Source organism: Epinephelus lanceolatus, chromosome 8 (genome assembly GCF_041903045.1).
Source record: "Epinephelus lanceolatus isolate andai-2023 chromosome 8, ASM4190304v1, whole genome shotgun sequence".
NCBI classification, from domain to species: domain Eukaryota; kingdom Metazoa; phylum Chordata; class Actinopteri; order Perciformes; family Serranidae; genus Epinephelus; species Epinephelus lanceolatus.
The window spans coordinates 39,452,425-39,524,513 of NC_135741.1; the positions used below are offsets into that span (position 1 = coordinate 39,452,425).

The following is a 72,089-nucleotide window of genomic DNA, read 5'->3' on the forward strand; positions in this document are numbered from 1 at the left end:
TCCTGGCTTAGTAGCTAACTTCCGCTTTAGCACTCTGCTTATTGGAATGGGATGTAACATTACTTGTGCAGCTCTCCTAGACTTTGTAAATGTAATCGGACCAAATGGATCCACTTGTGATGGGGAAAAGAGTCATTTCACTGGGGTTATGATGCTCATAAAAAATGCATCCATTGATTTACAGGCATACCATTCAAAAGGTAAATATGGGAGAGAGTCTTTTGGGGCCCAATGGCATCAAGTGATGGAACCAGAAAATTCCACTGTTTGGTCACTACAAAAATTGCCTTCAAAACCCAGTACACTGTCTAGGGGGCCTGGCTTGGCCTCATGTGAAATTACAGTTTGACCTCTGATCCCTGGCTGTCATCTTTACTCTTTGGTATTGTTCATATGTGTAAGGCCACTTGCATATAATGGGGTAGTTATTCACTCTTGTTTATTGTTATCATTCATTCATTCATTCATTCATCTTCTAACCGCTTCATCCTCTTGAGGGTCGCAGGGGGGCTGGAGCCTATCCCAGCTGACATCGGGTGAGAGGCAGGGTACACCCTGGACAGGTCGCCAGACTATTGCAGGGCTGACACATAGAGACAGACAACCATTCACGCTCACATTCACACCTACGGACAATTTAGAGTTATCAATTAACCTAATCCCCAATCTGCACGTCTTTGGACTGTGGGAGGAAGCCGGAGTGCCCGGAGAGAACCCACGCTGACACGGGGAGAACATGCAAACTCCGCACAGAAGGGCTCCCACACCCGGGATCGAACTGGCAACCCTCTTGCTGTGAGGCGACAGTGCTAACCACCACACCACCGTGCCACCCTATTGTTATCATATTATCACCATTATATTATTACCTTGTGTGAAGCTCCTAGACTGTATATAAATGGACATAGCACTGTGTCACATGACTGGCATGTTTCAGGGTAAGAATGCATTTAAGGTACCGTATAGCTAATTTTTGTCTTAATGTGCATAACTCTTTTAAACCCAGCCCAGAACCCATAACAACAATAGTTGAACAATATTAAAGGTTTAATAAAGATGGTTTTCTCATGATTCACCATGACTGTGTTCTGTGTTTTAACTTGTTAGTGAAAGTACATTTATATCAGGGCAACAATATCAACACATCAAAACACAGAGTAAAACAGAGAGTCCACAGCAGCTGCACTCCTCCATCCTGCAGTATATTCATTCACATGGTCAAAATTAAAGAATTGTGATAAAAAGGCCCAGCTGCAGCAGAGTATTCTTCAACCCTGGATGCTCCATTTAACAGCAGGAATAGGTCCTCCTGAGACTGCAGGGGAGATCAGCAGTGTTTTAGAGACTGCTCTGTGTGCTCTCCCATCAGCGTCCTGTCCTCCTTCAGTGTGGCCTCAGTGATCTCCTGCTTCACCCTCAGCAGCAGCTCTGGGCGCAGCAGCACATCCAGGGCCGTCATGGCCAGAGCCTTGGCAGTCCTCAGGGTGTAGAACTGAGCTTTGTCATCACCTGAAACAGAGTCACAAACACACTGTCAGCTGTACAAACACATATCAGCATTAGTCAACAACAAACTATTGCAAAAGGCAATATGGTGATATTTCAATATCTTTGAGGTCAAATGTCAAGTTGGAGGAATTAACCATTCAAAGTCTAAAGTGTTATGTGTTTGTGAGGCAGGGTAAGTAACATACCAGCAGACTGCTTGTCTATGTAGGTCTGAAGTTACAACATTGTAGGATCCGCAATATCTGCTAACAGCATCCATGCAACACCATAAATTAGGAAAATTAGTTATGATCAAATAACCAATATTCTAGTCTTGGAAATGAGATGGTTGCATTCAGGATCTTTCCATTATATTCAGGGACTGGGCCACCATCAGTGAAGTGGAGGCTATACGCAGGTATACAGGGTATGGCCATCTCATTTTTTGGCCATTTACAGTATAAACACCTACTGTATCAGGCAAAAAGTCATTGGAAAATACAGGAGAGTATACCCACTTTCTCCCTCATAACCTACCCACCTACCAAGTAGTACACCCACCCAGTGGCATAAGGTAGTTATGATGGGCCCCAGTGCACGCAATTATGACAGCCTTAGTGCACACTAGTTACTAGTTCTGAAACACATACAGGGTTTTAGGCATATATACATTTTACCAACAGTGTGTCTTACTGCTGCTTGATGTTATATCTGCTTGCAGATGTGCCCAGCTTGTCTGTCTTGGAGGTTTTGCATCGAAACTAGCTGCTATAAATTGCATCATCTCATTACATGATTAAAAAGAGACCTGATATTGGATAAGATCAACAAACATATTACATTAGTTAAACTATAGTTTTTTATAGTTTATGCTGAATAAGCATATCATTTTGTTATAGACTGATACTATTTTACAAAAACAGAAAACCATGATGGAGATGGGCCTTTTTGAGGGCATATGTAGAAAATCACACCATTTTTGATTTAACGCGAGTTCTTCCTTAAAGACCAGCCCCAGCACTACCGCACTGCCTGCTATCTATATTTACGCCCCTGCACTCACCTCATTATCTACCACTACACCACAGTGGGCCACCATACTAATGCCATATATAACGAAGAATTTACATAAAGCACAACATACCATATCACACTACCAGGCCTCCAGTAAAGAACACTGTGCATGCAGCATACACAACAAACAGAAAGCTGAAACATATTCATACAGGAAATGTGTACTGTAATAACACTTACTCTTGCACAGCCACACAGGGTAGGTACGGGGAATCCTCTTTTGATGGGCGAGCCATAAACACCACATCCAGGCCTTCAAATGCTCCCTCCCTTATCATGTCAATTTTACCTCCACCATCTTCCTCGGCTGGTGTTCCCAGCACCGTCACCTGTGGAGATACTGTGAGTCCAGCAAGAGACGTAGCTGCTGTACAGCAACCTTTTGTAGTACAGAAAGTTCACACCACTGCAGAATGTTCATAATTGCCGGATGTATATCTTGGGCCTGATTTACAACACACCATGTATGTTTTTCAGCAGCCAGCAGTCAATGTGTTGGAATAGTACCACATAACAATAGCATAACTGTCAAAATAAGGTAAACTCTTCACATCAGTGCTCTGACTCAAACAAGTTTCAAGTCACCATTTGTTTTTTATACTGTATAACAATGTATGGATATCAATGGCTGCCTATACAACAGGAAATCTGTCTTGGAACGTTTTTCTTTACATACTGAAGGTGTAATTGATACTGGGTAAATAGTGTAGGATTCATACAGTAGTTCCTTTTTTTAACATTGTCTCCCAATGTAGCAAAACAGTAGGCTTAAACATAAAGAGACAACAACCCAGGAGTTTTTATGGCCTGTTGGATGTTCTCAACTGTCAGTTACCTGAGGGCTCAATCCACTTCCTGAGAACCAGACGTAAAGCAAACCTCCCCAAAAACAAGTTAGATGAAAAGCTGGCAGAACCCCCGTCAGGGTACATACCAAGTGTCTGCTGATGTCTGCTGATCAGAGATTTCTGACAGTTACTGATTGCAAAGCAATGGTTTGTAGGAACAAAGGGATAGTTTAGATAGTTCAGATTCTTGAAAGTGGAGTTGTATGAAGGAGGCTTATCCATAGCCAGTCAGTATAACGCCAACAGTGGATAGTGGTCAGCTGTCAGCATGACCCCACTTTGGAGAAGCAGGCAGGAGTACTGCCACAGAGGCGAAGTAATGTACTGCTGTGGATGGGGGCAACCAAATGTATTCTAGCCACCTAAAAAACAACAACTATCAATTTAAAAGTACACTGTGCATATTTAAGTGTATATTTTTTACTGCTTTACTTTGCCGTCTGTGGGGTAACAAATTCTGTAGTTTTAGCGGTACCAAGGGTACGTTGGTACTACTACCAATTTATGCGAAACTGTGTGGCCAGCATCTCGGCCGACCAAGGAGCGAGCTGAAACTTTTGCTGCAGCGTTGATGGTTTCAGTCTATCTGGTCTGTTTTCTTTTCTATTTTAATTTGGAAATAGCTGAATATTACTGCTGTTTGTGATTGTGTTTTTTAAATAACGTTTTTATTCCACATTGGCTATTTGTCAGTTGTGTCTAAATAGAGTGAGAGAGGTGACACATGCACACACACATATACTTACACACAAGCAAGCAGAAAATTAAAATGTAGTGCCAAGGAAAGGGCTGTCTGACGACTAGGTAAACCTGTAAAAATATTCTCAATATCGCTTCCACTAAAACTGATTGTTGTGTGTGTGTGTGTGTGTGTGTGTGTGTGGTTTGTTTTAGGTAGGGTACAGAGGTTCTACTTTAAAGAAAATGTACAGCCAAAGGAAAGGTAGGGGTGAAGGTAGGGGTGAAAATATTTTTAATATAGCTTCCACTTAAATTAATGGTTTTTTTTTTTTTGGTGGGGCTTTTTTAAGTGGCTAAGAAAATATCCTGCTGTCCCCAGCCACAGCAGTACATTGCTGAGCTTATGTTTTGGTATGTTCAGGTAGGCTATTAAACATTGTGCAAGATATTGTCAGTCAGAAACTTCAATACAACAGAATCTGTATCCACTACCGCGGTGCTGAAACGAAATCAATCGATGTCAGGCACATCGATCACCCACCACTTCATCAGCGCATGAGTCACACACAGCCTACTTATTTTTCCGTCTTATTATTATTTTTCTTCCACCAGATTTCGGTGCGTAACTTGTGCCACAGCTCTGAGCGCACACAGGGTCTTCATAAAACATAGATTCAAGATTCAATATGCACAGTAAGGACACACGTTTCTATGGGGTGCCGTTTGTAAAGTGTCTCACGCTGAAAATAACATCAACATTTTGCCACATTTAGCTTCAAACGATGTTTAAAAAAGTATTGTGAATTTTTTAACGTCACCTTTTACCACATTTACAGCAATATTTGTTAACTTAGAAATATATTAAATAGTTAAATCTAAATATTAAATGTGGCACCTAAATGTTAAGTGTTAAATCTAAATATTAAATATAAATATGAATATAAATATTTAATCTAAATCTAAATGTTAAATCTAAATGCTAAATATAAATATAAATCTAAATGTTAAATCTAAATCTAAATCTTAATCTAAATCTAAATGTTAAATGTTAAATCTTAATGTTCTGGGTGAAACTAAATATTTAGCTAATATGCAAATTCACACTGCCGGTCACCGGAAGTACCAAAATAAAAGCTCAAGATGGTCAGACTGTGTTTATAGAATCAAATAACGAATTAAAACCAACTTATCGGGGGAAATGAACACTTGAACATACATTAGCGTGATAATAACTACCTAAAATAACAAGAAACATGTTTGGAGAAATTTTATTTGACATGTACTTTGAGTTGTTAGTGTCTCTTCGGAGGGACTAACAACCTAAGCTAAGCTAACAACCGTTAGCTCTTAGCACCGTTAGCAGTGTCTGTAATGACTCATTAACTCTAAACGGTCCGTGAAAAAAATATTTTTTTCCAGCAGATGTCTTAGTTACAACATGATTGAGCTAGCAAAGCAGTTTTGTGTTGCGATGTGTGGTATTTATTCAGTTTTGGGAAATCACGATGTCTAGAAAGCATCAGTGGCTGCAGCAGCAGCAGCAAAGCTAACATCAGGACGTCATCTGTTAAAAGCCTCCTGTTGTCGGATACGACATGAAACTACTCCAGTTAGCTCAATCATGTTGTAACTAAGACATCCGCTGGAAAAAAATATTTTTTTTCACGGACCGTTTAGAGTTAATGAGTCATTACAGACACCGCTAACGGGGCTAACAGCTAACGGTTAGCCCCACTAATCTACGATAACCATGTTATTAATTTCAGAACGTGATAGTAATGTTTGTTCAATCATTGTGTTTATAGACTTTACAAACACCAGATTAGTCTAAATGGTGATATAGTGACGTGAAAAATGTGAGATATGCATATATATATATGTAGCTAAACTCCGCTGGCTTTCTACCTGGAAGTATTTGTAAACAACAAGGTGATTCCCTCTGAAGGGACACTAACAACTCAAAGTACACATCAAATAAAATTTCTCCAAACACGTTTCTTGTTATTTTAGGTAGTTATTATCACGCTAATGTATGTTCAAGTGTCCATTTCCCCCGATAAGTTGGTTTTAATTCGTTATTTGATTCTATAAACACAGTCTGACCATCTCAAGCTTTTATTTTGGTACTTCCGGTGACCGGCAGTGTGAATTTGCATATTAGCTAAATAGTTAGTTTCACCCAGAACATTTAGATTTAACATTTAACATTTAGATTTATATTTAGCATTTAGATTTAACATTTATATTTAATATTTAGATTTAACATTTATATTTATATTTAGCATTTAGATTTAACATTTACCCCATACGTTTCCCTGCAGAATGAAATTCGTTCTTTTCTGTCACCAATTAATGCCAAACAATATAAATCTGAAGTATAAAACAGATCAAAAATATATACGGCACGCACTGTTTTAATATCTCCTTGATCAGTGTAATATTAATGTGCCTGCCGCGGCTGGATCTGTGAGCGTTTGGTGGCTAAGAAGAGTGTTAAGAGTGGGTCAGCTCGATCTTACAACTCCTTCTTAATGAAAGATCTTCTTAAGCTAAGAGCGATCTGGGAAACGCGGCCATTATCATGTCAACATACAGGGAAAATGTGTCCAGAATTTATGACATTTACCGGGAGAGCTAGAGCCATTTGACTAAAGCTGACGTTATTACTGCTGTAGCATGATGTTATTAGGCTAAATGCTACATTTCTAACAGTGTCCGAGCTGATTTATTGACACAGTATGCTTGTAGGCTGCTGTAACATTAGGTTTACAGAGGAAATAACGGGAAATAATGGGATGTGACTTAATCAGGTGAAAATATCGTTAGTGAAACAGAAACAAGTGTTAGTTAGGGGACAAGAGCCAAGAGTCACAAAGACTCACGTATGTTAAAAGTTACTTACAGCCCGTGTATTTACTGTACGTGTCCGGGGTCCTTGGCCTGTGGAACGATTAATGTGACCACTAACTTGTCCCCAAACGAGTGCATGTTTCTGTTAGGCCTATGTGTTTCACTAACGTTCTTTATGTATTATGAAGAATGTCAGACTGGCCAATCAGTGGCAGAGCTGGGCCCGAAGTCACAAATAGCTCATTTCGACTGACACAAAACCGGCACGGTGCCAGTTCCCGAACCTAATTAAGTAGGCTACTTACAACGGCATGAAAGGCAATCTGGCATTCTGTTTGTTGTTGGTTATTTCCTTAAAAAACTACGACTTTATTCTCGTAATATTATGACTTCAATCTCATTAAATAACGACTTTAATCTCATAATTTGACTTTATTATCGTAATGTTATGACTTTTTCTCAGTTATGACTTTATTCTCGAAATCTCCAAATTTTTTTTTTCTTCAATGTTGCCCTAATACTCCATCGTACCCTAATACTCCGTCCTAATGTGGCACCTTTCCTGATCTCATAATTACGAGATCGTAATTATGAGATCCTGATCTCTTAATTACAAGATAAGGTGTCTAATTTTTTTTTTTTTATCCAGTGAATGCAATGCGTTTCCCTACGCTGGGTGGGTGGAGTTGAAGTTTGCAGCCAGACTTCAGTGAGGGGAGAGGAGAGGGGTAGACTCCGCCTAACTGGTGTACAATCCATATTCTCGCTTTGATTGGGCAGCTCTAGTCTCGCAGTCAGCCGACTACGGCAGGGTTGCCAACTTTCATGCATCTGGCATGACTGTCACTCTCTCACGCTCATTTAAGAAATCTCATTCCACTGTCACCGTTTCTTTTTTTTTTTTACGTCCTGCCCATTGTGTGGCATACTGGATGTCCACTGGATCCGTCACGTGCACGATTCAGCTGCGGCGCGGACTCGCTCCCTCTCGTCAATGTCCACTGGAACTGTAGCGGCGTGTACACAGGTCATTGAAAGTCCTTGAATTTATCTATTTCTGTATGAAATTGCATGAAAATAGGATTTCGCCGTGTGAATTTCAACCCCCGAACCCCCCTTAAAATCTTTATATTTGTCACAACAGGACTGGATTTTTTAAGCAGATGACTATACTACCATAGATTGATGAAATCGACCTTGATCTGCACCGTAAAACAAATATACGTCTATGGACGTATGTGGGGCTTAGGCCTATAGATATGAATATCTAAATGTACACTCATTTCTTCTGTTTGCCACATGTGCATATTAACTCTTTTAAGGTAAAAAAATAAAATGTGCCGCCGTGTCCAGGTATGATTGTGACCACGCACACACAAGCAGATATTACGTCATGAGCTAAAATCTCACTCCGGCCCTCTGACCAAAGTTGGCAACCCTGACTAAACATGACGTGGAATTTTTCACCAAGAAAAAAATCCATATAAAGAGCTCTATTTCATTCATCAGTTTGTTTGCTAATTTGTTTTAATGCTAACATTCTGTAGCACAGTATGTATGGTCTGGAAAGCTGGAGCAAAAGTTTAACATACTTGAGGCAAATTACAAACTGAAATCGATGGAAGGAGGATTTTCACAAACACATCAGAGATTTCAGAGGTTCTCATAGGGTTGAAATGACTTCCAGTTGACTTGCATATGGGGCTATGTGGAAACAAGGCCTACATGCACATCAAGTTGACAGAGCTTTGCGCTTCTTACAACTAGATGTAGCTCCAGCCTCTCATGTTAGTAAGAAACAGCAAAGCCATTCCTACAGAGTGCCCCAGGAGTGACTACTATAATCCCGGAAATGAGTGAGCATTTAACACTCCCGGTTCCCTCATCTTGAAGTCAGTGGGGTTTGAATGTTTTTTTAAAATAAAGTCTGTGGTCAACACAAGCTTAAGAGACTTTCACATTTTGTTCTACGGCATAAGAAATGTCAGCAAATACCCCACTTGTTAATTTTGAAGCTATGTGTCTTAACAAGTGGCTAAATGAGACTACAGAAATTCATCATGCCGAACACGGCTTTACAGCCTCATTGTGGCAGGGATGTTAACTCATGCCACCATGGTGTAGTTCTTTTATAGCTTAACATTAGCTTTTTACTTCTGGAGATTGGAATTAGGCTCCAAAAATTGAAGTGTAATTCTGTAGGTGCTGGACATTGGTAGAGATGTGTCCCTACCATCCCTACCAAATTCTACACCCTTAACATACAGTATGTTGTTAAAAATCTGTGCGGTTGGGTAAAATACAACAAATCATTCCAGGTCATGATACCAAGAAAGGAAAAACATTCAGAGGTACGAGATTCAGACAAACACAGAGATGAAGACAACAGAAACGTTTCCTCCATGCTGTTTAATATAGGGGCTTTTGGTCTTTCTTTATACAGTGTGGTGGGAGTGTGAATGGAGAAGAAACCCATTGATGTCTTTAACTGTACACACTACTATTGCCATTAAAATAGTTAATTTACATTACATTATCTGGAGATATCAATGATGTCAGCTAAATTCCTATACAAGGCATTGAATGCCCTCAATAGTAGGATGGTAAAGGACTTGCTATAATCTCTGTATACATTAATTATCATTACATAGGCTATGGAACACATACTCAGACAATCAGACAAGGAATAAAGCATAAAATGACAATACACATTCAAATATTGACAAAAGAAATAGCCAAACACCCCCACCTCCTCCTGTTTTCCCCAAGAAATATTCAGCATCATATGTGTTTAAGGATATACGCAGTATATAATCACTCAGTAACCCCCCTCCCCCTTCCACTCACATACTGTACACTGGCACAACCACCACTACAGCAGGAAGTTCAGGTGTATTCAGGGTCATTGTGAGGTACGACAACGTTCTTGCAGAGACAGTGTCGTAGGTAATGGCCTCCTTGGCATCGCAGTAATCTTGGAATGGGTTTTGATAAAGTGCTGTGTGGTAAAGATTGATTGAAGGAAAGTCAGATTAAACTTTTAATGGATAAATCAAATCTTACCATGAAGCATCTCAAGCTTCTTCTGGAACTAAAGCATTTATGACAAGGGTTCAAATCCTAAACAAGGATACTACAGACCATAATGTGTGTTACCCACTGAATAGGGAAACGTGGGGAGCTAAATAGCTCCAAGGATGTGATTATGTTCACCAAACCCTATAAGGACAAGTAAGTGCAGACATACAGGTGTAATACAGGCCTATTAGAAACACCAGCATACATTACACACAAAAGCAGATGAAAAACAAAAAACAAAAAAAACAATTAAATACAGAGGCCCTCAAAAATGTATATTTTTTAAAACTTGTGTGCACAAAAGAACATAATGTTGTACATTATACAAAAGTATGTGTCATATAATGTGTGCAAAAGGTATTATCTTACGCACACAGCATAATATCTTCTGCATGCACAAGGTATTAATGAAAAGTTAAATAAATTGTTTTGCGCACTGGAGAAATGTATCACAAAGCAAGTTCAACCTAGCCATGCTTTCTTTGCTTAGCTGGGGCAACATAATCCAAAACCCTGGTCAGAGATAGTGGGTATCACCACAGTGTTTGGTTAAACCTCAAAATTTTCATGTGTAACAGCAACAAACATCTCATCTCTCATTTTGGCATGTTAACACGTAAACACCAGTAACAGCCAACTGGTTGGTCGGTTCGTGTCTAATAGGGGTATTAGTGACAAACTCTGAGGCAAATTGAATTTTTGACTACTGCTGTTCCAGCTGAACAATTTGTGGTGCGCACAAACCTAATTATTGAGCTAAGCTATGGCTCACTTTGAGTGCCTCTTGTTATCTTTACCATGAAGACTCATGTTTGCACATGTAGCATATTCTCAGATGAGAATCTGCATCACTCATAAAGAATGTCATCAGGAAAACCCAATGGATCTGTTTTGTCTCTAATGACAATCTCCCGCTGAAGAGAACCTTTTTTCAACTCTTTTCAAGCTCTGAAAGTAAATGGCACCGGAGCAGGTTAGGTGTGCAGCGTAAGTTGTCATAACAATCTTGCCAAGTTAAAATAGAGTCACCTTCGTGACACTGAAAACTCTGGCTTCAGGCTGAATATACCTTGCTAACATACTAATGGGATTTATGTCTTATGTGCACAATATAATACCTTGTGCCAACAATAAAAGTTGTGTGCTCAAGATCCAAAGCTACGAAGGCCATGGCCATGTTAAAGATAAAAAATCTTAGATTTCAAGAAAGAAAGTTGTAAATCCATGAGAATAAAGCCGTAATATATTACAGGAGTAAAGTCGTAATATTAAATGAATAAGGTTGTAAATATACAAGAATAAAGTTGTAAATGGCAACCTGGTCAGTCACTATGAGGAGGGCAAATTAATACACTGGAGCTGGAGGACCCAGGTGGTAACACATTACATGACATTGTAAGTGTAATAATCACCTGCAATCTCATCACATTATATCACTTTAGTACTGCTAAAACTAATATTACTGTCACCCCCAACACTGTTTGTACACACTTTGTCACTTTTTCTACCATGTTCTGGTCTTTCTGGTCTTAATCTGACTTTTTTTTTCTCTCCTAAAATTATGAGTTTAATCTTGAAGTATTTCAACTTTATTCTTGTAGATTTATGGCTTTATTCTCGTAATATATCTACTTTATTCTTGTAGATTCATGACTTTATTCTCTTAGATTTATGACTTTATTCTTGTAATATTACGACTTTATTCTCAAAATCTAAGATTTTTTTTAACCTGGCCCTAATCCTCCTAAAAAAAAAAAAAAAAAACATCTTTCAGGGCTTCTTGAGGGCTCCGTTATATAATAATAACAGTGCATTACAGTTAAGTAATAAACTTATCAGACACCCACATACATAACCACAGAAGCAGCTGAAGTGTAGACTGTGTGCATAGAGGTCAGTTAAGGGGGTTGAGATTGCTGCTACCCACAATAAGCCTGAACCTCTCAACACAGCATCACTGACTGAAATTGTAGTACAGTTGTGACGTACAGTAGTTATCATTCACATGACTTTCATCATCAAAGATTTTTTTTTTTCACTAGACATCGGGGGAGGAGGCCACCTCCAACATTCTCACACTTGTTCCCTCACAGGATTATATGGCTTTTTGTAAAACATGAAATAGTTTTAGCCTCCATCCACTTCAGCCAAGTGGCTTATACAGTCAGGAGACAGGAACACAACTAGTGCACAACTCATGATAAAGACTGATGTTGAAGTTATGGATGAGCAAATGTGTCAAGGGGAGAAAAGGCCATCCTTTGTGTCTCTAAAGTGTTCTTTCAATCTTCTCATGGATGTCAACGCATTGACAATGGCCGCTGGTACTGTGGATCCTTCATGTCGATGAAGTAAAACCCAAACACAGACAGGGACCGTCATGATTGTCACTGATGTTCGACAGTTACATGATATGACCGCGAGCATAAACACTGCTCATCCTCTACCAGTGTGTGTTTTTACAAACAGCATTATTTTGTATGGCATGTAGATACATATTATGGTCAGATGTAAAGATCTGAGATCAAACATGGATGAAAGGCAACTGCTTTACAGTGTTCACAGAAATTATGACATGTTTAGCTGTTTGAAGGATCTACCTGAAATGTCCTCACGATGTCAAACTGAATCGACACTACAGACCAACAGAACAATCAGTTAGTGGACACACAACACTTTGGATACACATACAATCTCAACTTCAAGTAATTGCTTAAAATTCATAAAGTGAACAATAGTGCAAAATATGTCAACCAAATTGTAAAAAAAAAAAAAAAAGTTTCATGCTGCTTACTTCTTCACCGAAGAACTAAACAATTCAGTTGGTGTCTGATTATTTTTGCTGGTTGTGTCAGGATGTTTCTCGATCCACGCTTGGGTGATGAGGCTCTGACAATTGTACGAATTTTGATTTGCAAGCTGCTTTTTTGCACTTATTACACATAAAGTTAAACATCAGCACAACTTCAGCAAACAGAAGGAAACTGCCATCAGGTGCCACTTTCATCAAAGTGCTCTCAAGAAACACATTCACACAAACACCCTGATCCTCGATGCGATTACAACCCAGATATCTTATTGATTTACATTATGAGTGTCAACTTACATGTAGCACTCTACGTATAGAAATTCTTTGCAGAATGATCTATTAGACAAATAAAGTTGATTTATTTGCAGTGACTGACTAACTCTTGTACAGCGGACTTGAAATACACACTACCAGAGTGACAAGTTAAACTACACCACGAGAGCGTTAAGTTAGCAGAAATATACAGCACGGAGCACAGACTGAGCACAACGCACTTCATTCAGATCTACATCAACGTGTCAGACTGAGCCAGTGAGTATCTACAAACAAGTGTCCCATCATTATATGACTTTCCTATGAGATTTACTGTATTGAAGAGATTTTCATATGTGTGTTATGTGAAATAAAAGTCATCCAAACTGAGTTCAATTTTTTCAGTAATTCAACAGTTCAGCTGAGTTTGCTTCAAATACAAGCTTCAGGGCACAAGGACAGGAAAAAGTTCACCTTAAAACATAATGTCCACGTTGTTCATATTGTCTTTGTCATGGCCTAAAATCCAAGCCCAAAGACTGCGATACGAAGATATGAAATAAGGAAACAACACAAACAAAATGGCTGAGAGGTGTCATTAAAGGAAGAAATAGTTCCAGCATGTAAAACCCCACAAAACACAACTTGTCTTTTTCTATTAAATTAGATCAAAGGCTCAGTGTGTAGGATTTAGGGGGGGGGGGTCGGTTGGCCAAAATGGTATATCATATTTTTATGTTTTCATTTCCATAAAAACCTGAAACTAAGAATTGTGTTTTCTTTACCTTAAAATGAACTGTTTCTATCTAGTGGGTCCTCTTCCACAGAGTCCACCATTGTTTCAACAGTGATTCTTAATGGACAAACCAAACACTGCCTCTTAATAGGGCGCTTCCCGTTTTTGTGTTAGCCACCATAGTTAATGCCCGGCACACAGGAGAAGTTTCAATTTGTTCCAATCTGCAACCTCACCACCAGATGCCACTAAATCCTGCACATGACACCTTTAAACAAACAAGATTTAAGGGCTGAGCTTAAGGGCCCAGATACACCAAAGTGGCATCAAAAAACTACCAGCGATAAAAACAGATTGATACGCAGCCTGTGTCACAGCCAGGAAGTTGCACTTGAACACACAAAGAGTACAGTCAATGGCCAGGTAGCACTTCGTTCTGTGCCTGTGTGAGAGAAAATAACTCTCCATACTGAGAGGAGGGTGGTCTGTATTTTTCATTCAAAAATGGAAACCACAAGATTGACAGGACGGATTCAAGACGCTAGTGAGCCTGTTAGCACATTAACAATACCACCTAATGTTGCAATATTAACTAACGTTAGCTAGGTAGCTAACGTAAGGCTACATTAACATAGGATTGACTGCAAGCTTAGAATGCATACAGTGATAAAAGCACAACACTCACTGGTAACATATAGTGTCCAGCAGATCCCACACTTTTCTGTCTTCACTGTGATAGCATCTCACTGACATATCATACAGTAGCTAAAGCAGTCAGGTCACTAACGCCTCTCCGTAAAGTTTTGTGATTTCAAACTAGAAGCACTTGGAGCGACAGCACAGAAAAAGACGGAATGCTCTGAAAATAGACGCTGGGCGCGCCACTTTTTCTATTGATGGCTGCAGACGTTCTCTCCTCATTAGAAACTAATGAAAAAAAGACAGCAGCCCTTTGAAAAAAACGCAATGTAGACACAGGCCCTAAAGAATTCAGTGGCTAAATAATCTTACCTTATGTAACAAACTGGTTTCCATCTTACACCCTCCTGACTTAAGCTGTTTGTTTGCTTTCCTCACTTACAGATCTCTACTCGTGCACTGAGCTGAACTGCCAATCAGAGTGATTTCACTTTCTGACGGGTTCCACCAGCTCTGCTGCCAATTCAGCATGCTGAATCAGCCCGAAAGCTGCTGACAAGGGCCGACTAGTGCCAATGGTGCAGGACACACCAGCAACAGCGACATTGGGTGTGGTTACATGATGGCTTCTCATTCAGAATGAAATAAATCTGAATGAAATCATTCAGAATTAAAGTCTTTCCAGGTAGTTTACATGGGAAACATTCATTCCGAATGAGGGTTTACATGGGAAATCAGTTTAATTGCCTTTTAATCGCCTGTATTCGGGTCCGCACAAGGTTTGGGGCAGGGAAGGTTTCTGATTGGATAGGGGGCGGGGCGGATGTTACGTGTTTACGTTTACCGGAAGAAAACACTGTAGTCCTCGTGCTGGATAACAAGATGCTTGACGACGGCGTTCTTAGTGCCTTTTTCAGGCTTGTTTTGCTTATATTCTTGAAGCAGCAGTACGACAACAACCTTGTTCTGCTAATGCTTCGTCTGTTGAGGAGGAGAAGGGAGGTAGAAGGTCGAAGAAGGGAGAAAGAAGACCGTGCTTTGGCGAATGGAAACCGGTGAGTGCAACGAGTCCGACTGCTCTATCTCAGCCCCTTGCTATGCGCGCTATATACGTCATCGCGCCAGAAGGGCAAGGAAACGAGCATGCGCAGAAAGACCGGAATGAACTTTAAGAGGAATGAGTGTATACAAGTGCGAGAAATTCTTTCATTTGGAATTAGAAACGGAATATTCCAGCCCCTTACATTGGATTGAATTTTCAATCGCATTGGCCATTTTCATTCCGAATTAGGTGCTTACAAGATCACTTTTAACAGGAATGAACTTTCATTCAGAATGAAAAGGGAATTAAACTGTCCATGTAAACGCACTCATTGACCGATGGCTGACAGTTGGCCTGGTGTGTCAGGGCCTTTAGATGTGTTGGTAGGTGGATAGATCAGAGCCAGGTTATCTGTTTCCCTTCCAATGCTAATGTTAGGATAAGCTAATCACCTGCTGGTTGTAGCTTCATATTTAGTAGGGCTATACAGACATGAGAGTGATATTGATTTTTACACCTAACTCAGGACAAAAAACTAATAAGCATATTTCCCAAAATGTCAAACTATTCCACCAGTGGTTGAGAGAAACAGTAAAGGACTCACCCAGCCAGAACCCAGAGGAACGCTGTGCATGGAGCGGATAAAAGTCAAGATATCGAGATATAACGTGTTTACTTGTTGAATTTTTAGGTTCTGGTTTGCTGGTAGAATAAACTCCGAACAGTGCCTGATTAGCTGTTTCCACCTGCTTCCAATCTTCATGCTGAGCTGAGCTAATGGCCCGCTGGCTCCAGCTTCATACAAATTTACTACCATTTATAACGCATCTTTTGACAGTAGCCATGAGAGATATTGTGGAACTGCTCAAACTGCAAAGTCAAACTTACACATCTGTTACTCAAAACAGATTCTCTGTGACAACACATGGCTCCTTTGTTTTATCGCAGGGCTGTTTTTTGTCTGAATTTCCACTTTATGTCCCCTCAAGCTGAACATCAAACAACAACTGACTTGCAGAAACTCATCTACACTGTAAAATAAATCAGAGGCGATCAGTTTTTTGTTAAAGTCTGGCTAAAGGCCTTTGTACACCAAGTCTGTATTTCTTTGTCCAAGATTGTTGCCTGTTAAAAAAAAATAAAAAAATACAACCTCACCTTTTGTCAATCATGTTTACACACTGACTCGGAAACTTTGGTCTGTCATTAATGTTTTTGAAGAGGCTTGAGTTTCTGCGTATGGTATTATTTCATAACTCAGATAGCCTACTTCATGGGTCAGATAATAACATTTAGGTGGATGATGATGAAGAGGAGGAGGATGTACTAGAGGACGAGGACTGTATGCAAACAGAAAGATGGAGAGAGCAATAGTGTGGAGACAGAGAGGGAAGACAGCTCAGCCTTCAAATGCAAGACACATGAGGAGAATGACGACAGCTAGGGAGGTACCTGCAGTGGAGAGAAGCAAGGGCGCAAATATAACCTTTCATTTGGTCTCATATTGTGAATTTTCACAACAAATAGAACAATAATACGCGTCGGACTCGGTGTGCAAGGTTTCTGTGCATAACCATTTTTATCGGATGACGGATTTAAAAGATGCATACTAAAATACGGACTTGGTGTGCAAAGGCTTTTAATCGGCACAGTGTCTACCTGGCATAAACAGAAACAACAGTATTAAACAGTTTGGCTTGACTGCATAATGGATCTGCTCTCCAACAGAGGGTTGAAAATGTCTGCTGCGGTGTGTTTCGGTGTGTTCTACCCTTAAAATCAACCTGACTTCTATGTCTACATTGTTGTTTCTTGATATTAGATGAACTCCATGTTTTTCCAGTCTTGAAGACTCAAAGAAAAGCCCATACTGTCTGCAGTCACAGGACACGTGTGAAGTCTGAATTAAGGTGAGCAGAGTGCAGCTCATCCACTGCAGACAACCAGACCATTTGGTTATATATAGACACACTCTCATACATACACATATTTCATGTACACACTCACCAACACATGAATGCATGTCAGAATTGAGACAGCCTTGTTGGTTAACAGATCAATGAACCTTTAACATTTCCCTGCATTTAAAAAAGAAACAATCAGCGTTAAACATCAAAGCATAGATCATTCATTTCAATCAGCTCATTCAGTTTTGCACAAGTCAGTAGTGTTAGCAGACATCTTGGTAGCAACAGCAGGAACCAGTGGGTGAGAGACAATAAGGAGCAGGAGCAAACAGAACAGACTTAACCAGTCAGAGATCAGAGTCATAAATGCACATTTCCTGTTCCCGATGCTTCCCTCAGCGAGTAACCTTGATGAGGCATGCAGGACAGGAAGTTTTTTCTCTTCCTCTCCTCACACTGCAGGTATCTTTCAACAAGCTGAGGACACAGACCCATACAGGAGAGGTCGTAGATAAGGACCACAGAGGTGCTGCACTCATTCTCCTCTTATATCTGTGATCCGCCCAGGTCTCCCCCGCCCGCGGGGTAATGCCTCAACCCTCCTCCCCTGCGCAGTGAGTGCAGCGCCACAGTGCAACAACCTCGCAGCAGTGACCCTATATGATACATGGGCTGTCTGTCACGGACTGGACCGCGGCACAGCCATGCCACTGTTGGCACCACAGGGATGGCCACTGCCAGTAGATCAACTAGGAAGTGACGACTCCAGTAGCTTTTCTGAATCGTCCCAGGGTCGGATGAATCTCCCTCCTCTGCTGTGGTGCCCCCTGTGGCGCCTTGTTCTTTTGTGTCATCTTCATCATCGTCCTCATCATGCAACTCCACTACAGTGACACCCGCTATCTCCTCATGAGAAGTAGATCTCCTCGGCTGGGAGGTTTGAGGCTGTTCTGCGTCTGGTGATAATCCTGGGGGACTTGGGCTCAGCTCTTTCGTCTCTACCTGGGTTGATGCTGCTGATGGACCAACCTCTTGCTGCATGTCTTCCATACTCAGTTTTTCCAGTGTTGTCTCACCCTGTCTGCCATCTCCACAGCATCCTCCAAACTTCAGCTCACCCTGCATCCCTGTTGATGTCTCTGCTAAATCACAGAGTTTTCCTGGTGCTGGCTCCTCCACTGTAACCTGAACTTCCACCTCATTCACTCCCACTGAGCCCATTTGTGTCTGCTGCTCTTTTTCTCCCAGTCGGATCACTGCTGTTTCCTCCTGTTTCTCTGTTGCAGCAGCTTCCTTCTCCCCCATCTCTTTCTCTTGCTTTTCCTCTGTCTCCACTCCCTCTTTCCCCCCACACTGAGGAGTTTCCATTGAACACGCCACAGTAGCAGACCGGGGTAAGGGAGGGACCAGCGGCGTTTTTGTGACTGGGATTGGCTCTGTGGCTGTACTCATGACCGTCGCTGTGGTTACTGAAGTTGTGGTAGTGAAGGAGTCCACCTCCTCCTCCCCTTCATCAGACATCCAGGTGGAGGTGGGGCTGCAGGCCTGGGAGCGGAAAGTGCGTTGCTCCGCAATGGTATCCAGATCAGAGGGGTAACCTGCCATTGCAGGGATGGGGCAGCTTTCTGTCTGAATACCTGTCTCACGCAATGGGTGCAGGTAGAGATGGTGGTGGGATAAGCAGGGATGGCTCATACAGCCCATCCCACCCAGGCCGCAACGCAAGGGCGCCAGCCGCTCACCTGTGCACAGCTTCTCATAGGTGGAGGAGTGCGGCATAGTGTGGGGCACAGAGTGAGACAAATTGTGAGGGAAAGAATGAGGTAAAGTATGGGAGAAAGTGTGAGGCAGAGTACTGGGCAAAGAGTTGGGCAGAGAATGGGGCAGAGTGTGGGATAGAGAGTGGGGTAAAGAGTTGGGTAGAGAGTGGGAAAATGTCTGTGCGTAGGAGTTGAGTAAAGATGCTGTTTCCTCAGAGAGGAAGGCAGCCTCCAACAGCAGGTCAGCCCGGCTGGGGACGCTGCTCTCCCCACAGCACACAAAGCCGCTGTCCTGGGTACCATCACCTGACAGACAAGGAAAGTCTGTGCCATTGCCGTTACGGTCTGCAAGCGCCTGATCGCTGAGCTTAGTGTAGGTGGAGCTCCGGGTCAGAGAACGGGCTGGGGAACCGTCACAGGAGCAAGAGCCCCTCCCTCCTACTGCTGGTTTGGGCATTCCCCCTGGACTTTCCCCAGATACCGATGCAGGTGCGGAACCTCCAACACGGGTCCGACAGCCTGACATGGCTTCCCCCTCCTTGGCTAATCCAGCCTGGGCTAGCTCCATGCTGAGCAAAAGGTTCTCAAGCTTGTGGTTCTGAGTGTTGATGTCTTGAAAGTACTTCTGGACCCCTACATCCCCGCTGAGCCCCCCAGCATCACTGAGCCTGGCACGAACAGTGTCCACAGCCTGTTTGAGCTGTTGGATCTCCTGGCGCGCCTCCTTCAGGGCCAACTGAGCCTCCACACGGTGGCACTCCTCCTCAACCCAGTCCTCCTGCATCCTGTAAAGCTGGCCTCTCAGCTCATCTATCTCTGTGTCCCTAAGAGGATGAACATGGAGAGGAGAAAAGGGAAAAGGAAAGAACAGAAGAGAAAAGGAGAGCACAAATGAATTAGGAGGATAAAGATATTGGGGTTAGTGTTAGGGGTACTTCAGGAAAAACCTAACAACAGACAGACAATATCAAAACTGACTTCCCCACTGATATTGGAAATACCTATTTCTAACTCAGTATCTCACCTGTCTTGTAGAGTGTTGATGGTTTCCTTTAGCCTGGCCCGCAGGTGTCGGATACACACCTCTTTCTGTTGCAGGGGTGTGAGGTACTGCTCTGGTGGAGGGGGCCGGATGCCATGGTTGTCTGTACATGATGTGTACTTCTGATGACGTCTAGGACACAAGCATTTAAAAGGTATTTTATTATTTTTCGGAGTTCTTTAGAACTGATTTAACTTCAGTGTGATGCTTTTTGATTTTTTTATATGTCTTGTCAGTAGGGCTGCAATTAACCCTCAGTTCATTTTTTTGGTAGTGACAGAAATAAACCTGTCTATCAAAAAATGTACAAAGCTTTAGCAAAAGTTCACCAGGAAGACTCTACTCTTAGGTCTGTAATTTTGCCATTCACTCCTCACATGCCTGCTTATAATTTCTTGCTGTCATTGTCAGGGGCTGTCACTTGAGACATCAGCTGTTCTGTCAGCTGATCAGAGTTAACTAAAAGCACAGTGACACACCTTCTCTGATAGCGAATCATATTATTGCTTCTTGTTTTAAATATGGTTCTCTTTCTGCCTGTAGTTCTTTCATGCTGCAGCTGTGTGCACCCTCCACCTCCCCATCACTGGCTAGTCTAGGCGGGTTTATCTGCCAATTTTATCTTGCTTTATCTTGCTGCTGCTCAGACACCCCTTGATTACTAAATCTTCCTCAGGTTCCAAAGAATTTCTGTCAAATTTTAATCATCAAATCATCTGTTCCTATGTAAACCTGTCATCTGTATTAAACAATTATCTTTACCTCATGCACCTGTCTCTGCTAATTGAAATGTCTTTAGACATAATTTAAAATCTGAAAATTTCAGGCTATAACAAAGAGTACCCATCCCTCGCCTACTTTGTAATGTTTTGGTGACTAGGGGGCAGTGGCTTAACCCTAAACTTAAAATCACCTTTTACATAACACATAGTTTTTGAACCACTATAACTATAAACCTATTGATTAGAGCAGCCTTAAAAGATTAAAAATGTACTTAAGAAACTTTTACTAAATCAAATGGAGTAAATCATTTTACTTGATATTATAAATAAATAAAAAATAAAGAAAAAGCTATAAACCTGCATTCCAGACCTTTGAATTTCCACCCACATCACTTCATCATTTAGATTAAGTTAAAATGAAATAGCAGCTGTAGAATAGAAATAGTGTTGAAATGTTGTGTGGATTTTTACTGATTCACTGATTGTCAGTTTTGTTTTGTATTTCTGGCTTGAAATGAGTGCAACCACTCATTCTAGGGAGCACATTAGATGAGAGCACTTAGAGATGCTTTTCATCTCCATTACGGAACAGGCCATGCACTTTGTGATGTCTTACCCTTTGGTGGGGCTGCAGTCGCTGCCTTTACAAGAGCCTGAGTTGCTGCTGCTGCTGAGGGAGGCGTTGCCATGGGGATCTCTATTACTGGGCGCGGCTGGTGTCCGCCTGGTCCAAAGTAAGAGGAGACATGTTAACCTCTTCCTCGTAAAACCCTGAAACCAAACTCCAAACAAGGTTACAGTGAAGTTTGAGCTGTTGAGCAAAACCATCATGACATCATCTGAAACCACAATAAAAAAACACACAAATGGAGCAAACGGTCCACTAACATGCCAATACAACACCGAAATGCACAAAAATACACAGATGAATTACAAATTCTGAGGCAAAAGTCACTGTGATCCCACAAGCTCTGTCTTAGAAAAAAGAACACACTCATTTGGGCACTGACAGTGATGTTTTTCAAAAGGGGAATGTGTCCTGCAAAGATGAGAAACCAAACCAGAAATCCAAAGAATGATATAACAGCAGGAAGCATTCTTCAAAACAAAACAATAAAGTGCACTAAAGAATATGAAAAGGAAGAGAACAAACAGAAAGAAAAGAAGACAGGATTAACAGGGTAGACTAGACATGATGCTGTGGAAACAGTTCTGTCAGATGTATTCCATAATGCAACATCATGAAACATTCCCAACAGTGCAAAGGGTGTCATCATTGCCATGCTTCAGAAAGTCAACACTGATCGGGAGAAGAGAAGAGGGACTCAGGACAGACCGAGAGCGAGGGGTCGAGGGAGAGTTTGTTGAACGGCTGTGGCGATCTGGAGACTTGGTGGAAGTATATCCTTTAGTTGGCGACTTGGTTGATGCATAGCCTTTAGTCGGGCGCATTGAGACCATATAGCCTGTCTCCATAGGGACGTAGTCTAGCTCTATGAACCTGCAGTAGTCAAACCTGACCAGGCAGAGACAACAAGGTGTTAAATCACAAAGGACAGCAGATGACCACACCACTGATACAATGTGCATGCTACAAATGTATGCGCACTATTGAGGCGTGACAAAGCCTTCTGGTTTAAAGCATGTCTTAGGATTCACCTAATTCATTCAGAGCCTGAGATGCAGGTAGATGCTAAATATCAACAAGCACTCAAACACTGACTGGGCCCAGGAGAAAAGGCTCTCTAAATGCTTTAATCGCTCTGGCTGCTTGCTTTAGTTTCCCATACGAGACATCTATGTGAAGTCATTTGCAGCTATGAGGCCTTTACTGGCACAGAACACAAGCAAACGCTCTGCATTCTGAAACACAATCACAGGAGATAAAATGTTCTGAGACTCTAATGATTAGAGAAGCAAGGGAGCAGCATTTGCTCAAAACAGCCTGATCATCCAGAGCCTTTCACTATAAAACAAGCTTTCACACAAATGTCTCTACACACAGCAGATCTGCTTTGAACATTAGGTAGACATCACAAACATAATCAGACACAAATTCAACCTCTGATACAACACAAAAAACTGTCAGAACATGATAATGAAATCACTCTTATCCAGAGAGGTTATATTTGCTTGCTAATATCTTGGCTGACTATTACAGGACACACAGGTCCACTCAATAGTTGATTGTGAATTGATAAAACACAATCCAACCCCTAAGACTATCCAACATCCCTGCCAGTCTTTCTCTCCACACAACACAAGGAAAGATGTCATTCTTCTTCTGTAACCACAATACCTATGATGAAGTTGCTCCCTGCTTCTTCCTCAGCCCATAATATAGACAACCTCATCCTGCACTATGAGGCCAGATTATAATGTTTAATTAAAACAGCTATTTGAGAAGTATGCTTATTCACCTCAAGAGTGAAGAAGCTCTGTACCACTCTCTTGTGTGTCTTTTAAATGTTAAGCTAAAAGCCAGGAGGTGATTAGCTTAGCTTAGCATAAAGACTGGAAGCAGGAGGAAACAGCTAGTTTCATTCACTCCAAATGGAGGTTTGAGAATCCAGGATGTCATTGTGGTGGTTGTAAAGTGTTAGTATATGTCATCTAAAAAAGTCATCATATAGTATGTCATAGAAAACTTATAAAATTCAGAGTATGTCAAAAGAGTTATTAAAAAAGTCACAGTATGTTATAGAAAAGTCACTAAAAAAAGTTATAGTATAGTATTTCCAAAAAGTTATAGTTTAGTATGTCAAAAAAAAACCACTCTATAGTATGTCATACAAAAATCATAAAAAGTCAAAGTATGTCAAAAAGGTTATTAAAAAGTCACTAAAAAGTCATACTATAGTATTTCCAAAAGGATATAGTATAGTATTTCCAAAAAGCCATACTATAGTATGTCATGCAAAAGTCACAAAAGAGTCATAGTTTAGTATGTGAAAAATCACATCATATAAAATGTCATAAAAAAGTCATGGTATAGTGTGTCACAGAGTCATGGAAGAGTCATAGTATAGTAAGTCAAAGAAAAGTCATAAAAAAGTCTTAGTATGTCATCAATAAGTTATTAAAAATCCATAGTATGTCATAGAAAAATCACAAAAAGTCATAGCATAGTATGTCATAGTGAAGTATGCCAAATAATTCATAGTTTGGTATGTCATAGAAAAATCATAAAAAAGTCACAGTATGTCATTAATAGTTATCAAAAAGTCAAAGTATAATGTGTCATAGAAAAGTCATAAAGAAGGTATAGTATAGTATGTAAAAAGGTCATAGTACAGTATGTCATAAAAGTCAAAAATACCATAGTATAGTATGTAAAAAGGTCATAGTACAGTATGTCATAAAAGTCATAAAAATACCATAGTATAGTATGTAAAAAAAAAAAACATTGTATAGTATGTCATACAAAAGTCACTATAAAGTCATAGTATAGTTTTTTGGAAAAGTCATAAAAGGTCATAGTTTAGTAAGTAATAAGAAAAGTCATAAAAAGCCATAGAAAGTATGCCATAAAAGTCATAGTCTGAAAGAAAGCCTAGTATAGCATGTCATAAAAAGTCATAGAATATTATGTCATAGAAAAGTCATAAAAAAGGCTTACAAAGAATGTCACAGAAAAGTCAGAAAAAATGATACTATGGTATGTCATAAAAAAGTCAGTCTGTCAAAAAATGTTATAGTATAGTATTTTTTAAAAAGTGATGATACAGTATGTCACAGAAAAGGCATAACGAAGTCATAGTATAGTATGTCAAAAAAAGTTCACAGAACAGTATTTTTTTAAAAAAGTCATAGTATAATATGTCATAAACAAAAGTCATCAAAAGTCATGGTATTATACAGTATGTCGCAGAAAATGTGTGGCCCTTAATCATATGCTGGCTCCTTGAAATGGCTCCCAGTCATCAAAACCTCGAGAAGCCCTGATCTAGGATTTTTGTTTTATGAAACTTTCTCCTGAAAATACAATAAAACAATGTGTTCATTAGAGAGCTTTGAAGTTGCTGGTAGTTGGATGATTTGGCTTTTAAATGAGCTGTTTCCCCGTGCTCCCAGTCTTTGTGCCAAGTAGTAGTACTCTAGCATGGATGAACTGGATACAGGGCCACCGCTCAGCCTTGCTCTCAATTTTTTCCAGTGGTCACTCCCAGTATTGCAGCCTAAAATTCCCCTGCGGCTCAAAAACATCTACCCATGGACTATCACTGTAAGAGACAGTTGAAAGGCCACCTCGACTTGCAAAAAGAATCAATTATTATTTCTTTCGTCGAGAAAATTAGATCCATGGAGTTTTTTTTTTTAAAAACTTATCTTGAGGCAGGAAAACTGATTTAAAAATCTGTGGTGTCATCACAATGTGAAGTGTATTGGCTGAGCAGGAACTTGTGGAAATAGCCAGCAGGAGAAACACTACTGTGCATTTTCAGTGGGCCACATACCCTGGGAGTAAAGTCAAAAGCTTGAAACATTTTTTGCGTATGCACCAGGTGAGCAATTCTGATTGGACCGAATAGGCGCCATCTTGGGATCTAGTATCCAGTTCTGATAATACTTCCATGGACTCTAGCTTTATGCTTAACAATCAAACAAAATGATAGTAGTATTGATCTGGTCATCTATCCCTTGGCATGAGTGCAAATGAGCATACTTCCTAATATGCTAATGCTAATATGCCAAACTATTCCTTTAAACTAATCCATGTCACACAATGATACATTCGCCCAAATAACCTTAGAAACCATGTAAGACCACATATTATCCAAATAATGATTTTTATAAATGTAAAATAAACACATATTTTCACCTCAATTATTCTGCTGAGGAAAATAAATTAGTTGAGTATCACAGTACAGTTACATCAGTGGTAGACAGGAAAAGGAGGGGTGATCTGTGATGGGCAACTTCTGTCAAGACATTCCTCGCTGACAGTAAATACTGTAAATGTTTTATAAGTGATTTTGTATGACACAGTGAATGTTGCAATGACCTGTTACTTTAAAAGAACATGACTGTTGCCCAATCACTGGCCTCCACGGAGGGAGGAGGAAACAAGCGAATCGGAGCAGCCATGAGGGATTGTCACACAGGACCCGATAACTCTACGCTGCCACACTGAAATCCAAAACATGGACACAGTGTTGCACCAAACTCAGTATCTTTATACATAAACTTAACCTGCTGGAACTTTTTCAACACACAAACTGAGAGAGAAAGAGAATTATCCAAATGCTGCACCTTCAAGTGAGACTGTGTAACTTTTAGAGGACAAAAAAACTAAATCTTACTTTTACAAGAGTTTATATTCATAAGCAATCGATGAACGGTAGCTCAATTCAATACACACAAGGGTGTTGCTGCTACAGCCTTACATGGTCTGCTATGAACACTAGCATATAGTGGCTAATGCTAGCAAACATTAGTTAGATATTGTTGTATAAAGGACATTACTGAGATGGTTGTTTTTTACTTAATGAATTTCCTCCCAGCACGCTCTCACTCCCAACTCTTCAAAACGGCAGCTTGGTCAGTGGCCCTTCACTTTAAACTATGACACTGTACGTGGCAGTCGTAAACAAGAGACAAAGTCCCTCCCCCTCCTTGGGGACCACTGTAGGACCTTATTTTGGAAAAAATATGCTCAGTAATTATTCTCCTGATTGATCCTAATTGAACTGTGTCATGAATTACACATATGTTTGTAGATCTAAAAAGATAAGGTAAGATCGCGCATCATAGTTTGTTGTAAAACTACTGAAATATAAGACTGAAAATACATAATTTAAAACTACAAAAGCCACAAAAGTGACGTCATAGCTTTCACTCACATTGAATCTATAATAGCTTTGTGTTTCCTAGTGGCATATGCTCACACTAGCAACAGGTTTTGCTTGTCTTTTGCTTCCCAGCTGATAAAATGACCAGGAGTTGCTGAATAAAACACATCAGGTAAGATAAAATTACATTTATGCTATGAACAAAGCTAAGTTAGCAAGTTAGCTAGCTAGTTGGTGATGTATATTATGGGATCAAAAAATTATTTGCTATTTTTGCTATTGACTACTGTGCCTATTTTTTCTGAATAAGGCCCCATGATGGATCTATTATGGTAAATGGACCTGCACTTGTATAGCGCCTTTCTAGTTGACCACTCAAAGCACTTTTTACACTATGAGTCACATTCACCCATTCACACACTGGTGGCCGAGACTACCATACAAGGTGCCCCCTGCTACTTGGGGTTCAGTATCTTGCTCAAGGATACTTTGACATGCAGACTAGAGGAGGCGGGGATTGAACCGCTGATCTTCCAGTTGGTGGACAACCCGCTCTACCTCTGAGCCACAGCCGCACACAGGGATTGCAATTACTTCCCATGAATGAAGAATTTCCAGTAAGCTCACATTGATTAAGTTCCTTTGCGCCCATCTTCCTTTAATAGGCGCAAAGGAAGAAGTCAGTTAATGTAGTATTAAAAGTGACAAAGCCTGCGTACAGAGGAGTTCAGGTAGGATAGATGGGTCAACAGGATCACTGTTCATGCCCTGTGTGAAACCAAATGACAAAGTTGGCTTATTTTAACTTACCTATGTAAGTTGACTTACGTAACATACTTAACTTACATCACATATACGTAACATAACAAACATACCTATTTAACCAGTAGTTTCTTGTGATAACAGAAGTTTGTTTTAAATGTTTAAACGTTGACGTGCAAAAGTGATGTTAGAAGGGTACGTATAGTGTCATAGCTTGAAGTGCAGGACCACTGACCAAGCTGTAATTTACGAGTTGAGAGTAGGAACATGTTATTAATCGTGTGTTATTTTAGTATTCAGACACTTAGTTTGCAGCTGTTTAGCATACCAAAACAGAGACTTTATTTGACACACTAACACAGTAGTGTGTAATTCTCACTTCTTTTTGAAAACATGTACATCTTTTTTTCTTTTGGCTACCCTCAACTTTACCAAGCTCCTTGGAAAGAGTTGTGCTGAGTATACGTGTCCTGTGTGATACAGTAAGGGAGGAGGCCAGATATTGACTACTTGGTAGTTATTTGAAGATCAATATATGACAAAAGCCAAGACAGAACAGAAACAGGCAGAGGGAAGCAGCTGAAGCAGTGAGCCTGGAAGGGGGCGGAATACACAGAACAAGAGTGTTTCAGGTCTGACAGTCTATCCCATTCATCTGCTGGAATGGGACCTGTGTCTGGACTGTAGGAGGTGGGTGACAGTCTGGTGGGAGAAGTTGTAGGGAGACTGTAGGAGCCGAGTGTTGCCCGAGAGTCAGGTGTTGGTTAGTGTGAGTGGGTGGAGTACAGGAATATTCCTTTACAATGTTGTTTGTTCGTGGTAGAGACAGAGACTTTGCTCCAGAGGCTGAAATCATTTTAGATCAGCCACATCTCACTTCTTAATAAACCATAAAGCACATTCTCTTTTCAGGCAATGTCGGTGTCTCACCAACTCTCTGTTGTTGAACTGGTTAGTGTTCGTAACAAACATTGTGTGTTGACTGACAGCTGTGGTGGACCAGTGATCACTTTTGATCACAGTATGCTTCCACAGCACAATGATTGCGCTATTTCTACTGTGCACGTAGCCTCTAAACACAACTTCATGCTACAAACATTAACATAGAACATGGACCAAATGGTGTTAGAAATTCTCCAGTTCTAGAGTACAAATTTACCTGGTGACTCTTAAAGGGACAGTTCACCCCAAAATGAAAAATGCATATTTTTTTCTCTTACCCGTGGTGCTATTTACCAATCTAGATTCAGGGTCTTCAACAGGGTGTCCGTGACCCCTAGGGAGTCCTCTGAGTTACTGTTATTGTTATTGTTTGTAAATGTAATTATTTTCTTTAAAAATACAAATACATGTAAACATGTTAGTCCGACTGAAATCGTACTAAATCAAATTTCTTAAAGTTGGACTAACACACCTAGAAAATGCAATTGGAGGTCGAATTATTCCTGCATGTACAGTCAGTTGAACACAAGCTGGACTAGGCGCTCTGCACATGCTCCACAGTTTCCGCTCTGGGCTTTAACCTGGAAGTCGGATAGCATTGAATGCGCAACAGTAGTAGTAGTAGAGGAAGCCGGTAACAACATGGCTCGCCTTAACTGTGCATGTAAACGTACTAACTGTTACCCATGAATCCTTGTGCAATTATGTAAGCTAGTGGACCCTTAATCACTGTGCGCCACTTATCTATGATGGTAAGATGAAGTAGTTAGCTAACAATTACATTCTTCTCAAACATACTGACCAATTAGCTGTACTTGGACATTCTTGTGAGCCACAATGGATAGTTTTATAATTTTTCAAGCAACAGACTCACCATCACACCATCCACCTCAGAAATTACCAGAAAAGAAGATGAGGCGAGACATGCAACTTAGCAGCAACCGACAAGTGCAAACATAAGAAGACCTGAAAATGCAACTGTATGTACAGTAATAGGTGTCCCTGTTATGTCTCTCTTTGAGCTAAGGGTCCCTGGCCTGTAAAATGTTAGCCTGAGTGTCAGACTGAAGCTCCCAGAACCTTCAGTCTGACATTGCCTCCATTGAAGGCGATTTACAAGGGGGAGGGAATTTGATTTTTCCCTAACCAATCAGTAGAGATCAACGACTCACCCAGAATCTGACGTCATTAGTATCCATGCATCGGGGGTGCCGAAAACAAGCGAGCATTGCCCGTTTAAAATGTCTCCGTCGTTGTGCACGCCCAGCTGCATCGCCGTTAAATCCAGTTTAGCAGCTTCCTTAATTTGGTCCTCCATTAACGCGAGTAGTGGCGAAATACCTCGATAGCATCGTTAATGTGGTCTGTAGGATCTGTAGCGGTCACCATTGTTGCTATCCTCACCAGTTACCCACCGGCGTACAGCTTGACATCAGCGTGGTGCTGATTGGCTAATTGCTAGACCCCCGGCGTTCATTGGTCCGTCCATCGTTTGGACGAGATAAATCGCAAATTCATTGCAGTATGCCAGACCAGAGATGCAAGCCTACTCAGTTGAGTGGGCGGGGTCTATGGTCTGGCCCCTGATCTACATTGTTTTGGTGTGAGTTTCTGAGTGTTACAGATATCAGCTGTAGAGATGTCTCTTTTCTTGAATTTACACTGATGGGTGTAGTTCGATAGACAGAAATTGTGGATAATCTTGAGTCAGGGTCATGATGTCTGAAAAGAAACATTGCTGTTGAGTTCCATCTAGTTCCTCTAGTTCCATTATATTTGAGAGAAGGCAGACATCTCTATGGCGGATATCTCCAACACTTGGCGACTCACACCAAAATAATCTGGATTGATAAATAGCAATACAGGTAAGACAAAAAATATGTATTTTTCAGGACAGTCTTTTTATTGTACAGGGCTGTGTTTTTTGCTGCCAGGACATCAACAGACTCTGTGATGTGACATTACAACACAAACACACAAGTCTGTGTCGTTTGCTGCTGTTTATGTCAACTTCTAATCTGAATATGAACACTGAGAGTTCCAGTTGTTCATGTAAACAGTGTCAAAGTGAGACAGGTAGCATAATGTTGCCTGTGTGCTTGGTCTTGTTTTAGTGGCTACAGTGCATGCCGAAGCTACAGCTACAGCTACGGAGCATGCTCTCTGAGACTGAAACTGAATTGAGTCTCACGCAGGGGGCGCGGGCACAGGAATGGCCACTGGCGCCGTGGCTGCTGGCGCAGCCGTCCCCAACCCCGACCCCGATACCGGCTTAGGCACAGGGACGGGCGAGGATGCCAGTATTTGCTGCAAACGACGTTTGGGCTGCAACGCCTTCAGAGGGTTGAATCTGAGGAAAAGAGATGAGAGAGAGGAGGACACCACAGCTACAGATTGAACTGTCTGTAGCTACATATTACCATACCAATAAAACCACTATGATCACTGACCAGACATCTTGGCTTCAGTTTAAGAGGGTATCTGTCTGTGACCCACGCATAAATATATGGCTTGCAACATCTGGATGAGATGACTGGTTAAAACACATAAAAATCACTTGACACACAATTAGTATAAGTGGATTTTTGGCAATATGCAGTCAAACCATTTATTCTGATAAGCAGCCAATATTAATGCCAAAAGGGCTCTCCATATTATTAAAGTAGTGACTGTGTAAAACTGGACCACAGACGTAAATCAATGCATCCTATTGTACACATTAGGTTTAAAACATACAGTCTGTATACTGCATTACTGCAGCATTTGCATTGCAGAGTAAGAACATTTAGTCTGAGGGTTAAAGGAACACACGTCCCTACAAACCTTTTGTATATCAATTACTCGCCCCATGTTATGTGGATTTCATGAGGAAAACTTTTTTTCTCGCATGCCTCCATGGTAAACAAAGAATCCAAAAACTGAGAAAATTCTTTATGAATTAAAGTAAAAGGAGTCCATGCTTAACAACAGCAAACTATATCAAAACAGCTGTTTACAAACTCTCACAGAATACGTGCGGTGCACTCTAGGTCTCACTTATCCAGTCATATGCTGGGTACTTCCCAATCAGACAGCCCTTTACGACGGGGAACTGAACTAAAGGTGAATCTTATCTATGATCTCTTCAAAGCCAGATCACATTGACAAAGACAGTAAGTTTACTAGGGTTAGGAAACACGATACAATATCATCACAATATTTTAGTCACGATACAATATTAGTTCAATTGAAATATATTGCGAAAGTACTGTAATAACATATATTGCAATATATTATGACTTACTGCCTTTTTTTCAACTGTAAATATCTCAAAGGAAAACTATGTTAACATCTGTTTTATGTAAGTTACAGTAAGTTAAGTTAAAGCTTTCAGTCTATTAATCTCACTTCAGCCCTTTTTTTGCAGCAAAATGTATCTAGTGGATTGAAAAAGCCATTGATTATATTTTTTTCGTAGGCTACCTAAGTGTAATTTGTTTTTGCCATATTATTAATTTATAAAATAAAGAATCAATACTTGCTACTGTGTGATGATATGATACTGTCACACAAAAATATCGCAATAGGATGCTGTATCCATTTTTTCCCCCCACCCCTACATTATACCTCGCTGAACATGGCAACTTACTACTTTAAAACACCAAGGTCACACAATAACACAGACTTGTGCTGTGTCTCAAATTACATACTTCCGTTAGTACACTTCCATGTAGTATACTATGTGCACTATGTACTTATTGGCGTAATGCGCAAATACGACAGGGTAGTGTTGTCTCAAACCAAACACGGCCGTTGTGCACTCACCGGAAATGACGACCGCAAATTAGCTAGTTAGCAAACTAGCATTAGCATTCGCGTTATCGTTCACAGTACCAAATCATTACGGACTGCTAAATTAACCCAACAAACATACTGCTGGCTTATATCCAACAACAGTATAGTGGTGCTTAGTAGGGCATTAACAGAAAAGTCGTTTTGTCGACGTGTCGACGTCAGTAGCACAAGTCGACACCCCCCGGGAGGAGTCGACAAGTCTTTTTTTCCCTCTCTCTCTCTGTGTGCTTGTGTATGGAATGCAATCGCTGCCTCTGATTGGCTTACACTGATACTTTATCCTTGACTCGAACATACTTGAGCGTACTATTAGCGGAGCAGACTCCGCGAGGAATGTCCGTAGTCATCCGGGCTTTCGTAGTCGAGTGCAATTCCGCGTTGTAGTTTCCTGTAAAAATGTACGTGAAAAATCCCCGTGATGTGAAAAATACATGCTGAGCAGTCACTGGTGCGCGGAGTGGAGTCCGCGCAGTCGTAAAATCTGAGCTTTGTGCGCACAGGGCTTGCGGACGTCCGTTTTGAATCCGCGCAGACCTCCGCAGAGTCCGTTCCGTGTACGTTCCGCCCGAGTATGTTCGGGCCTTGACAGACACACATCACATGTGTGGAGATACTTCACTTTCCTCCGCCGTGTCAATGTGATGATATCATTAAATGACTTGTCGACTTGACTTCGACTTTATTGACAGATAAGTCGACCTGAAAAAAATCTAAGTTGTTAATGCCCTAGTGCTTAGTGCAAAAAACACATGTACTGTACAACGCAGCGAAGTTCACGGCCGCACAAGCTGCCATTTACAGTTTGAAATAAGGTCCCTCCCCTTCTGCTACGTAGCCAAGATGGCGACCATTGAGGGCGAGAAATGTCCATAGTTCCACACTGAACTTCTTGACCGTTTTGAGTGCACCATCCGGGTACTCATAGTGCACTGCATTTTTCCATACTTCTCAGTGTGAATGCACTTATGCACTCAAAATATTAAGTGTAAGCATAGAAGTACGCAATTTGAGACACAGCATAATTGATCAAGGCAGCGATAGACCAACAGCTCCCATGTTCAGCAAAGTAAAATTACTGTTTTTGTTTTCAATGACTTTGAAGAGCATAAGTTTCCTTTTCAGTTCAGTTTCCTGTCATAAAAGGCTGTCTGTATGGAAAGTACAGAACATATGACTGGATAAATGAGACTTGGATTATACTGCACAAGTTGTGTGAAAGTTTGTAAATGAATAGTTTTAAAAGCGAAACCTATTGATGTCATTTCATCAAGAATGTTCTCTATTTTTCGATTATTCATTCAATGTGGAGGTATGCAAGAAAAAACAATTCAATGTAACACTGGGGGAGTAACTGATATACAAATGGTCATTTAGGGGGTGAAATCTCAATAACATGGTCTTATGCCTACTGTTTGCAGTAAACAGGCCACAGAGGTCATGTAGATGTAAGAGAAACACATCAATATACTCAATAAAGTGTGTTCAGGTTGCTTTTCACAGGTCACTGTGTAAGAGAACACTGAATGCCTCTAATTTAAGTCCATCTTATTGTCAGTAATACCACAGCTCCTCCATCAGGATCATTAGAGCTAAATGACAAAAAGTACAGGAACAAACTGGGATAAAATGCTGACTCATCCATGACACCAACAGAGAGGGAGAAAGAACGAGAGGTGAGTAAGAGTTCAGGGTACCACTTTCTAATATGGCATGGGCCTTTTAGGCTGTGAATCATTATGTTATTAACGCTAAAAAATATTTTATAATTCTTTACTTACAAAAACTTTTGGGTTGCCAGATTGTGAAAGGTATGGAGTATCTTGCTAATAAGCCAAGTGGTCTGCAGAGATATACCATTAATAATAAGTTGTTAATAACTTTAATTCACGTGCTCTGCAGCACTTCCTGATGGTCAGAGACAGAATGTCCATCGGTGGCTTCTACTTGATGAACTAAAAAGGTAAAAAGAGGAGGGGGATAAACACCAGCCAGGGAGATTTTTCACATCCTGGCAGCCCTATGTTTGTACTTTTAAATGGTTAAAAACAGATCTACAAAGCTTTAGTAAATTATTTGTTAACTATTTATCATGCAGTTGTCTACAACTCATAACCATTGCCAACAGGCACATATAAGAAAGTGGTACTGAGTTGGGTAAGAGTTCTTACAACAGCTGTTTGAGTTGGAAGAAAGCTGTTCTTAGAAAATGTTCAGTTTAGAAATAATTACGTCGCACACACATAAACAGGGCAAACACAGTGTGCCTTTACACACAAATCTAAATAAAAAGGTAATGTAACAGTTTAATTTGTAGCTACATAACTGAGCTACAAAAAAATAACAGACACTCAAGAAAAGGCTGATGAAAGAATGAGGAAATTGTGAATAGGAAGGAGGTATTAATACAATTGCAGGATAAGTGCAGCTCCACCGCAGCCTGTGGTGCTGGAGGAAATGTCTGGGCCTGCATTCATCAAGCATCTCACAATCACTTGCAGGAATATTGCTGAAAGTTAACTTACAACTACAAACACTCCTTCTTAAGATGAAGATTCATATACTGACTTTCAGCAAGGAGACAGACTTTTCTGAGGAGAGTGGTATCACTGTTTCATGACAAACTCAGCTGTAGAAGTGAGTGAAAAGCTGTTGAAATGATGATGATATAGTGTAGTTCTATGACACTTGCTGTTTGAGATATAAGACAGTGATACAATTCAAACTGCAGAGAATATCAACATATTATGTGGGGGCTTTATGTGTATAGACAAACAAGTTACTAAGTCATAATGATATTTACCAAAAAGCACTTAAAGTAAATGCTAGCAAGCCGCTCACATGGTTAAAAAATCTAATGTTTATACAGTGGCATGCAAAAATTTGGGCACCCCTGGTCAAAATTTCTTTTATTGTAAATAGTTAAGTGAGTAGAAAAATGAACTGATCTCCAAAAGGCATGCAGTTAAGGATGAATATTATTTTTGTTTTGTACAATTTTAGAGTGGAAAAAAAGGAAAGAAGCACCATGCAAAAGTTTGGGCAAGTCAAGACATTTGAGCTCTCTGACAACATTTACCAGGGTCTCAGACCTTAATCAGCTTGTTAGGGGCTATGGCTTGTTCACAATTACCATTAGGAAAGGCTGGGTGAAAATAGAACTTTTTTGAGGTAGTGAGCAAAGGTATGTTTGGAGAAAAAAGTATGCAGAACATCACACCATCTGTAAAAAAGCTGAAGATGAAGAGAGGATGGCTTCTACAACAGGACAATGATCCTAAATTCACCTCAAAATCCACACTGGACTACCTCAAGAGGAGCAAGCTGAAAGTTTTGCCATGGCCCTCATAGTCCCCCAACCTAAACATCATTAAAAATCTGTGGATAGACCACAAAAGAGCAGTGCATGCAAGACAGCCCAAGAATCTCACAGAGTTAGATGCCTTTTGCAGGATGAATGGGTGAAAATCACTCAAACAAGAATTGAAAGGCTTTTCACTAGATACAAAAAGCATTTAGAAGCTGTGATACTTCCCAATGGTGGTGCTACAAAGCATTGACCATGCAGGGTGCCCAAAGTTTTGCCTCAGGCCCTTTTCTTTTTTCATTATTTTGAAACTGTAAAAGACTGAAATAAAATGTAATCTTGCTTAAAATATTGGAGAAATGTGTCACCTTTAACTTCATGCCTTTTGTTAAAGATTGGAGATCAGTTCATTATTTCTTTACTATTCACAGCAAATGAAATTTTGACCAGGGGTGCCCAAACTTTTGCATCCCACTGTACAATTAGCAATAGCAGGCAACTTCACTCATCTGCATGACATATCCTCATGTTTTATAATACCTATATTTGTGCTGCTTCATGCATATATTGTGCAGTATTGGCAATGACATCAGAAAAGCCCCTGTGGACTGTGGAGCATATCACCAAAAGAAACATGGAATCCTCTCATCCACTGTTCAATGCCCTTTTCAACGGTGCCATTCGATTGTTCTGTCAGTCCATAAATTTGCAGCCCAAACAGTCCCAAAAATGTCCCACTGGATTGAATGGAAATTGTGTCTGATAGCCCATTATCCTGAAAACAACCGCACATTGTTTAGAAGGGACAGTTCTCTGAAAATATGCCCCAAACCCTCCCAAACGGAAGCACATGGCTAATTATTATGCAAAATGGCATAATCAGAGCTTCCTACTATGGCAAGACATGACCCTAACCCCTAACCCCTAACCCTACTCTGCCTCTGACTGGCTTACCCTGATATTCTTACCCTAAACCTAACCAATTCATCTACCAGCCAGATTGAGTCTTTGCATAAAGTGCTCTGAACAGGAGGTGGCTGTACTATCAGGACTTCTAATGCCTAAATCTAACCAACCCAAGCAACAGCAACGAGGACTAGCCAGAGGCAGAGTCACCATAGTAGGAAGGTCCGATTACTTCATTCTGCATAATGTTCTACTAACCCTAACCAATCTCACTCTTCATGCCTAAACCTGACCAACCCAACCAATGAAGGAAACAAGTGCTAGCCAATCAGAGGCAGAGCAGCCATAGTGGGCAGGGCTGCCTTTCTGCGTAATAATTAGCCATGTGCGTCTGTTTGGGAGATAGCTATTTCAAGGAAAATGCAAGTCGGAGCAATAGGTGTTTGTTTTCAGGATACCAGACTGTCGGAAAAATGGCCTTTGGGTCCAATGGGATATTTTTTATTGAGGTTTGAGAATTGTGAGCCACCCCCCTCTCAACAACAATCTTTGCTACCTTATAGGTCCTCCTTACAGGTGGACAAAAGTAGTTATTTCTGTAATATAACCTGATCTTAGGTAACAATATGAACAATATCAAGCAGCTTGTGCAACTGAAATGACTCTGTACATTATTGGAGGTGCTGTAAAATCAAAGTTCCAATTTATTATTGCTGCAGTTGTGGTTGATACAGACCCAAATCATCACTGTGGCAAAACTATGTTTTTTCTGTTGTTGTAAGTTTGAGAGGACTTCTTTATTTGTGGAGAACATGTGTTCTCTTTTTCACTGTGCATAATGGCAGTCATAAATTTTTTTTTTTTCACCAAACTGTATCTGCAATTACCTCATTGTCATCAATAATGTCCGTCCTCCCACAGAACGGCGACTCCCAAATATCAGCAGGGATAGGAGTCATTTTCAAAGTTAGTAACTTGATTAAATGGTAATAGTCCTAGTCACAAAAGTAGGACCAGATTTTTGGCCAGGACTGAGTACCTGCTCTGAGACACTTGATAAACACAACCAGGCCCATCACACTGCAATATGCAATGACGGAGGTAAAAGGAATACTTTACCCACAAGATCATTTTTTGTACATCAATTTCTAGGGATGTCCCGATCCGATCGGCGCCGATCACGTTATTTTTACAAAATCGGAATTGGTAATAAAAGATCGGAGGAATCAAAACAACAACAATGGCCAGGTTTTTCATCTATGTTGTTCACCTCCAGACACTGAGGTACCTCCAGACACACCCGCTGGTGCTATCGGCCAGTGGGATGGCTCAATCGGCTGAGCCCAGGTAGACCGGCCCCTACATTATGCCGCTCCTGGCAGTATGGCGAGAGTCGCCGGTGAGTGAGAAATGAGCCAGAAGTCCTCTGCGTACTCGGCCTACCACGGCATTTCACACCGCTCAAAGTCCGCGAAACAGGTGCGCTGATGTGAGGCCGGTAGCCAGATGGATGATATTCCACAGGGAAGCCCCTATGGAGCCTCCACGCCCGAAACAACGCTGGAGCGTTACGGCATTCACCCACCCCATTTCATTATTCCTTATTTGGAACCTTAGGACCGGATTGATTTATTGTTTTGAAACTGAACTGAGTCACAGCAAACAGTAGGGTTGGGTACCGTTCATAATTGAACCGATACGGTACCGGTACCAGTATCTGGAATTCGGTACTGGTACCAAACGGTACCTTATTTCGGTACTTTTTAACCCTATGGGCCCTAGGCCTTTTTGGGGTATTTTTTACTGCCTTTACTTTTAAGCTCATATCACAGTCATTATAAAGGCTACATACACATGCTATATCTTGTTTTTTTCAGGTCAGTCTGGGCTAACCAGATTTGCCATCATTTCATGTTCTTCTATGTGCCTGTATTTTATATTAATTTTTATATCAATGAAAAAAACAAATCTGTGTGCCTAATTTCTTACATTTTTACATGTATCTCAGCATAGCAAGTTGGAAAAAGACATATTCTGCCATATATGAAAAGGGGAGACTCTCTGGAATCTGGCAATATAAGAACCATGATGCTGGGACATTCTGTCACTTCACAGCTGTGGTTTGTGCCAGGCGGACATGTTTGCCAGTATTTTTTCATTATTGCAAGAAATTCCATTGATTCATTCAAAAGTCAAAAATGTGTTTTATCTGAAAGAAACATGCAGTATTTACATCTAAGATCATAGAAAAATAGTCAACCAAGTGCAATGATGTCCTCCAAGATAATATTTGTTTTTCAGTTTCAGTTATATACTGGGGAGACATTTTGGGCATTGGTGGGGGGACACGTGTCCCCCTCAATGTATATGGTGACTACGGCCCTGTCAGCATGCATTAGGCTGCAGTTGTCTGGGTGCGCAAAGGTAAAGTGGCTGGTCTTGTCATACAAAGTTTGATGGAGTGTCAACTGGACAATATGGAGATATTTGCATCTTGAAAGCCGGACTACAAATGTGGATAGACAGGGAGAAACACACGCAAGCCTAAGACGTGGTGAGATACGATATTCCTCACTATATGAAGTGACTGACAACAAGATCTGTATAATGGATTGTTAAGAAATTCGTCAAGTTTTTATGTTGTAGACAATTCATCTGTATTTAGAGCGTGATGGGATGACAGCACAATGATGTGTGTGGTCCTGCGCTTTCATGTGATATGCGTGGCATTTCTGTGCGAGCCTGCGTTCGTGAGTAATCCATCCAAGAATAATGTGTGTGCAAAGCTGTATGAAAGCTCTGTTATACATCATTTTATTGTAATTTTTCACTGTGAAAACATTGGATTACTGACAAGTGCTTGGCCTTGTTGGAAAGCTACAATTCTGCTGTTTCCGCTGATATGCGTGGTCTCTCGCTATGATGCATGGTCGCGGAGAAAATTCACAGAGAAGAACAGGTGTGAATTTGGATGCACTATGCGTCATTCGGGCCCATAGTCTAAACTTCTCAGTTTCAACATTTTATTGAGAACATTTAGGAACAGTGCTGCACGTTAACTTTTGTCTGCACATTGTTTTTGTCGCCATTGTTGCTGAGTCTGAGGTGCAAGTCATGCGCTCTCGCTCCGCCTCTACCTCAGGTACCAAAATTTGGCACCGTTTCATTTGAAGTGAATCGGTACTCGGTAGTACCGATGTGAATCGGTACCAAGTACAAAAAGTACCGAGTTTCGGTACCCAACCCTAGCAAACAGTGGATTTTCTTTACCTCCTTGGTTGCGGGAAAACCTGGGGTGGAGTTTCCTTTTGTTTAGCGAAATGTGTGGATTGAACTGAATTGAACTGTGAACTGTGAACTGTGTGTTATTTGGAAATCCCAGAGTGGAGTTTTTTGTTTGAACTGGATTGAACTGACTGAACAGAGCGGAACATTTCTTTTCTTTGGTTGAAAAAATATATACTTTCTTGAAACTGATTACTGTTGTATTTATATTTTTGAAAATTGAGTATAATTCTTTTGTTCTACAGAAACCAGGTAAAAACAATTTAATTTTGGTGTTAAGGGACCTGTTTTATAGGTTTTATGGTTTCTTTGTGGGGTTTGACTGAGCTACAAAAGATATAGGCCTGTTTTGTTTGTTGAAGACAAGAAGAAGATATTGAATTTGTTTACCTTTTGTGCTGCTGAACCACAGATATGCTTTTTGGATACTATTTAAATAAAAAACAAACCTTATGGGACAACTTGGATGCATTTTTTTTTCTTTCTTCATGCTTTGCAAAGTATTGGATTGGACTCAGTATTGGACTCAGTTTCAAAATAAAGGACTCGTATCGGATCAGATGCAAATAAAATGTGATCGGGACATCCCTATCAAAATTTTGTTTTTGTCACATGTGTCTAGGGTGAACGAAGAATCCAAAACCTGATTCTGCATAAGCAATCTCATGCACAGATGAGCTGTGCATCTGGGAAAGCGTGTGTGATTGAACTCTGTTCAATGGGATGCACTAACAGAGTTCAAACACACATGCTTGCCCAGGCACACTACTCGCACATGGAAGTGTTTTGAATAGCGCAGATTTTCGCAAAAATACATGTGTTTGGAAATACTGAGTGTACAAGTGGATAAGTGGGACTTGGATTGTACTGCAAGAGTTTGTAAACGGAGGCTTTGATTTTGTTTTGTTGTTGGTAAACGTGGCCCCCTATGACTTTAATTCATCAAGGATTTCCCCTTTTTTGGATTCTTCGTTCACTGTGGAAGCACACAAGAAAAACAGCATTTTCTTCATGAATTCAACGTAACACAAGGGAAGTAATAAATGATGACAAATGTAACAAATGATATTTTGATGATTATGTTATTATTAAGTATTCCTTTAAAACCTTTCTTCTCTAGAGATACTTTTTGTGGCTATCCTGTAGCTATCTTACTGAATATCCTAACACTGACATCGTAAAACAAGTAACGTGTCCTTATTGGCTACCTACCGGCGAGAGCCCAACGCAGACCTCCGATTGGCTGGAGCAGGGGCAGACATGGAGCCAGACAGACCTCTTGCGCAACCTTTTGCTTCTTTTGTCCTCAACTGGTCTCTCTGTTCTTCAGCTCAACACTGAGAGGCTGGAGGGAAACAGAGACATGACCAGTGAGTGACCACACACACACACACACACACACACACACACACAACAAATAAGGAATGAGTTTTGCTGACTGCCTCTGCGTTCAACGCCTCAGCATGCAGCATGGTGCTGCTGACTCAAGCTGACACTTACTTGGCAAAGACAGGACATCAGGGCTTAGCAGCCAATCACCTCTCAGCCATTCGGGAGAACTACCCAATCATCACTCATTTGCCTCATCTCAGGTGAAATACCAGTGAGAGTAGCCCAACTGAGCAAAGTTAAGTGACATTTGCATCTGTATGTCAGGACACACATCTGTGTGCTTCGTTTGTTCATGTGTGTGACCTCATGTGAGGGTTCCCATTTGCCGCTTTGAGCACTCAGACACACACGTGGCTGTGTGGATGCAGGGAGATGAGGACAGATTGTCTCATAAACATTTCATCATTATCCCTATCAGTGAGATAACACAGTTTATTCTGGAATTATGAAGCTGGAAAGGCCAAATGTAAATATGTTTTGTCACAGCCATGGTATTCATGCTGTATGTAATGAAGTCCTGCCAGTATCTGTTGGGAGACAGAGAGGCACACTGAGAGTGAGAGACAGAGATAGAAGGAAAAAGCACATGGATGGGAAGAGAGGAGGATAATTTGCATCAATAATACATCACACAAACAACTTAGTGTGCCCCTAAGTGCCAGGTTTGTGTATGTGTGTAAATGTGAGGCGCCTGCTGTAAGTCACCTTCCTGCTGTAACACCTCCACATGCTGTGTTGTTTCTCTGCCATAGACTTTGGCCAGTGTAAAAATTGTCAAACTGGTTTGATATTAAGCCAGACAACAGACCAGACCGGTGTACTGAATTATACCACTATTTCAGCTTTTTTTGAGAGACTAACTCTAGTATGTCTTGTCACACCAAAAAACACAAGAACCTCCTGGTAAACAAACACAACATGCACCATTCGCCCCCTCCCACCTCTACTGAAATTTGATCTCCATTAATTAGTATGTTTGTTAAACAGAGTATTATTTTAATCACATTGTCATTGTTTATTTTTTAGCGCCGTGACGCTGTCAGTACAGGTTACTGATGTAGGCTACTTTTTAATTTGCCAGAATGTGTCGTAATGAGAAATGTTGGTTCAGCCGGTTTGCATAAAAAAATCTAACTGGTTAAAGCTTGTACACCAGACCAGATCAGCAAAACCTGAAACTGCTGAAACTATCACAATACCCTGACATAAGTACATATAACAGGTAATCTGAAATAATCATGCTACTCTGGTTTCACCGTGCTCCTGATGGTATTTGCAACAATCCACTGGGCCTGAAGAAAAACAACCAATCACAGCTAAGGAATGTCTAAAGCCCTTTCTACACAGAGATCACGTTATAGGGCCGCTACAAAGTCCATTTTTATGCCATCTTTGCATTTTTACACAGAACCAAACAATGGCCACTCCAGTGTGTGACTTCAGACAACGTGCTGGCATGCATCCCTGTTAAATGGTGGCTGATCTCTGATCTGTTTTATTTCCAGACATTTTTGGCTGTTGTTCTTCGTCTTTGAGTTAGCCACTAGCTGCTATCAGCTACTTTTTAAATATCCCACGGTGGGTCATACACATAACATGTTGTCAAAACATCACAACTGTCCTGTTGGCTGTCCATTTTACATACATTGTTTTAGCGCTGTTACTACCTCTGATGCTGGCTTAAATGGGGGATAACTCTGTGCCCCCATTCTGCGATTGTGCCTTGGCGTGAAATTCCCACCTTGAAGAGGCAGCGTAAAAGGGGCTTAGCACTGCTCGTGCTCACACTGAATACACAGTGTGCCTCCCCCACACATGCTCTTATTCGGTCAAGTCACTCATATTTTGGTTTTGAATCCTTTCAGGTCCCAAAGCTCTCTCTACCTCGGAAAAGCTACTCCGATGTTTACTTATTTCTTTTTAGCTTGCTTTTCATTGTGGGTCTTCCTCTGTTTACTTGTCTTTACCGTTTCCACTATTGTTGGCTGTGCAGCAAGGGCACGAGCAGTGACTGACAGCTGTGTTAGAGACACCTCCTGGCTCTGACTGGTTATTTTTGTTAGTAGATTTTTGCAAATGCCATTAGGAGCGCTACGAGGAGGCAGAGGAACATGATTTTTTTCACATATTATCTGCCTCATGTACTACTGTCAGGACATATCAACAGTTTCAGCAAGTATTACATAAAGTATTTCTTTAATAATAATCACCACCTGTATCTTGAAGTGAAGTGGATTATATTATCTGTGATATTTATCCAAGTTTATTAAGTGTCACTTCACTCACAGTACTTAGTTATTTGACCACCATGTGCTGTTCAAAAAGCCTGACAAAGAACGAGACACAGTGTCCATGGTTTGCATGCCTCTCCTTACATGAGGGCAGGTTCAAGTCATATTAACTGGGGTTTAAATGAGCCATGTATATACAATGTTATCTAAAGTAGATTTACATTTTTTAAAAATAAAAGTTTAGATATAAACAATGAAAGTTTTGTCAAGGGGCCAAATATTTTTGTTGAAGGGCTGGATCATAGTTGTAGAGACAGTTGATTAAAATGATGCACGTCATAACCTCTCAACCACAACACACAGATTCACTGAGTGACTTTTATTTTTGAGAGAAACATTTCTACACTTGGACAATATATGATTTTTTGGGGGGCTGAAGTGGCCAATATTTTAACGAACATTTGTGTGAAATCCAATCAAAATATATTAGAAAAATTAGTATTACTGCCTCGTGGTTGAATGCCTCTGTGAGCCTGTCAAATTGCAGTTACAGCTTATATCCATGTCTGTCCAGACTCAAACGTTGCCATGACAGTAGGCAATGCTTTAAATATGGATGTTGCTGCAAAGAAGCAAGAAATTCTGTAACATGGATGCTTCACACACATCCTCAACCCAGCAGCACAGAACATCTATACAACCCTAACCCTAAGATGGACACCCAAGATTAGTGTCACCATCAGTATCTGACCAAATGTCTCCCCTGCTGTTCCTGAATTATAATGCTGAGTCACGGCCAGAAACATGTTTCTGTAGAACATTATGATGTCGCAGTGAAGCTGACGTTTGACCTTTTGGACTTAGAATGTCATCACTTCATCATTTTATTTTTTTTCATAATTACCTTCATGACCAAATCATGCTTGATGAGGTCACAGTGACCTTTGACCACCAAAATCTAATCAATTCATTGTTGGGTGCAAGTGGACATTAGTGCCAAATTTAAAGAAACTCCATTGAGCTGTTCTTGAAATATCGCGTTTATGAGAATGAGACAAACTCGAAAACATAATGCCTCGGGCCACGGCTGTTGCCGGCGTAGAGGCATAAAAATCAAGGCAAAAGGCTTCACACAGCCAACAAATGTAACACTGACCAGACACTCAGTGAATGCACAATGACACAAGCTGGCTCAAGTACATCACAGCCCACATTAAGAAAACACTCTCGCTGTGTTTTTAACAAACCATGTCTTAATGAAAAATAAATAATAACAAAAATCTGTTATTACCATTGGCTGTGACACTGCAGATGTCACACTGGGTCACAGCACCACCTGCTCGCTCTCTTACTACATCTCCACATACAATCCTCTTGCATTAATATGCATAGGGAAACACACACACACACACACACACATGAATGCACACATGAAGACACACATGTCAGACAGGGTTGAGTGCTGCACATTTTGTTCAGCTTGTGTGTGTTTAGTTAAATCCAGAGTAAAAAGGCCTAATTCCACCAAATCCTGTTGAATCAATGTTTTTTTTTCAATTCCAATTAATTATCAATCTGTTTAATCCATTTATAAAAAGGTGATGTAACAAACTGTCTCAATAGTGAATCAAAGAGATGAAGATGAAACACAGGATGCAGGAAAAATGAATGGGAACAAGCCTGCAGCCATTACTTAAATTTGATTGTCTGCTGGGACTGTTTAGATCAGAGCTACAGGCAACAGATTGATGACTGATAGATATCCTTCACGTGCATTCACTTAAGGAAAAAAAGGACAGAATAAGATCACAGTCATGTCTATTTGTCACTGAGATTTAATGTACAAATGACATAAGTATGACTTGGACAAAAAGTGCATAAATATTCATTGTCAATTGTGTAACATAGTTATCATAATATTGTTAATACTCTGCAGAGTGTGACATTGGCCTGAGAAGGCAGCATGATCTCCAGCTCTGGCTGCTGTCATAACAGATGAAACCACATCACGGCACATCATACAGGATTTATTAAGTTACATAACACCATCCCCAACCACGAACAGCCCGAGTGAGGTAGACACACGCAAGCAGCTTCTCTGCTGACGAGACGGAAACACAGACGTAGAGAAAAGAGATCGGCAGTGAGAGAGGGGAGGAAGAAGGGGAGAGGAAGGAGAGGAGAAGAGAAAGCCAATGAGATGAAAGGAAGAGGCGGCACGTGTCAGGGACCTTGTGAGGGTGAGGAAGTGGAGAAAGACAGGAGGAGTAGGAGTAAATGAGGAAAGGATGTTTGATGGATAGAGAACACCACTTTGTCAAGTGTGATAATCTGGACGCACACGGAACTGTGAAAAGACATGACTTTACAAACACACAAACGAACACACAGTCATTGTTCGTCCCCCTGTGTATCTGCAGCAGAGGAGACACTGCGGTTTCTCTCATGAAAGACAGTGTGCCCTTGCTATCCATGATAATTTGACCTTGACTAATCTTAGTGTATTTCAAAAACAACTGTTGTGCACAGCTGGAGCATGGAGGTCCATATACTGGCTGCTGAAAGTAGACAAACAGTGACAGAGTTGACAGGACTAAACAAAACACAACGCGAGAAAAGAGTTTGATGCAGAGACTCAAAGGGTTAATAAAGCCCCCCCCCCCCCCCCCCCCCATCAGGACAGAGCAGACTGCAGTGGTAATGCAACTCACGACTTGCACCCCATAGGTTGAGCAGAGTGGGAGAGGGAGGGGGTGTGTATCTGTGTGTGGGAAAGTGTGACTCACTCCCACCAGCGACACTCTCGAGCCTGCTTGAAATCTCTGTGCATTCCCAGCCGACAAATGCTAGCAAACAGAGGTTTACAGACTGTTAGACAGCCCCGGGGTCGACAACACTGAGTCACTGCTGTTAATGCAGGAGATCCTTTCAACACTGAGTGTGTATATGGCTGTGTGCTGCTGAGTGTTGCTCATCCAAAGCCCCTTTGGTCCTTTCCAACACTTTTCCTGTCTGGGCACCGATCAGTGAGAGGCACTGAATCATGGAAGAAAATGCGATGTTTTCTACCTACTGTGTGTGTTATCTGTGTCTCCATGTCTGTGTTCATGTTGTGTCATGCAGAGATGATCACTGTGCTGAGTCAGTGTGCTGTGCTGAGTTGTACATCAGCATGTACCTCGCTGACCATTTGCTGTCACCATTCATTGTTTACAGTTTTACATAACGGAGATGCTGACATGTCACTTTCCTTTTACTGCTCCATTACAATAAACGTAATCTGCAGGGCTGTGAGATGTTTTGGTGCATAGTGTTACTTTTTCTAGCCGAAGAAACTATACTATTAAAATTGTATTGATAACATTACAGATATCAACCTCAAAGTATTTTATGTCAGATTTTGAAGGAATAGTGGGATATTTGTGAAAATACACTATAATATACTACAATAGCATGCTCATGTCTGTAAACTAAATATGAAGCTAGACCCAGGCAGGGGCGAAAATCCCATTTCATAGTTGGGGGGGACAATAAACAGTAAAATTTTAGAGAATAATTCCAGGGGGGGACAAGGAAAAAAAGTTGTAGCCTGTCTTTTATACAACATCTTTTACCACAATTTGACGCTTTAATCTTCTCTCTATCTCTCCAACAGGCATAGGACCTTTCTCAGCAATGGCTGAGTCCACCTGCACATGTCCAGATTTTAAACAAAATGACTGAAATCAAATTAACATGCACACAATGACAACAATCAGGTGCGCCGTGCTGTCCAAGGTGCTGAGTGTGTCTGGAGCAGAGCAGGTCTCTGTCTCCCCGTGCACAGTAGTGTGATTATTTATGCTATTAAGTAAACGGAGAAAACATGTCTGTCATTGTTTAATAGCAGCAAAACAATAAGGCTTCATTCATCAAAGACTGAAACTCGATCTCTCTCTTTTTCTCCCTCTTCTTCATCTGGCTCAGGTGTGTGGAATGGATCCTTCATCTCTGGCTGGCTGCAGGAGCAAACCGTTTTGTTTGTTTTTTTCGTTTTTTTTACCAGCAGTGAGATAAACATTTCCTGCAATTAAACTGGTGAACTGGTTTATAAACAGTGTGCTGTGAGATCTGCCGCTGTGCACCTTAGAACCGTGCGTAATAGTCGCGCGTAATGACCGCTCCTCGTCAGTACTAACAGCTGCTAGCCCCGCCCGTTGGAAAGAGTGTGGGATATACCACTACTAGGAATGGGAGGGGGGGGACTAAATCTTTTAAGATTTAAATAGCACATTATTGCGCTTTTATAATGAGCACTACTTACATTGTGCTTTCAATAAATACTACTGCATTGTTCAAAAATTATTAATTGTGTCTCAAATTATTCTAGGGGGGTACAGCTTTATTGAAGGGGGAGTCATGTCCCCTCTGTCCCTCCCGGGATTTCCGCCCCTGAACCCAGGAGATGGTTAACTTAGTTTAGCTTAAGATTTGAGGCAGGGTGGAAATAACTAGCCTGGCTCTGTCCAAAATTTAAAAATCTGCTTTAAGTCCAGATAACAGCATTTTGAGATCTAGCTTCAGTATAAGGACGTATTTCCAAGTGAAACAAGATAGGCAGGTGGAACATACAGTTGCATGCAAAGGTTTGGGCACCTGTGGTCAAAATTTCTTCAACTGTGAATGGTTAAAGGGATAGTGCACCCAAAAATGAAAACTCAGCCATTATCTACTCACCCATATGCCGAGGGAGGCTCAGGTGAAGTTTTAGAGTCCTCACAAAGGGGGTAGGAACACAACTCCACCTAATGGAGGCTTACAGCGCCCCAGATTCAAATGTCCAAAAACACATAATTGAAACCACAAAATATCTCCATACTGCTCGTCCATTGTGATCCAAGTGTCCTGAAGCCCCAACATAAAAAGTTGTTGGGAAAAACGTCATTTGAAGTCTGTTTTTAGCCTCATTGTAGCCTCTAGCGCTAACTGCCTCTCTGTACACTGCGTTAGATGGAGTTGTGTTGCTACCCCCCTCTCCCCTGGGATCTCTGCAAATGTTGTGAGGACTCTAAAACTTCACCTGAGCCTCCATCGGCATATGGGTGAGTAGATAATGGCTGAATTTTCATTTTTGAGTGCACTATCCCTTTAAGTAAGTAGAAGATGAACTGATTTCCAAAAGGCATGAAGTTAATGGTGACACATTTCTTCAATATTTTAAGCAAGATTACTTTTTAATAGTAATTCTTTACAGTTTCAAAATAACAAAAATTGAAAAGGGCCTGAAGCAAACATTTGGGCACCCTGCATGATCAGTACTTAGTAGCACCCACTTTGGCAAGTATCACAGCTTCTAAACACTTTCCTTCAATTCTTGTTTGGTGGATTTTCACGCATTCTTCCTGCAAAAGGCTTCTAGCTCTGTGAGATTCTTGGGCTGTCTTGCATGCACTGCTCTTTTGAGGTCTATCCACAGATTTTAAACAATGTTCAGGTCAGGGGACTGTGATGGCCATGGCAAAACCTTCAGCATGCGCCTCTTGAGGTAGTCCATTGTGGATTTTGAGGTGTGTTTAGGATCACTGTCCTGTTGTAGAAGCCAGCCTCTCTTCATCTTCAGCTTTTTTACAGATGACATGATGTTCAGGCAAAAACCCTTGTTGTGTTCGCATTAAACTAGAAAGACAGACCGCCATGCCACCACGCTTTGGCAAAATCAAACTTTAGGATGCTATACCACACTGACAATTAAATACAATTCTTAGTAACAGAACTTAACAGTTGATAAATCAGTTGACAGAACAAGTAATTTAATTTTGATAAACCAATATAGTCCAGTCAAACCAACATTAACACAGCACAACTGGTTGGCCCTAATTCACGTCCCCTGTCTTCCTAGCTAGCTTGGATGCCAAATCCAAAAAGTAAAAGTATCTGAATAAAATAGAGAATTTAGTAGTGTGTGGACACATTTGTTTGCTTTCACTGCCAGCTCAGCAAAGTTAAAGTACCAAATAATCATAAATAGTGCCCTGCAGAGTAGCCATCTTGTGGTGAAATATGAATGAATGCTCATTTAGACTATTAGTATAGGCTCATTCAGACTTTATAGGCTGTTTTACCTTCATTAAAAGCCTCAAATATGTTTTGCGGCTTGGGGCATCAGTGGCTTAGTGGTAGAGCAGGCGCCCCATGTACAAGGCTGTTGCCGCAGCGGCCCGGGTTCGAATCCAGCCTGTGGCCCTTTGCTGCATGTTACTCCCCCTCTCTCTCCCCCTTTCACACTTGTCTGTCCTATAAAGGCTTAAAAATGCCCAAAAAATATCTTTAAAAAAAAAAAACATGTTTTGCGGCTCCACACATATTTCTTTTAAATCATTTTTGATAAAAAATGGCTCTTTTGATAGTAAAGGTTCATGCAGGCTCATCTCTATTCCTGTACACGTCTTTAAATCCATAAGTTGAGAAGCTTTCATCTGATTTAAATAATACATCTGTGAGCTGAATGCAGCGCTGCATCCCTCCAAGGCAGAGATGCTCTGTCTGACTAAATGATGATGATGACTCATTCTCTTATCCTGATAGGCTGCACAGTCAGCAGCTTCTATTAGCATCTGCCTGGGAAACATTAAAGTGTGACCCACCATTTGTGGTACTTTAGGTGCTATAAATACTCACAACTGTGCGAGAATAAGATGAGGTTAAAAGTTTAATTGTGGAACTGACATATTCTATAGTATATGGTGTGTGAAAAGTTTAGGTGAAATGAAATCATTAAAATAAATGAAAAAGCACTGGAGCTTGTGTTGGTGACCATGTTTGTTCGTTAGCTGTTGCCAGGTTTGGTCCCTGTGGTTCACAGCAGGACACGTGGGACTCCTCTGTTTCATATCAGACACAGAGGTCAGTAAGTTACAGATAAAAGCTGCATCTACTGTATTTAATGCCAGTGCTAGACTTAGCACATTCAGCGATGTGCTAAATGAACAGCTTTTCTAACAAACAACAACAGTAACCAATGCAACCTGCAATCATGTGACCAACGTGCTGACGGGAGTGAACAAGGAGGCAGTCCCAACCGGTCTTGTAAGGGGGCAGGTTGGGGTGGTGGATGGGTCACAAAAACGCAGACTTTTCCCCAGGACATTCCCCTGGAGTCATGTTAACTTAGAGTCATTTTAAGGTGCATCCTCACCATGTTTCTTTCCCTAAGCCTAACCACAGTGACATTATTTGCCTAAACCTAAAAAAAGTCATCCGTGTTTCTTTTCCAAAACATAACCTCTGTAACTTTACATTGTTATACAGTACAGGCCAAAAGTTTGGACACACCTTCTCATTCAATGCATTTTCTTTATTTTCATGACTATTTACATTGTAGATTCTCACTGAAGGCATCAAAACTATGAATGAACACATGTGGAGTTATGTACTTAACAAAAAAAGGTGAAATAACTGAAAACATGTTTTATATTCTAGTTTCTTCAAAATAGCCACCCTTTGCTCTGATTACTGCTTTGCACACTCTTGGCATTCTCTCCATGAGCTTCAAGAGGTAGTCACCTGAAATGGTTTTCCAACAGTCTTGAAGGAGTTCCCAGAGGTGTTTAGCACTTGTTGGCCCCTTTGCCTTCACTCTGCGGTCCAGCTCACCCCAAACCATCTGGATTGGGTTCAGGTCCGGTGACTGTGGAGGCCAGGTCATCTGCCGCAGCACTCCATCACTCTCCTTCTTGGTCAAATAGCCCTTACACAGCCTGGAGGTGTGTTTGGGGTCATTTGGAACCAAAGATCTCAAATTTGGACTCATCAGACCAAAGCACAGATTTCCACTGGTTTAATGTCCATTCCTTGTGTTTCTTGGCCCAAACAAATCTCTTCTGCTTGTTGCCTCTCCTTAGCAGTGGTTTCCTAGCAGCTATTTGACCATGAAGGCCTGATTGGCGCAGTCTCCTCTTAACAGTTGTTCTTGTTCAGTTGTTTAATATCAGCAGGTGATTTTAATACAAAGTGGTAACCACTGTATGTGAATGAGTCAGACCTGCAGCACTGGATTTGAAATGAACTGTAATAAACTGGAGCTTCTGTGCGTTGATCAGCTGCTGTGAAACAACATGACCCTCATCCATTTAAAATGAACATTAGTTCTTCTGAGCTCATTTCGGTGAAAGTAACACAAAAGTAGTGTAATAAGTAACTAATTACTCTACACAGTGAGTAATATTGCAATTTATAACTTTCAAATGAAGGTAACTAGTAATATCCCTAACTAGTAACTTGCCCAACACTGATCTTCGCATTGTGCCTACTATTGTTTATATTTTGGAGACAATGTCAAGAACGACCCTCTCACCTGCCTACCTGCTTTATCACCCATGGCTGGTGGATGAAATCGGTGGGTGCTGTGTGCATATGCAGATTTTGGAGGAGAGCGTTGATGCTAAGAAATGCCTTTGCAACTCTATTTGCCAACTGCTACCATTTCAAGTGGACTGTGTACATAGTGCTCACACTAATCAAACTGGACTTTGTGGTCAAGTTCACTGAGATCCAGGCCCGGGTCCTTGATGTGAAAAGCCTGGTCCTAATCCTTAATGCCTTCTCTTTTGTAAAAACCAAACATACTATTTAAAAATGCTTCCAATAAAGCAAGCATTTTTATTTTATTTTTGAGGTCTCTGTGTTCTGCACCTGATTGTGATCTACCAAGCCAGACTGGGCTCATTATTGCCCCCTGAGGTCAGAGGGCAGGAAACAACCACTGCAACTGTGGCTACTGAGATCTCCAGTGTGGCAGGTGTTTATCCCCCATCAGCCACAAGGGGCAAATAAAGAGCCAACTCAAAAGCAAAGCAGTAGCAATGCCAGGCAGACTGCGTCTTTATAGTACTGTCCCCTGCCAGGATGACAGAATCCAAGCTGCCACATAGAGCCAAGTGGTAGTATTTGAGCTCCAGTTGCTCACTGAGTCCTAAAATTTCAGTGAGTTTCACTGTGGATGAACTGTATGCAGCGCATGTTGTGTTTGCACATTTGTCAAGCAAACAAACTGGCTTTCAGTAAGCATTATAAAGTCAGGTTAAAGCACATAAACATACTCACTTCCTACACAGGGCCACTCTGACTGCTTTACAGCAGTTCCTGTGCAGTGCATGCTGGTATATGCAGACACTGACCCTAAGACAGCCTTCACCGCAGTTACTCCAAAGTGGCCGCACTGATGGAAAACATAAACCAGAGCAGACTGGCAAGCAGCACATTTAGCAGCGACAATTTCCGTCTTTGTTGCTCTGTGGACATGCATGTAGTTCAGAATGAAAGCACATAAGTGTGAAGTGAAGTATCACTAGAGAAGAGTCAAGTACATACTCACGCATCCATCAAATGTCTCCTCAGTTAAGGCAGGATGGAAATAACATTCAGTAAAGAGCACAAGCTGTGACTTTTGGTTTTCACAGTGCACACAGATCAGGTCCATCCTGCAGAGTCACCCCACTGCTGCAGAGGATGCAGACTAGCTTAGCTAAGATCCAGCAGAGCACAGCAATAAAATAAAGCACAGCTCTTACTGGACCATCAATCAAAGCTTAACGCAGAGGTTGAGGGTGAAAAGAGGGAGGAGAATGTGATACAGACAATTTTACTAAAACTTCAATTATTAACCAGGGTTTTGGCCAAGTTTGACATTAAGCCTGTCAAAAGGTTTCTTTCACACTTTTCTTACATCACATTCTCACAGGATTTGAATAAGATTTAGCCGTCATTTGGCTGCAAGTTCGGGGTAAAAAGCACATGGCGTCATTATAACTTCTGAGGGACTATCTGTGTTTAATCAGGTCAAATGCTCAAAATATCTTACACCATGGGTTTTTCGTTAGTAAGCCAAGCAGCAGCGATTAAAAGCATGCCAGAGTGCTGCAGCTTAAGTGATCAGGCTAATAGTCTGTGTGGACTATTTTTCTCAGAGGCAAAACAAGCAAAGAGCATTGGGAAAAACAGGAAATCAATATTGACAATCACATTAATGCCATGTGGGAGGAGACTCAGGACCACACACATTCATCTCTTTCACTCTTTCTGTCGACAATCAGGCTCCATTCATGATGTGGGTGCAATCATAGATTATGAGAGCAAGTTTAATCTCTCTCTGTATGTTAAAAGTAGCACTACATACTGATGACATGGCCAGCAGTTGTCTTTTTACACAGTAAGCGGGCATGGAGCAGCATTTGCATTCAAAGTCATGTGTCTGTCTACTGGACAAATAAAAGGTCAATATTTACTCTCTTTTTTGCTCTGTTTTGGTCTCCACCACCTCCTGAGAATATTATGTTTCTTTAGCTGCAAGCGAGTCACTAACATTGACTGTCTGTCTGTTGTTTGGTGTTGGGTATTATATAGTGTATTTATCAGAGGTTTTTTTTTGCTGAAAACAGCTGGATGTGGGGTTGATAAAGAAGGTAAAACTGAACCACGACAGTCAAGCTGCGGACTGTTAAACAAAAACAATGATCTCAAAGACACTAAAGTCACAAGAGTGCCCTCTATCACATGACATTAATATAAAGTATTGAATAATGCAGCTTTGAGAGTGACAAATAAAAGAGAAATATTTGGGGGTTAAATTTGAGAAAAGCTTAAAGCAGCTATAACCAATTATGTTTACATTAACGGTGGATCACATGACTGCATCCATGTGAGAGGATTTGCTCTCTCTGCAGTTCCCCTTGGCTCCATAGACCTTTATAGCAGCTCATTGTCACTGGTCTGTAACTTGTCTTGATTAAGTTTTAACTTTCTCATCATCAGCGTTGTTTGCAGCTGCAGCAGGCAGCTGTTTTAGTGAAAAAGTACACTGAACACTACCAGTTCAGCACTGAACAGAGAGACAGACACAGTTTGCAACTAGCTGGTGAACATATCTCGTCGGTAACATAGCAGATAAAAAGTCAGATATTTCCCTATGCAGTAGGTGGAGACCAAAACAGAGGTAAAAGGTGAGTATTGAACATTAATTACAAACAAACAAACAAAATGAGAGACTTGTGTGCACCCATAGAACCCATTTTTATTCATATATTTTGAGGTGAGAGTTCAAGGGACCCCTTTAAATGGGGCTGGGTTGCAATGGTGGAGATTTTCCGGTATAACCATCTCAGAAAATATTGTGGTTTCGCAGTATCACGTTATTGCAGAATTCATATTATAATCAGTCAGAATGACACTTAAAGAAGCAAAAATTGAAGAGTTATTGTTGTTTGAATAAACATTTTATCACTATAATTGAAACTTGAAATCATTTTGTTGTAAAAAGTCTCCCCTTTAAAAATGACTGAAATAAAGGGAGATTGTCTGTCCAGCTGTTTTTTTTTTTTTTTTTTTTTACCAACATTGTAGATAAGAAAATGTACACAGTATGATAACTGTCAACTTTCATATCATGGTATACCTTGAAACCGGTATAGCGCAGCAACCCTAACCAGTTGTTGCCTTTTTTGCTTTAACTTTTATTTAGCCCCTTCCTGACAGGCTATATTGACATGGTCCATTTCTTTAAAGGGGAACTAGCCCCAAAAGTCTGGAAACCAGTGTCCTCCATGATGTTTTACTAAACTATCTCATTAAGCTTTCTACTATTTTCAGATGTCTGGGGTCATCTACACTTGTACTTTTCCCCACATCTACTCAGCTATTAGCAACTGAGATGAAAAGTTCCAGCTGACACTGGGTGAGAGGTGAGGTACACCTGGACAGGTCACAAGATAATCACAAGGATGACACATAAAGACAGACAGACATTTACACTCACAATCACACCTCTGGTGATTATGTTTTTGGACTATGAGAGTATACTGGAGCACCTATACAGGAAACACATGGCCACAGCCAGCAACAGCCACTAAGATGGAAATACTCTTTCCTCTGCTGCAGTAAAAGCTACCAGGGAGTTCAATGGTGTGATTAGCACTATAAGTGGAGATGGACGCCATTCACTGCAAACAAGAGGAATGAAAAACAACATGCAGGAGCCTTTGGCGATTTTGCACAAATAAAGACCTGAAATGAACTGTTGCATGTGGTCCTGTGAGAGAGCTGCTGCAGTGTAACACTGTTACAGATCAATAGTTGTGCTTGTGCTTAGAATTATCACAGGAGAAAAAAAAGGCAAAATTAGAGATTTTCCCACCATGGGTGCATCTGAGCAAACACCATGCTGTGAAAACGACTGCCAAGTCACCATGACGACGGTCAGTCCGCCACTAGTGTGTAACGTGTGCAGGAGGAGAGCTGCCATTGGCTGAGAGTGCTGAGGAACAGGATGGAGGAGCCTGCTGCTGACAAGATGGCCATGCTGCAAAGGACAAAAGTGACCTGTCCTTAAGGACAGTAAACAAGTGACTCAAAAGCGTTCCTTTAATGCTGGATGGCTCGCTCCTACATTGGAGTGGGGTGGGAGGACTTTCATGTGTCTCTGCCCAGGGGCCCACTGTCTCAAAGTCTGTCTATGTTCACACATACTCATTCAAGAGTGCCTGCTTCTATGTGGTGCCCTTTGTTGTATACAAATGCCAAATTCGGACAACATTTGAGCATTTTTGGGTACCAGAGCAGTAAATTATAAGAGCATCAAAGCATGTTTTTTTGCCAAGGTTGTTCAGGGAGCTCTGACAGAATCTCGCTCACTCAGCTCTACTCTATATCCATTCATTCCTGAGTGAGCACTGTGTTGTTACAGTAAGGAATATGGTTTTTCTACTTAACATGTGCAGGAGAAATGGAAGTCAATGAACAGTGAGCTAACCCCATACAGCCTTCCAGGAAATCAGATAAAGCGTTGATATTATTGCAGTAATTCAGTGGCAACATTTGAAAGGCTCACAAAAAGAGCTGATCCTGTATTAACTGTCAGGTGGGACCTGCGTTCCTGAAAAACAGAAATGCTGCAAGGTCAAACTGCAGCGCTGTGCAACCTGTCACGACTTCCCTGCCTACAAACATGGATGTCACTTACTTTGGGTTTAAGACACAGTGAGCTGATTCGCAAAGCAGGGCCGGGGAGAGAATTCAGGGACGTCTCCATTCACCGTAAAAAGTACGATTAAATATCATGTTATGACGCTGACGCCGGTGGACAACATGCATCTGACGCCCAAAGGCCCTGGGGGAGTTACACGCTCAAACATTGGGCGCACAGGATGACAAGACGCGCAAACATCTGCCGGAGCGCACTGCGCAGCATCCCTCCATCAGCTGCAGCAAAATAAACAGACAGAGCAGAAAACAGCTCGGCTCCAAATAAACACCAAGCTCCACACATTTCCTGCACGGTTACTCCATAATGTATCATACTGTTTCCTTGCTGCACCACACTCTCTGTACTCCCGAGGAGCATCCTTCGCAGAATGACAGCTCTGCCGCGGCCAATAGCACTGACGGTTTCAATGACAAGCCCAGGCCTCGCTTACCTGTGCCCCCTTTCCCGTGTAGCGCCGTTACTCCTTCCGCGGCTCCATCGTCTCGGTTTGCATTGTTTCCCTGCGGTTCTCTGCCAAGAGCTCCGCTGGATGGAGCAGTGATCCTGTCACACACACCCGGGGAGAGGGAGAGGAGAGGAGAAGGGGGCTGGGCCAGGGGGATGCAGGAGGTGCGCTGGATGGCTGCCGCATGAGGATGGACACAAGGGTATAAGGATGGAAGCATCTGCGTCACGTTACGTTGGATTGTTTGTTAAAGGGAAACACTCCGCGGTGAAGTCAGGTTTGAGTTGGATATGTGACAGACATTCACTCAGCAGCATCTTGCTACAGTTTCATCCCAATGTTGACAGTAGGAGGACGGATAGCTCATCTCTTGGCCCTCCGTTTAATGTAGGGACTTGCGTCAGGGAGCATCAGTGTATGGCTGTTAAATAAATAAAGTAAACCCAAAACAAACAAACAAACAAACAGAACACAGTGTCACTACTTATTACCGACAGGTATGCATGTCTTTCTTAACCCTTTAACGTTCTAAGGACAAAGGGATGGAAAAAACATTGCATTTTTATTTCCTTGAGACTATAATAATAAAAAGCAATATTTTCTTTTTTTAAACAGACCCTGTAGTTTAAAAAAAAAAAAAAAAAAAAAAAAATCCTCTACCAAGCTGTCGAAATGGCCCTTCGTGGTCCATGTAGGTATTCTCAATTTGGTTGAGCATGGCTTTAGACGGAAAGAAAAAAAATTCACTTCTTCTGAATTGATTTCATTATATGTATATATATATATATATATATATATATATATATATATATATATAGTACAGGCCAAAAGTTTGGACACACCTTCTCATTCAATGCGTTTTCTTTATTTTCATGACTATTTACATAGTAGATTCTCACTGAAGGCATCAAAACTATGAATGAACACATGTGGAGTTATGTACTTAACAAAAAAGGTGAAATAACTGAAAACATGTTTTATATTCTAGTTTCTTCAAAATAGCCACCCTTTGCTCTGATTACTGCTTTGCACACTCTTGGCATTCTCTCCATGAGCTTCAAGAGGTAGTCACCTGAAATGGTTTTCCAACAGTCTTGAAGGAGTTCCCAGAGGTGTTTAGCACTTGTTGGCCCCTTTGCCTTCACTCTGCGGTCCAGCTCACCCCAAACCATCTGGATTGGGTTCAGGTCCGGTGACTGTGGAGGCTAGGTCATCTGCCGCAGCACTCCATCACTCTCCTTCTTGGTCAAATAGCCCTTACACAGCCTGGAGGTGTGTTTGGGGTCATTGTCCTGTTGAAAAATAAATGATCGTCCAACTAAACGCAAACCGGATGGGATGGCATGTCGCTGCAGGATGCTGTGGTAGCCATGCTGGTTCAGTGTGCCTTCAATTTTGAATAAATCCCCAACAGTGTCACCAGCAAAACACCCCCACACCATCACACCTCCTCCTCCATGCTTCACAGTGGGAAGCAGGCATGTGGAATCCATCCGTTCACCTTTTCTGCGTCTCACAAAGACACGGCGGTTGGAACCAAAGATCTCAAATTTGGACTCATCAGACCAAAGCACAGATTTCCACTGGTCTAATGTCCATTCCTTGTGTTTCTTGGCCCAAACAAATCTCTTCTGCTTGTTGCCTCTCCTTAGCAGTGGTTTCCTAGCAGCTATTTGACCATGAAGGCCTGATTGGCGCAGTCTCCTCTTAACAGTTGTTCTAGAGATGGGTCTGCTGCTAGAACTCTGTGTGGCATTCATCTGGTCTCTGATCTGAGCTGCTGTTAACTTGCGATTTCTGAGGCTGGTGACTCGGATGAACTTATCCTCAGAAGCAGAGGTGACTCTTGGTCTTCCTTTCCTGGGTCGGTCCTCATGTGTGCCAGTTTGGTTGTAGCGCTTGATGGTTTTTGCGACTCCACTTGGGGACACATTTAAAGTTTTTGCAATTTTCCGGACTGACTGACCTTCATTTCTTAAAGTAATGATGGCCACTCGTTTTTCTTTAGTTAGCTGATTGGTTCTTGCCATAATATGAATTTTAACAGTTGTCCAATAGGGCTGTCGGCTGTGTATTAACCTGACTTCTGCACAACACAACTGATGGTCCCAACCCCATTGATAAAGCAAGAAATTCCACTAATTAACCCTGATAAGGCACACCTGTGAAGTGGAAACCATTTCAGGTGACTACCTCTTGAAGCTCATGGAGAGAATGCCAAGAGTGTGCAAAGCAGTAATCAGAGCAAAGGGTGGCTATTTTGAAGAAACTAGAATATAAAACATGTTTTCAGTTATTTCACCTTTTTTTGTTAAGTACATAACTCCACATGTGTTCATTCATAGTTTTGATGCCTTCAGTGAGAATCTACAATGTAAATAGTCATGAAAATAAAGAAAACGCATTGAATGAGAAGGTGTGTCCAAACTTTTGGCCTGTACTGTATATATATATATATATATATATATATATATATATATATATGTATTCATCCATTTTCTAACCGCTTATCCTCTTGAGGGTCGCGGGGGGGCTGGAGCCTATCCCTGCTGACATTAGGCAAAAGGCAGGGTACACCCTGGACAGGTCGCCAGACGAGCTCAGCTTCTCTACCTTTAACATAAAAGGCCAAATCAATCATTTGGTAGGACAAGTTTTTTTAAAAAGATTTGACCTTCATCAGACTTTTATTTTTTGTATAAAGTTACATAAATCTGTTCAGTAAAACCTCTGAAACTATAAGATGTATATAACTATAACACACTACCTTTCAACATCTCACCACACACAGCCCTAATGTCTACACTGACTCCCTGTAGGAGGCGAACTGACAACCAAACTATTTAAAGACACAGCGACATCTAGTGGATTATTTTTGTAGCATTATATGCCTAAACCGAATGGTAGAGATAGCTCAATCAGGTTGGGTTAAATTCAACACATTTGTCATTAACATACAGTGACTCAAAATGTGCTCTACCATATGGTTGAGCAGGACATTAAATTGTTGATACCACAGTGAAAAAACATGTGTTCCCTGCAGGACAGAAAAAGACTCAAGACTATTGATAATCAACTTATTGTGTAGGCATGAATGGTCAGAATGTTTGCAGGTGAGGGTGGGAACTGACACATATCATGTGGGAATGAGCGACGCTGACCGCAGCTTCACAGCCTCGTTGTGGTGGCGATGTTTGAGTCTTGCGACTATGGGAAAGTTTGTTTATTATCTAATGTTAGCTTTGTACTTCTGGTAATGCAGTTACGCGTCAAGTATCAAAAGAGTGGTGTTAATTTGTGAAGATAATCTTGTTGAACAAAATGTGTACGTATTAAACTCGCCACAGAGCTTATTTTCTGCAATAATCCAAAAATCCAATGTTTGTCAAGGGAACCAGGGCGATGCTAGTCTACGAATAAATGTCATCCCTGCAACAGTGTAAGAAGAAGAGGGAGGTAGAAGACAGACCAAATAGGAACGAGGGACATATTAAAAGAGACAAACAGTTCAAATACAGTTTAAAGACCAACAGTAAATCTTTACAAACCTACAGACCTTTTCAGTCAAATCTTGCTGTGAGAGATGATGGCCTCTCCACTGAATTACAACATCTGTTGTTCTTGCTGCTTCCTCAGGGTGTGACAGGGCACTAGGGCTGGATTTGGGCTTTAGATCGGGGCAGGCTCAAATTTACAAAAGAGGTGGAAGGCAATAAAATGATGACACAGAAGTCTTCAAAGCAGTGCTGGCCTAATTAATAAGACCTCCTCTGATCCCACAAAACACCCCTCAGGTCTTTGTGCGCACACCCAGTAGGTTAGTGACTGCGACAGCACGTCTCCAGAAAGAGAGAACCAGAGAGAACAGGAAATTAGTTGATTGGAGCTTCAGGGCAGAAAACCCATTTGGTTTGTAGGAGCCTCCAATACGAATAATATACAAACTTTCTACAACCAGGACATCCCAACTGATAGGGACCTCATTCTATCACATTCACCAGTCAAAGTGGTGGTGCTGTCAGTGGAGCTGATTTTCAGCAAAAATTCGAAATCTAATGGAAAAATCCCATGAGCTTTTTTAAAGGGAACCAGCGTGATGCTAATTTCCATGTAAGCCTACAGGAAAAATGGTCATCCCTGGAGCACTCGGTGGGGCGCCAGGCCTACTTGCCTCGGTGGACCTCTCCTGGTGATTGTTGTCCAGCATCTTAAATTTACCCCTGCTAGTCCAGTCTGATGAGGCTCATATCTGCCTGCTGGAGAGGGGGTTGATTTTCACTCTCTCCCTGACATGTTTTTGACAGGTAGGGGCTGCATAGGGACCTGTACCCTCCACACTGGTATAACAGTAACAGTATACCATGGAGGCTAACAGGCAGTTGGCCAACCCCAGATATTACAAGCCAATTAGGTAAAGTATCCAGCTACAAACACAGGTGAGGGCTGTCATTTAAAATCTTTACAAGGAATTAATCAGTTTTATCTTCTTCCTAAAATTCCCAAACAGCCACATGCCTTGACAGTTCTTGATGCAGTTCCCTGGCAGGCCCATAGTGCCAGATTGTAACAGACCAGACACAGAAATTCTACAATTACTATAAATCTGTCTGAAATGTCATGATGTTTTGTTTGATGATAAACAGTACGTACAGGTGGAGGGCATGGCAATGGGACACAGGTACATGCCATCCACACAAAGCTCTAAAGAGAGGTGCTGGAAAAATGCTGATTGAACCCTTATTTTTTACTACAGGTTTTTAGACGACATCATTGGAGTGTATCAGTATGGAGAGAAAAGCTATCAGGACTACATAACCATCACCACTCTATTAAAGTAAAGTGCAATTTGGACCCAGTTGTGAACTTTTAAGACACCACCGTGTTTTTTGAAAATCTGAATCACAACAGCACAAGACAACTCACCCAAGGAAACATCACTGCCCTCATACCACAGTGCCTCTTTTATAATGGCATAGATCCAGCCAGGAGACGGCACTAGAGGGCAGAGTCAAAAGTTTCACACAACAGATACTGTCTATGTGGTCTTAATATACATCCCAACATGTGGACGAATAACTATTTTCACTATATTACCAATTTGTTCCGTACTGCCATTATTTAATTTTTTTGTTGTCTACTAAGGTCGCATCTTGTTTAAACTATACCACCACGATCTCTGGTGGAACTGCTCCATTTCATCCTTATCCGTATGCTTTTTGAAAACAATCACAAATGTGGATGAAATGAACACAGAATATGGACAGAAGGCTTCTTCCATCCAAAACACACATTCAAGGTCATTGTTATATCCCGCATGGCAGATTTTCATCATTCCATTTCCATCCTTCTCTGTAGCCTCAGGCCCTGTTTATATGTATATAGATATGTTTCCTCCATGTTTTGGCCTCTCATTCACATGAGTTTTAGGTCTCATTTTTTCAAACGTCTTCTAAAGCGAAGATTTATCAAAACTCCAGTTACTGTTTATCTGTGTGGACATGTTGAACAGAAAAACGAAGGCCATGTGTACGGAATTATCTTTTAAAATGGAGGGGGGAAATGTTTGCCTTTCAAAATATCTGTAGCCTATACGTGTGAGACAGGGCTCCAGAAGGAGGGGTTACTCCAAGCAGCTCCTCGGATGGATAAAACAAAGCACCCTACCATCTCTCTCTCCCACTGACACAACTCACCATCTCTCCTTTGAAGCTGTCAGGCAGCAGCACCCTTAAAGAAATGGCAATGGGAGTCCAGAAATGTTTGTGCCTGTAGTTACTACTCTAAACAAACCTACAAAACCAACTTAATAGCCAATCATGACAAACAACAGGTGAAAACAGAGTTAACTCAGCACTCAGAAAAAAAACAACCTTAAAGATGTACAGGTCAGAGCCAAATTTATCAGACAAGTTTGCAGAGCAGAGAACAGCCACTGGGGCTTCAAGGCAATGAAGTTCATATATAATCCACACAGGGGTGGAGGTGCTCCAGTCATGGAGAAATTCATCCTGCAACGGCAGAATCTAGTGTCTGTCATTATATACCACTGTTGTGGGATGCAATATGTAGGGGAGACAGGGAAAACTTTATTAACAAGACTCAAGCAACACATTAACAACATCGGGAAGGGCAGACTGAACACTCTTCTGACACAGCACTTCCAGGTCCACCTCTTTGGATGTGCTACGTGGACAGGTGGCCAGTGAAGGAGACAGGAAAGAATATGGATTCAAAGGTTGAAAACTGTCTTGTTAGGACTCAATTTGAATAAGAAACATGGGGGGAATTTGAAAAATGTGGTCTACGTGATACCTGTTGAAAAATCTTTGATTTTACAAAGGTCTATGTTTATACTTTGGGGTCCACTTGTACAAATATATGGGAAAATTAATGCCTATGTATTATTTTTTATCATTTGTATGCAGGCAACAGAGCACTTACCTCGACCACAGGGCTTCAGGGCTGTGGCTCATTACAACAGGTCTCACTTCCAGACTGCAGGGGTCACTGTTGACTCATTTTTCAAGGAATTTTGACAGCAGGACGTTAACTCGCTGCCAGGCTCTCATACACCTGAGAGACAACCATTATTATTGTTTAGATATGAGCTGTGGATAATGACAATCAGACCCCTGATGCCAATGCACTGAATACACAATGTGGCACATTCAGAATCATCTCTTCCAACCTAACCTTAACCACCTCTATTTAAGCATAACATTTCATAGCTAGTTAAATGCTAATCCAGCATTTTTTTCAGGGCCTCCACTTCTGGACTAAGGTGCAAAGGCTGACTGTGTAGGTATGTTGGCCAATCATGTGGCCGTTGGGCAGTTTACAGTATGTAGCTGCCCCAGCTGCAGCGCTACCTACTCGGACCAGAGCACATGGAAAAGTAAAAGAGGTGCTTCGTAAAAGGTCAACGATAGAAAATTACAGTGTCCAGTCACAAGATAAAATAAGGCCTGATGAGGCTCATAATGCTTTCATCAAGCATGGGTTAGTATAGCATATATATAGTGTCCAGTGAATTTCATTTTGGGGTCCTAACACACATTTTAACATGGTTAATGATGCGTTGTCTCAGAGGAGTATTTGCAAAACTATAGGGCTCACCATGAGGACCTAAACTGTACCAGAAAGGATGGGGAAAATGCTGCATCAAAGGTCAGGAAGTAACATTTTTCTTCGACACATGAGCCACACACTGACCCACCTCTCTGACTGGCTGTTTTTGGCCAACCCAGAGAGGATCGGAGAATGAGTAACATTGTTATTACAGTTCAGATTGGCAAGTTAAAGATGATACATTACCTTTCAGTTATTTAACATGAAAAAGCTTTATTCAGTGTTGTTATCGGTTTAAATCACTAGGTTCCATTTGTTTAGGAGACGAGGAGACCTCTGTGGCTAATTTAAAAACCTCCTGAACATCTGGATCTTCGATTCGCCTAGGGCACCAAATGTGCTAGGGCCAGTGTGAAAAATGTGTAAACAAGTAATAAATAAGTAACTGAGGGAATGGAGAGTAGTATTGGAAAAAATAATGGTTGTGATAAGTAAGAAATGGTGTCTGTATTTCTTTGCCTATGGGATCCTGCATCCAACATGTACTGTACATGAGAACATGTACTGTAGGTCTGAGCACTGTTTAATTATCTTAATTTTTCAATGCCATTTACTGTAATACTAATCCTTCACCAGCAGAGGGCACTATACCATCACTTTCTTTAAATGGTGTGCATTATGTCCACATGTCGAACTCCAAGCTTTTATTTTACCTATAAATTATACATCTTTGTAGAACTCAGACTTGTTTATCTGTGTGGTGGTACAACTGCTCAACAGTTTTTTGGGCAGCTGATCCTCTCTGCTGCGATGCTGACTTAAATTCAAACACAAGACAACTAAGTATTTCCTACATAATGTGTTCTGGACAAGGACTTTGGACAAAAGTTACACAGTGAGGTGAACTGGTTAATGTCACAACTGTTTTCAACAAATTTACCTTGAAGAGAATTAAGATAAGATAAAATAGGATAATATAAGATAAGGTAAGGTAATGTAGACTCACTGTGTTTCAGACATCATGGTATATATATATCTGTGTCATAATTTAAAAAAGCATCAGAAATCAGGATAAGTTTCCAATGTCATGGCAGGAAGATTTTGTGACCGGAGGCTCCGTGTGGAAAGAGTCTGAGTCACCAAAATACTATTTTCAAGGGGATTTTAATCACAATAAAGCTAGATAAATGCATAAAAAAATCTTAAATGGTGATACAGTGTTTAAGGTCTTTAAGTCCTTTTTATTACGTTATTTCACCTTTAATTATAACTTTGCAAGTTAAGAAGTAACATTACTCTGCCAGACATGACCGATCGCTGTCAGAGAATGGAGAACAACTAAATCTAAGTGTTCTGAAATAACAATTACACTGTATTCAATGATATCTGATAAAAAAAAATGCATTAAGAGCATTAAAAATGCCTGCTGCAGGATACTGTGAATTTAAAACGGCATATGTCTGGAAGTGGGTTGAGTGTTCACTATAGTCCAGACACTGTGTCTCTTGGTAAAAAGCATCAGTCAACTTGTTTCGACTGGGAACACCCTCCCCCACAGACGAGGAGAGCAATCAAGCTTCTGTGTGCATTGATTAAAGCAGCAAAACAAATTTACTGCATCAAGTGTCCGAAATACAGCGAGTCAAAGTTCAGGTAGGATAACACAGAACTTTATTCATCCCGAGGAAAACTGCTGTCTGTGGAGAGAGTTTTAAGTAATCATTTAATGTGCATGTAAAAAAAGGTAGTGATATTGCAACTTTAATCTTAGTTAAAGGCGCTGTATGTAAGAATGTGGCCAAAACGGTTACTGCACTCAAATTCAAAATACTGCCTTGAGTTGTGTCCGCCCCCCCTCCCCTACAGATTCGAGGTTGCTGGACAGCGGCATGCTGGAGACTGATTTGTTTGCCCAAGGGCGGCTGCCGTGGCAGGGCTGCGTCGCCGCAACCTTGATCTTCAGTTTTCCAGCGGACCGTTCGAGCAAGTCCGGCTTCTCTGCTGCTGCTGCTGGATTACAGCTGAGGAGGAGCCAGCTGCTAATGCTATGTACCGGGACACTGCTAACGCTGCTGCTGGGATACAGCTGAGGAGGAGCCGGCTGCTAATGCTATGTACTGGGACACTGCTAACACTGCTGCCGGGATACAGCTAAGGAGGAGCCGGCTGCTAATGCTATGTACCGGGACACTGCTAATGCTGCTTGCCGTGCTGCTGTAACTCAGTCGTAACTGTAACTGATGCTGAGACTCTACTGACTGCGTGACTGGTAGACGGCGGTGGGTGGTGCAACAGGCCAAAACACAAATTCAAAACATAAACTAGGCTGACCAAACGTCCTCTTTTTCCCGGACATGTCCACTTTTCATGTCCCGTCCGGGGCGTCCGGGGGTTTTTTATAAACTGATGATAATGTCCGGTTTTCCGTGTGTTTGTGTGTGTGTGTGTGTGTGTTAGAGTGCGGCATGGGCAGCATATTTCTGTCCGAACCCGAACCGAGCCCGACATTATTTAATGACCAAAGCACTGAGTTTGTGTCACACAGTTGTTACGGTTACAGGCTATTTAACAGGCCGGGTGTGCTCAGAGAGGGAGACCTCCGTGTTTGAGACGGGAGCGGGAGGCGGGAGGTCCGACGCTTCCAGCGAGAGGAGAGGGAGAAACAAAACAAAATAAGATAAAATGGGAAAAACCTGTCTTCCTCTTTTATTTTATTTTCAGCGTTTAATCAAGGTGGAGGCGGGCGGCTGGAGGTCCGAAAATGTTTTAAATGCGAATATTCTGGCCGTACTATTGTTGTCGGTGAGATCAGTATGTTATATGAACATTATTCCTTAGTCTCTGTGACATATTAGGAGGATTTTACGACTAGATTAGATTTCTTACATATAGCTCCTTTAAAGCCTAAAAAGTGTGCTAGAATCATAATTATTGATTTTCAGCCAATGACACTACATGTGTTTTGAAAAGGTTGTTGGATTTAAGTGGAAACGGTGGTTATTTTGTGGATTAAAGATTTTCTGTCCAATAAACCACAAAAGAGAGTCTGTAAAAGGTTGGCTGTCAGGGATGATTACTCAAAACACAGAAACACCAAAGTGTACAACTTTTATTACCTTTGTTGTTTTCGAGCAAAACACCAGACTTCTGACAAACTGTAACCTTTAACTATCACTGAATCTGCTGAAGAAATTGTCAGCAGACTTAAAGGTCCTGAAAAAGTGACTAATGGTCACTTTAATGTCAGAGAATATTGAACACATTGTTAAAATAAAATCTACTTAGACAGTTAAATTATCTTCATGATACTTACCTTGGAAATGGTGTTTAAATATCTAGTGGAGAGTATTTTATTACTCAGTATGTTCATGTGGTGTGGGAATCTTTATGTAAGTAATAATTAAATATAATGTGTATAGCTTTCCAGATCCTTACCACTGTTCTCTGCACTTTGGGAATTTTGACCTTGGGGAGGTGCTGTAGACAAGCACACCAAATGCAACCAGGATGCTGAATGCAAAGCCTATTAAAGTCCAGCCCTTCTCCCATTTTATTTATTAATAACATATTATATTTTAAATTTTCACTGTAATCATGCACTCTAGATCCGGTTTGTTTGTGTGTTATGTCCCTGCTGTTTGTCCTCAACTTGTCCTGTATTGATTTTTATGCAATAAGGTGAAGCTAAAACTTAATGTGGCCCTTATTCCATAAACCTTTTAACTGAGAAAGCACTTTGTGTTTAAGCTTGAAAGGTGCTATATAAATAAAGTGGCTTTATCGAGCAAAAATCCCAATAAAACAGAGAAGAACAAATGTTCCAGGAAATTTAGCAGAGAGAAAATAAGATGGAGAAAATAAAGAGAAATAACACAACCTCACCACAAGCTGCAACTGACAACGACTCCCCCACAGTCAATTCCCAAGTAGCTTCATATAACCCTTCCTGGCACCACCTTAATTGGACTAACCCACCATATGGGGGTTGCCTGTTTGGACTAAACCACTGCAGGGAACTAAGGTAAACCTGAGAGGGAAATTACACTGAAACCTGAACCTAACAGGAAAAAGGCAAACATTTAAATGCTTCTAATGCTTCATATGGCAAATATTTATAATCACTTCCCCCTAAGTTGATTTAGATGCTCCTACAGACTTAAAGGACAATTTCGGTATTTTTCAACCTGGGCTCTATTTCCCCATGTGTATGTGTGCGTATGATTCATGGGTACCACTCGTTCTAAAATTGGTTCAGTATTGAGCCGCGAAACGAGCTAAAACGGTAATGGGGGCAAATGCGTCCCGTATAAAAGTGCTTTTTTCGCCACTGACCAGTTCAGATCGCCAGTGCTATCTCTGTAGATAGCATATGGTAGCGGCCCTGGGGCAGTGGTGACTGTGAATGAGTGGAGTCAGCTGTCAGTCAGTGTTGGAGCAGAAAGGCGGAAGTTGTCCCCACTTGGTAGTGTAAATGAGTATGTGTGTGTGAAGTGTGTGTTACGCTAGAAGAGTCAGAGGACGGAGTCTTTTACGTGCGACCCCCTGGAGTGTTACAGTGAGTTTTTGGAGTGCTCAAACAAACGGGCCTTTTTCCCGAACGCAAGAACAGGATGTCGCGCAACACCCCGTACAGCTTTCATAGGCTGCCTTTGTTGGACGGCGAGATGCTGAAGTTGTGGCTAGTTGTGCTACAAATGGATGCTAACACTCCTGTCCAGACACTGCGCCTTGCAGACCATCGGGTCTGCAGTGCTCACTTCTCCCAAGATGACTACTGCCAGCCGAAGAAGAGAAGACATCCAATCCCGAAACACCTCTTCCTCAAGAAAACGGCTGTCCCACGAGTAGAGAGAGCTACAGACACAGTGGAGCAAAGCTCGTGACATTACACAGCCCAGAGGTAAGGGAAAGGCTAAGTTAGCATGCTATTTACAGAGATAACACTGGCGATCTGAACCGGTCAGTGGCGAAAAAACACACACTTCACACACACATACTCATTTACAATACCGAGCGGGGACAACTTCCGCCTTTCTGCTTCAACACTGACTGACAGCTGACTCCACTCATTCACAGTCACCACTGCCCTAGGGCTGCTACCATATGCTATCTACAGAGATAGCACTGGCGATCTGAACCAGTCAGTGGCGAAAAAAAGCACTTTTATACGGGACGCATTTGCCCCCATTACCGTTTTAGCTCGTTTCGCGCCTCAATACTGAACCAATTTTAGAACGAGTGGTACCCATGAATCATACGCACACATACACATGGGGAAATAGAGCCCAGGTTGAAAAATACCAAAGTTGTCCTTTAAGTCTGTAGGAGCATCTAAATCAACTTAGGGGGAAGTGATTATAAATATTTGCCATAATGAAGCATTAGAAGCATTTAAATGTTTGCCTTTTTCCTGTTAGGTTCAGGTTTCAATGTAATTTCCCGTCATTAAACGTCATGTTTCTTTGAAACTGTGTAAAAAGGTGTGCAACAGGCTTTGAGGTGTGGGTGTGTCAAAGGTGTCCTCAGTCAGTGACATATTTATAAATAAAGTCTGGTAGATCTCTACTTATTATACAAACATTTTTTGTTTTATTTCACACTTGCTTTGGCAGTGTGAAGGTTGGGTTTTCAAGCCAATAAAAACCCCTTTGAACTGAACTAAATAATAATACCCCGCAGTACTGGTAGTGCACCTTTGTAATACAACAGAGTTCAACGCACCACCGTTTCTGTTTAAATACACATTTTGCTACATTTTGTCAGGGCTGAACGCAGCCCAGGTGAAAAGAGGGGAAAATCATACTTACAATACATCCTTATGGTTAATACACACTGCAATAAAAAGCACATAAACCTCATTATTATAATCCTATTTTATTTGACATTTTATGGACTAAATGAGACATAAGCCATCAAACTGATGGCTCCAGCCTAATGACAGTGATTGAGGTAGTAAATGTTGGGAATCTGGGCATGTGAAAAGGTACGGAGGGGACTTTTTCAGTAAGGTTGAGAAAAAGATCTTTATTTTAAGATTTATATGCCTCTGCGCCGGCAACAGCTGTGGCCAGAGGCATTACTTTTTCGGGTAGTCTGCCTGTCCCATTCCTGTGAACGTGATATCTCAAGAATGCCTTGAGGGATTTTTTTTTTTTTCAAATTTTGCATGAAGATTTACTTGGATTCAACTATGAACTGTATAGTTTTTGGTAGTCATAGGTCAAGATCACTGTGACGTTGTCTGTCTCATTATTGTGAACACGATATCTCAAGAATGACTTGACGGAATTTCTTCAAATTTGGCACAAAGGTTCACTTGGACTTGAGGATGAACTAACTAGATTTTAGTGGTCAAAAGTCAAAGTCAGTGTTACCTTGCATCTGTCTCGTTCTCATAAACACAATATCTCAAGAACAGCTGAAGGGAATTTCTTTACATTTGACACAAATGTCCACTTGGACTGAAGAATAAACTGATTAGAATTATGTGATTGAAAGTCAAAGGTCACGGTGACCTCACAAAATATGTTTTTGGCCATAACTCAATAATTCCACAGAAATGTCCAATAGGATTAAATAATGAAGTGATGTTTTATATCAGAAAAGGTCAAAGTTGCAACAACTGCACCATGACATCATAATGTTCTGCAAAAACACTCCTTTCTGGTCCTTATTTAGCATCATATCTCAGGAACAGAAGGGGAGACATTTGGTCAGATACTCAATTGGTGACACTAAACTAGGATGCCTACCTTGAAACTGTGCTGATCGTATAGATCTTCGGGGGGAAAATGTGTGTGACACATCCACATTTACATTTACAGACATGGATGTAAACTGTGAGAGAAGCTTGATTGGTGCATGGAGGTATACAACCGTAGGGCAGTAATCAAGTTTGGGTTAAAATAAGTGCTTTTGTTATATAACTATGTAACATGACATAAATATGTAAACGTGAGTGATAAAAGTGTGCATCGACCATCAAAACTCTCCCTGGGTGACAGTCTTGTTTTGTTTGACACATTCATGTCCTCTGTCTCCCACCTCATGTGGACTTTCCCACTGTTCAAAACACATAAGTTGCTCTCAGCATCAAATATTAACATAGATGGGCTTACATTGGAGTTGGTTGAAAGTCTTGTTCATCTCATCAAGACATCAAAGGGGACTTTGGGCCTTTATATCACAGGTCATGGGAAGTGACAAAGTGTCAGTGGCAGTTTTACAAACAGGTCATAAGAATGGACTGGATGCATAACATTTATGCCACTACAATATGTATTCTTAATTTATACTCACTTAGCTTACTACAGGATGGAATTAGAAAGTATGCAAACAAACGAAGTAAAGTTCCTAGAATGAATTATAATGAACCACTCAGGATTCTAAATATTTTAAGACTGGGAAATGTCTTTCATGATTTCTTTTGGAAACATTTTTCACATTTATTTAATTTCCTATTGAAGTATATCAGTTTTATGATTATCTTGTTATATGTGTCATTCATCAACACTGTTTTACATCTAATTTTAAACTAGTCATTCATCCTCTTCTGGCAAATCACTTAAAGAAAAATGTGCTATTAAGCATCTGTTTCAAACATCATTAACATGACTCCTGGACTGAAACACTCATAATTGGCAATAATGTATCAGAATAGACTTAATACAACTCAGGAAGCAGGAGGGGTTTCCTGTTGAGTAAAGACAATGAGGTGGTCAATATAACCTGACAAGCTTTCACTCTCTCATTACGTGAGCCCATTGAGGTGGGGTGCAGTGGTGCTGCAAAAAGGAAAGCCAACAAGTCCACCATGGAAGCAGCAGAGCGAGCCTCCAGATGGCTTTGGATCAGGAAGAAAGATCAGTGGACCAATGCTTCTGGGACACAAGCCAGGGTCTGATCCTGGCTGCGGCACCTGAGGAAGGGTGTGTGATGTTGAAAGAAACATATCTCTGGAACATCACTGGTGATGTGTCCCAGTGCATCCAAGGATGTATCTTCCACACTGAATTGACAATTTTTGTCAGATGTTTTTTTATTTAGAGTTTTAGTTGATAATAAACAGAAATTGATTCTTTGTGCCGCTCTTAAAGAGTAGTCTACACAGTAAGTTGCACTGCGCAACCACCGGCAGTAGTTTTAGAGCGATTAAGAAGAACTGATTTTGGGTAAATAGTGTAAA

At 41.1% G+C, this 72,089-nt stretch overlaps 1 protein-coding gene across 4 annotated transcripts; it reads right to left on the reverse strand.

The window, feature by feature from the left end:
* Positions 1-9,331: 9,331 nt before the first annotated feature.
* Positions 9,332-57,159, reverse strand: snphb (syntaphilin b). Of its 4 annotated transcripts, none has more exons than XM_033628175.2 (7): positions 56,822-57,159; positions 40,966-41,098; positions 30,616-30,774; positions 22,265-22,444; positions 21,545-21,652; positions 20,189-20,338; positions 9,332-19,988 (listed from the first exon to the last, which is right to left on the reverse strand). In XM_033628175.2, exons 2-7 carry the CDS (start codon positions 41,013-41,015, stop codon positions 17,951-17,953), a joined length of 2,685 nt encoding a protein of 894 aa, XP_033484066.1. In that variant the 5' UTR covers positions 41,016-41,098; positions 56,822-57,159; the 3' UTR covers positions 9,332-17,950. The 4 variants fall into 4 exon arrangements, with proteins under 4 accessions (XP_033484066.1, XP_078026405.1, XP_033484067.1 ...); XM_078170279.1 differs by lacking the exon at positions 56,822-57,159 and adding an exon at positions 56,368-56,626; XM_033628176.2 differs by lacking the exon at positions 30,616-30,774 and having other exon boundaries at positions 56,822-57,156.
* Between the last annotated feature and the right edge of the window lie 14,930 nt (positions 57,160-72,089).

Excerpts from the sequence above, each read along its gene's own strand:
- snphb (XM_033628175.2), bottom strand. The coding sequence starts at position 41,015 with ATGTCTGCCCCTGCTCCAGCCAATCGGAGGTCTGCGTTGGGCTCTCGC. Across the intron at positions 21,653-22,264 it reads CCCTCGACCCCTCGCTCTCG|GCGGACACCAGCCGCGCCCA; the intron begins GTCTGTCCTGAG and ends ACTTTGGACCAG. Across the intron at positions 19,989-20,188 it reads ATCAACACTCTACAAGACAG|GGACACAGAGATAGATGAGC; the intron begins GTGAGATACTGA and ends TCATCCTCTTAG.